This window comes from Leucoraja erinacea, chromosome 5 (genome assembly GCF_028641065.1).
Source record: "Leucoraja erinacea ecotype New England chromosome 5, Leri_hhj_1, whole genome shotgun sequence".
NCBI classification, from domain to species: domain Eukaryota; kingdom Metazoa; phylum Chordata; class Chondrichthyes; order Rajiformes; family Rajidae; genus Leucoraja; species Leucoraja erinaceus.
In genome coordinates, this window is record NC_073381.1 from 54,959,585 (window position 1) to 55,031,673 (window position 72,089).

The window sequence follows — 72,089 nt, forward strand, 5'->3', positions numbered from 1 at the left end:
TTCCCATTTTAAAGTCAATCCATGAGCTATTGATGTTTTGCAAAGGCTCAAGGATACATTTTTAATTCCTAGACTTTAAGAATTAAAACAAGTTAAGCAATTTATACCAGAAATTAATAACCCTGGGAAAAGACATTTTGCACTGAATTACAGTGTATACCACATTCAGATCCCTCAAAGGATGAATTAATGTTATTTGTTGGGATTTGCTAGCAATTTTGTATAAATCCACATGCCCCCAGCATTAATTTGTTATCATTTTATGACTATAGCTAGTTGGTATTGATAATTCAGTACAGGCACAATTGGCACATGTAACCTTGCCGATGTTCACCCATTAGGAAAGGTTGGTACAAAGAAAACCAGATCCTTTGGGAGCATACCCCTCCCCAGCTGTATAATTTTAGTGCCTCAAGATCCCTCATTGATCAGAATATCCTGACGGGATGGAGAGACTTCTGAACACTGACCAGCACAACAAAACAAGATGTCCACATCCTAGGCTTTTGTCAGGATTTACAACATTGGTATTACTTTGTGTTGAATGGAAACTATATTGGACACTGACCTCCTGTAACAAAATAACTTTTCCATGGACTTGCATTCTTAGATTGACATTAATCATTTGTCTTTTAATGTGTAGGAAGGAACTGCAGGTGCTTGTTTTAACCGAAGGTAGACACAAAATGCTGGATTAACTCAACGGGACTGGCAGCATTCCTGGAGACAAGGAACGGGTGTTGTTTCGGGTCGAGATTTGTAATCAATGAATCCCTCTCTCATTCTATATATGGAATCATAGTGATATTGGATGGCTGTGCAGATTGTGGTTTGCATGAAGTTGTAATGGTGGTCATATTTGATAATTAATAAATTAAATGTTAGATAATGCACTGAAGGTTTGGGGTGTGTAAAGTGCTCAGGTAGGAATAGTAACATTGGTTGGAGGGCATGTTGTCGGCCCTATTAGGCTGCTCATCCAGCATTGGTCCCCACTTGGTACTCAGCTCTCACCTGTGCCTCCAAGCTGCTGTTTCACATGATATTGGCCACACTCCAGCAATGGCTTTGACAGGCCGGCTAAAGTAATTGAAAGTAGTTGATGGGTCTCAATCCTTGGTGAGATATGGAGTTAGTGGATAACCTCACATTTATCTATATTATACTGCATCTGCCACGCATCTGCTCACTCACTCAACCTTTCCAGGAAACACATCAAACAGCTTGGGCGATTCCACACAAGATCACTGAGATCACCTGTGGGCATCAAATGTCAGGTCAGGGTGACGGAGGTTCTGAATGGACCCAGCCTGGTCAGCATTGAGACCAGGATACTGAGGGCTCAGTTACACCAAAGAACCTACGTAATCCATAAGGACAGCTCCTGCATGCCATGCCAGCTCCTTTACAGAGTTCATGTACAGAGGCACCAGGATGTCCAGGAAAGAGAAAGCAATACGAGGATTGTTTCAAAGGGAGCCTCAAACAGAGTGGCTTTCCTGCAAGAGATCTGGACTCTTGGTCCCAGGATAGAAAAGGCTGGTGTGCTTTGACCAAAAGGGCCTGTATCAACTTTGAAGGTTGCCAACGAGACCAGTTTACGATAGCCAGAGAAGGCAGAAAGGCCTCTAGTGTGTGCCTCCAGGGCTGGTCTTCAAACTTAACTCAGGTTGCACCACTGACATCATTGAACTCGATGGTCACCCAACAGCTACAAAGACTGAAAGTCTTTAATTATCTTATTTGCTGTAGTTTCCATCCTTGTTCCAAGTCAACAAAACAAATAATTGGAAGCCTTGCCACTCAATGGCCTTTTCTTCCATGAGATCCTGAGCCCAACCCTCGATGAGTTTTCAGTGTACAACAGTTATAACCTGTACATGAGAAAGATAATTAAACCATTCCAAGAGTATAGAAGTTGAGAGGTCATGTTGCAGTTGCATAAGATGTTGGCGAGGCCGCATTTAGAGTGTTATGTTCAGATTTGGGCATAATGTTATAGGAAAGGTTTTGTCAAGCTGGAAAGGATGCTGAGAAGACTTATGAGGATATTGCCAGGATTCGAGGGTCTGAGCTATAGACAGAGGTTGAGCAGGCAAAGACTCTATTTTTTGGAGCACAGGAGAATGAAGGGTGATCTTTATAGAGGTGTACAAAATCATGAGAGGTATGAATCAGGTAGATTCACAGTCGTTGCCCGGGGTAGGGGAATTGAGACCAAGAGGACATGGGTGTTAGGTGGGGGGGGGGAAGATTTGATAGGGTAGCTTTTTCGCACAAAGTGTGGTGGTGTATGGAACAAGCTGCCAGAGGATGTAGTTGAGTCAGATATTATCGCAATATTTAAGAAATATTGCGAAATACAAGGCGGCGCGACTCTCGTCAGCAGCGGCCTCTGCAGCCCATCCGCGTTTTTATTATTTTTTGTCTATGTTTCTATGTAGTTTTTGTTATTTTATGTTGGGGTGTGTGTGTGGGGGGGGGGGGGGTGGGGTGGGAGGGAGAGGGTAACTTTTAAATCTCTCCCTGCACGGGAAACCCGACCTTTTCTTTGTCGGGTCTCCGTTGTCGTTGGGGCTGCAACGAGGAGCGGCCTCCAACAGGAGAAGACAGGGGACTCTGGTGCCGACGACTCACCTCACCGTCGCGGAGCTGGCCGAGTCCGGAGCGGGTGGAGCGGTGGTGGAGCGCTGCTGCTGCTGCGGCCCGACCTCCGGAGATTCGGAGGCTGCAACTGCGGGTCTGGCGGACGGCGGCACCGGGAGCCCGCGGGTCACTGGAGGGAGACCGCTTTTCAGGGCTCCCGCAACGGCGACTTCTCCCGCCCGAGTTGCGGGGTCGAAGAGCTCCTGGAGCGGGGCCTGACATCACCGCCCCGCGCGGCTTGGAATGGCCGCGGGACTCTGCGAGCGCACGCCGGGGGCTCTAACACCAAGACCCGGTGTGCGACCTCGCATCACCCGGCGTGGCTTTAATGGCCGCGGGACAATCGCCATCGCCAGCCGGGGGCTTTGACTTTGACTCTGACATCGGGGGGGGGGGGGGGGGGGAGTGCAGTGGAGAGATAAGTTTTTTTGGCCTTCCATCACAGCGATGTGATGGATGTTTATGTAAATTATGTTGTGTCTTGGGTCTATTTGTTTGTAATGTATGGCTGCAGAAACGGCATTTCGTTTGGACCTCAAGGGGCCCAAATGACAATTAAATTGAATCTTGAATCTTGAATCTTGAATCTTGAATCTTGAAATATTTTGACAGGTATATGGATAAGATAGCTTTAGAGGGATCTGGGCCAAATACAGGTAGGTGGAACTAGTATAGATGGGACAATTTGGCTGGTGTGGACAAGTTGTGCCAAAGGGCCTGTTTCCATGCTTAGAGACTCTGACTCTAAGCATAATTGAGAGTCAGAACTCATGAGATTAAAAATAAATCTAAATAAATAATTCTGGTGTGAGCTCGGTTGTGGCAGGCCAGTGGCTTGTGTCAATTTGAAAGTCCTCATCATTATCTTATATATCTATATAATCTGCCCACTGACTCTAAAGGTGTGAATTTTTAAATGTTTTACATAAACCTTAGTGTATCCTTCGAGCATCGTTACTGCCTGATACGTAGATTACATTTTTTAAAATAATCCTTTCAGAAATGCTGCCGTTAATATTGAGTTTGCAAAAGTTGCATTTTATAGGACTGTCACCCACTGTTGTTCTGCACAAGCACCTTTGATGCTGCAGAAAAGAATGAACTGCACAATCAAGACGATCATTTCTGAAGCTGCTTTCCCACCCCTCCTCCCCCTCAGGAAGTGCAAGCAAAGCAGGCAACCAGCCACAGCCCTCGGGGGAATCTGTTTGTGCAGAAGACGAGGCTGACTGGTTAGGTAAAAGCAGGAGATGTGGGCAGTGGCGGACTGGGTCTAAAAATATTGGTTGCCAAGAGACAAAGAGGGCCCACTTCATCAGGCGCCCACTTGCCATCGGGCAAGCTGACACCCTGGCCAGTCCGCCACTGGATGTGGGGGTTAGATGTGGAAATTTGAGGGGCATTAGGAGCTATACTTGTTGAAGTGGTGAGTTAGCTGTGGAGGATAAGTGGGAATAAATAGATCTATTGGGGATGATGGAAGGTTGTATATCAGTGTGGGTGGTTTGGAGCTGCTTGTGAGAGGTGGGTGGGGTAATGGTTGTGCAAAGTTTCAGGCGTGACAGTTGTCTACAGATTTGCTAGGGCAGTTCCTTGGGAGGCAAAGGAAACTGGTGCTGATCAGAGAGGAGATGGGAGAATTGGGCTGGGTGGACCACCCAGTCAATAGATTGACTGCATGAATGGTGAAGTGGAGTGAGATCGGCAGACAGCAGTAGATTCACTGGAGGACTGGAAAGAGAATGGTTTAGGTGACATTTTGGGTGGAGACCTTTCTTCAGACAATGTTTGAAGAAGGGTCTCAACCCAAAATGTCACCCATTCCTTCTCTCCAGAGATGCTGCCTATCCTGCTGAGTGACTCCAGTATTTTGTGTCTGTCTTCGGTGTAAACCAGCATCTGCAGTTCCTTCTTACACGAGAGAATGGTTTAGGTGGAGAGAAGCTTGCTTGGATGGATTGGGGGGGACATTGGGTGGGCAAGTGCAGGTGAGAAGATGGGGAGAGGAGAGATTGACTGGGTGGAAGGTGTTTGTATTTGAGGGGTGTGAGCGAAGACGAGGAGCACGTTGTGCGTGGTTACGAGTCTCCATCAGATTCAGAAGTGCCAGGGGGGTGCACGGGGAAGACTGGTTGTGTCAGTAGTAGGGTTGCCCCGTTCTAGAGTACAAGGGCGGAGCTGAGACACCGAGGGCGGGAGAAGGTGAGAGCAGCGCCCGGCGCTTTCCTCTCTGCACTGCATCGAGCGCTGCCCGGGGAGAGTCACGCGGTGCAGGGATGGCTCTGACCCTGGAGAACTTCATCGACGCCCTGGACCCCTCCACCCTCCCGAGAGTCCTGCAGGTCCTGTCGGGAATTTACGCAGAAGGTGAAGGTTAGATTTTAGACGCTGTGAGTTGCCGGCTCACTGACACCCCTGAACTAAAATCAAACCCCGCTCATGGGTGTTTCTAATTAATCTTATTTTGCTACCTGTAGGTTATAATTCACCGCGTCGGGCAGATTAGCGCGAGTGAATGTTTTCAACGCACAGCCATTGAAAACATCAGTGAATTAAAAAAAGGTTAAACGTGAACCAAACCCCGTTTCAAACTAAACCCAATTTCACCTGCTTTCGCTTAATATGTTATTTCCATTAGTTTCCACCAGTATGTTTCTCTTGAAATAAATATGCATTCGATGTGAATGAAACATTAGAAAAACACAAAGCTTCCGTTGCACAACAAGTCTTGCCTCGTTGCCATTCGTTTTGGGGTCACCCTTTCTGCAACGTCTCACTGCAGTTTATTGTGGGGTTTTATTTAGTTTAAATGTAATTTAATGTATCCGTATTTCCCGGTGCATGGCCGTTTTAAGGGCTTTAACAGAGGAATCTATTTAAGATAGACCTGTGAAAAGTTAAACAAAAATAGTGCAATTCGAGGAGAGAGGAGTCCCACACGCACTGAGTTCCCTGGAAAATCGGCGGATCGTGCGCCTGGTCATGCTGCTCCATTGCGCTTCGATGCCATGTCTCCAATATTTACCCTGCCGTTAAATAGTGTAACTTGACGTAACTTAAAAAACGACCCGTCTGGATGTGGTAGGGGTTGCTTTTTGCTTACCGGAGTTTGTCGCGTTAAATAAATAATGGGATCTTTAAGTATCATACTTTTTTTTCTTCCTATCTGTCAATTTTTCTTCCTATCTGTCAATATTTGGAAAAAAACAATACATACCAATAATATGGCATACTTTAACCTTTATTGGTGCGCCTGTGCAATATATGCTGCTATTCTTTAGCTTATTGTTTGGTAAATTCTACTCACGTTTGTACTTTGTACTTTTTTTTCATTGGTTACTGGATGTTTGGAATATTCTTGACCAGATGGATCTTCTGGATTCTGAAACAGTATTGATAAGTGAATAATACTTATCATCCCTTCTACAGCTCAACCTCTCTGAGGTGTCAACTGTAGGCCAGTTGTCAGCTTTCCCTGCTCAGTAATAGAATGGCCAAATTTAACACCTGTCGACTTTCTAACATGTCCTCTGGCATTATTTCAAAAAAAGAGTGGGAATAGTTTTGTATTCTGGCCGGGATTTATTTCTCAATCAACATAAGTGAAAAACAGGCATTATCTGGCCATTATGGAGGACAGCTTTTATCTGCCGCGTTTTGTCCTGCTCCTCCTTTCTTCCAGATTTCTCCCCCAACCCCTTCCACATTCAGTACAAAGATGGGCCCTACCCAAAACCTCCTATCTATATTGTACAAATTGCCGACTGAATTTCCTACATTGCAAAATTCTTGATTGATTTTGAAATTTTGGGGGGCATGGAAGTGTTGAAACAGATTTATGTTCCTATTAATAACAATATTTGGAAACAAATACATACAAATAATATGGGGCATGGGAAATAAAAACCAGTGAAAACAAAATAAATTCTCAAGATATCTTATTGTCTCAAAATAATGTTTTCTATTTGATTTAACTTTGAGTTTATCTTGAATTCAAAATATCACGAGAAAATTCAATGCCTTTTCCCAACACACACACACACAGTATTTAATATTTTTTATGATTGAATACATTTATATATCTATAGTTCACATGGAATTAAAATATTCAATTGCCCACTTTTTCTGTCTCAAGATAATATAAGTATTTGTGTATTCCGTGTGTAATGTCACATAAGCAGAACATTATTTTCACTGTTTCTCGGTACACGTAACAATAAACTAAACTGAACTGACAAGCTGAGTTTTTAGAAGTTTGGAAATGTAGCTACCACAATCAACAAATGTAAAACTATTCACTTACACAATTGGAAATGAAACTGCCTGTAACTTTACAGTTTGGCCAATTGATAGGACCCATAATCATCAATAGACAATAGGTGCAGGGGTAGGCCATTTCGGCCCTTCGAGCCAGCACCGCCATTCAATGTGATCATGGCCGATCATCCCCAATCAGTATCCCGTTCCTGCCTTCTCCCCATATCCCCTGACTCCGCTATTTTTAAGAGCCCTATCTAGCTCTCTCTTGAAAGTATCCAGAGAACCTGCCTCCACTGCCCTCTGAGGCAGAGAATTCCACAGACTCACCATTCTCTGTGAGAAAAAGTGTTTCCTCGTCTCCGTTCTAAATGGCTTACTCCTTATTCTTAAACTGTGGCCCCTGGTTCTGGACTGCCCCAACATCGGGAACATGTTTCCTGCCTCTAGCGTGTCCAAACCCTTAACAATCTTATATGTTTCAATGAGATCCCCTCTCAGCCTTCCAAACTCCAGAGTGTACAAGCCCAGCTGCTCCATTCTCTCAGCATATGACAATCCTGCCAGACTGGGAATTAATCTTGTAAACTACGCTGCACTCCCTCAATAGCAAGAATGTCCTTCCTCAAATTAGTGGTCCAAAACTGCACACAATACTCCAGGTGTGGTCTCACTAGGGCTCTGTACAACTGCAGAAGGACCTCTTTGCTCCTTCCGCTCTGTCCAATTCCGCTCTGAAATAATATTAAAACATATTAGATACTGTTAAAATTATTTTTCTCACAGCTCAGTCTCGAATTGCTTCTTTGGAAACTTGGCTCTGACATCTTTACAATTTTCAAATATGAGCAATATTTGTGTAATTTGAAGTAACAATCACATGTGTAACAATTCAGTATTAAGTAGTGAAGCACCATATATTATCCTACAGAAGTACATACAAATTGCATTGTTAAAAAATACTGGTCTTTGTACGGGGATTAATCTTTAACTAGAATTGTTACTGCTCTTCTATGTTCCTTCCATTGGTCTTATTGAATTGAGAAGTAAAGGAGGGGGTATTTCTTTTCAGAAGGAGGGAGGTTTATTCTCGAGAAGTTGAATAGCATATTGAATGTGACCCTTCAAAAATCCAGTTTGATTATATTAAAGACTTTTCTTTGATTGAAAAGATCAAAAATGTAACGGCAGAGTGTCGCAGCTGGTAGGGCCATATAAGAGGTAGGTCATTTAGGACTGAGATGAGGAAACATTTTTTCCCCCAGAGTTGTGAATCTGTGGAATTCTCTGCCAAGAAGGCAGTGGAGGCCATTTCACTGCACGTTTTCAAGAGAGAGTTAGATTTAGCTCTTAGGACTAAAGGAATCAATGGATAAGGGGAAAAAGCAGGAATGGGGTACTGATTTTAGATGATCAACCATGATCATATTGAATGGCAAATGGCCTACTCCTGCACCTAGTTTTCTATGTTTCTATGCCTCTCAGTGCCAGGGACCTGGATTCCATCCTGACCTCAGTTGCTGTCTGGGCGTTTGCACGTTCTCCCTATGGGCATGTGGGTTTCCACTGAGTGCTTTGGTTTTCCCCCACATCACAAAGACGTATGGGTTTGTAGGTTAATTGACTTCAGGCAATTGACTTCAGGCAATTGCCACTAGTGTGTAGGGAGTGGATGAGAAAGTGGGATAACAGAACTAGTATGGACGGGTGATCAATGCTCAGCATGGATGGAATGCCAAAGGCCCCTTTTCCACGCTCTAACTCTAAAAGTAAAAACTAAAAGTTAGCTGTAGAAATGTAACCCAAGTATCTCCCTTCGTGAAGCAGTACAGTCCTGTTTTTTTTTCCAGTTTCCTTTTTTTCACCCATCATTTCACTTCTAACTTCAGGTTAGCAAGTTCCATTGTTGATGCCGTAGTCTCTGTCCAAGTATAAGTTCTCAGCGTATGTATCAGAAAGCTATGGTACCTAGAGAAATTATATTGATTGTCCTCTTAATTTTGTTAATTCCAGCCTTCTTATGATTACTCAGGACAGTTTTTCTTTCCGAAATACAAAGTGCTGAGATTAATTGTAATCCCTTTTGAAATCGGCTGACTCATGACAGATTGAAAGTTTACTTTTCCCTGCAACCGCAGGAGATGCAACCTCCTTCCTCAACTCTGTCCAATGACCCTGACAGTCCTTTCAGGTGAAGCAGATGTTCACTTGCACCTCCTACAACCTCAGCTACTATATCCGCTGTTCCAGGTGTGGACTCCTATATATCGGCGAGACCAAGCGCAGGCTCGGCGATCATTTTGCTGAACACCTTCGTTCAGCCCACCTAGACCTACGTGTTCCTCCGGATGCTAAACACTTTAACTTCTTCTCCCATTCCCATACTGATCTTTCTGTCCTGGATCTCCTCCACTGGCTGATTGAGGCAAAATGCAAATTGGAGGAACAGCACCTCATATTTCGCTTGGGCAGCTTACACCCCAGCAGTATGAATATTGATTTCTCTAAAGTCTTGCTTTCCCTCTCTCTCCGTCCCTCCCAATCCTAGTTCTCCAACTAGTTTTGCTGTCCTCCTGATTACATGTTACTGATTGTACGCCTCCTAGTCACCTTCCCCTCAGCTAACAATGATCCATTCAACATTACTGTATCATCGTCTGCTTTGACCTGTGTTTTCCTTTACCCTACCCTTCCTTACCCTTCCATTTCTATGTCTCCCTCTCCCCTGACTCTCAGTCTGAAGAAGGGTCTTGACCCAAAACATCACCCATTCCTTCTCTCCAGAGTTACTACCTGTCCCGCTGAGTTACTGCAGCATTTTGTGTCTATTTTCGGTTTAAACCAGCATCTGCAGTTTCTTCCTACCAACGATTTTCTTGACGTGTTGCCCAACTACATTTTGAATAAATTAACTGAGGAACTGTGTTTATCCCCTTGTAAAATATAACATTTGCAAGAACATTTGTGGGATTGCTCGACCATTCTGTCAAGTGTGGTCTTTATCAATTGATGATCCAATGCAGAGCTACAGGCAGACAGAATGACAATCTTATTTGGAATGGAGGGCTCAGTAACGATACAGAGCTTTTTTGTTCCACCCAAATTCCCCACATTTCCTGTTGGGGTGTGTTTATTTGACCAGAAACCTTTTATTTTTCAAGCTACTCTGTTTAAACTAAAATATTTAATCTTAACAGAGACAGTTCTGCCATTAGTCTGGAATTGTCACTTTATGCAGATACATACATCTTTTAATGTTATGTACCATTCTAAATGCATGTTTTGCCTCTGGAGTCCTCAAACAAACTCCTAGTAATCCTCGCTGCATCCCAACACTATTTCCCTTCATGGAAATGCACGTGATCTTGATAACCTGAGCTGAGTGCCGTTTATATCAATGGCTGAAAGGGTCAAGAGCTTCATTTCTGAAGATCTTTCCAGGTCCGAGAACACTGATTCAATTATTAAGAAAGCACATCAGCGTCTCTACTTCCTGAGAAGATTACGGAGAGTCAGTTTGTCAAGGAGGACTCTCTCTAACTTCTACAGGTGCACTGTAGAGAGCATGCTGACCGGTTGCATTGTGGCTTGGTTCGGCAACTTGAGCGCCCTGGAGCGGAAAAGACTACAAAAAGTAGTAAACACTGCCCAGTCCATCATCGGCTCTGACCTCCCTTCCATCGAGGGGATCTATCGCAGTCACTGCCTCAAAAAGGCTGGCAGTATCATCAAGGACCCACACCATCACGGCCACACACTCATCTCCCCGCTACCTTCAGGTAGAAGGTACAGGAGCCTGAAGACTGCAATGACCAGGTTTAGGAATAGCTACTTCCCCACAGCCATCAGGCTATTAAACTTGGCTCGGACAAAACTCTGAACATTAATAGCCCGTTATCTGTTTATTTGCACTTTATCGGTTTATTTATTCATGTGTGTATATATTTATATAATGGTATATGGACACACTGATCTGTTCTGTAGTCAATGCCTACTTTGTTCTGTTGTGCTGAAGCAAAGCAAGAATTTCATTGTCCTATCAGGGACACATGACAATAAACTCTTGAATCTTGAATCTTGAGTGCTGGCTTTGTGAAATGAATCCTTCCTGTAACCCATCAGTTGCTCTTTTTTGCCAGTGAGTTTCAAATAAAATCCTCAGATTAGGTTTCTCGTTTGAGAAAACTATAAAGTTTTCTTGTTTTATTCTGCCAACAGCAAGGGAATTGCAGTGTGTTAATGCGGACAATTACTGATTTTAAATGGAACATAATGACTGCAAAATAGGCATAATTTCAGAAATTGATGTGATTTAAATTATCCTATTGTTAGTTTACTTAGGCATAGATATAGTATCTTTTTCACAAATCTGACTCGTTGACGTTATCAACTTTCATTTTGTCATCCCAGATCCTATGTCACTGTGTATTTTGCCACAACTTAGAAATTGGAGCTAAATTACCAATAAAAATGGAAAATAAGCAATGTTTTCTGTCCATCTAAGATTAAATGATAATCATTAGGGTCCAGTTCATGTGTAATCATAAGCGAGCTTTGGATGAGATAAAATGTGAGCATCAAGTGAGGTTAGGTGTGTACTCTGTTGTATAAGTGCCAGAATCACGATTGGGTAGTTGAACCTGGGTTCGATCTTGACTACAAAGTGCAGCCTGTGCGGAGTTTGTACATTTACCCTGTGGCCGTGTGGGTTTTCTCCGGGTGCTCCAGTTTCCTCCCACATTTCAAAGACATGCAAGTTTCTACGCTGCATCTCAAAACACTTTTGCCTAATTGTACTTAAAATAGCATGGCCATATCTTGTGTTTTCATTAATATAGGCCTGAGAATTATCTGTGCTTGCAGAAGATGCTGTTTCTTCTAACCCTAGACTTCAGAAATCTTGGCACCCCGCTTCTCAGGCAGTTCTTAAGTAGCACGTAAGAGAATAGCCAAATACTGCATGGCCAAGAAACAGAGTTTGTCAATTCTGTGAGGTTTAAAAGGTGACCTACCATGCTATTGTAACCAGTACAGATCAGTGGAGACAGATCGGGAGAACGTTTAAAATTACTGGACGTTTACTTTGAAAAGGTGAATTTTCGATAAAAAATTATTATTTGTAGTTCTTAATTAACCCAGATGAATGTGATGGGACTGAATCAAAAATAGAAAATGCTGGAAACAAATCAGCAGGTCATGAAGCACCTTGGGAAAGAAACAAAAGTAATGTTTCCAGTCTTTGACCTTGACTCTGCACGTTATGTCAGAGAGTGAGGAGTCTGCACTGTGGGAGCATGCAGGGACCAAACTCAGCGAAAAGGACACACACCACACTAAAGAATCCGCCAATGACCAATTCAGCATCATCTGCCCCACCAAGAGTGGATCCTGCATGAAAACTTTCAGCCTCCTCCAAAACCAGAGAACTGGGGTCGAAGCAAGCCATCCTCAACTCTGAGGAATGCCTATGAAATGAATAAATAACTGTCAGGGTGGTCTCTGTGTGCTGTTCTTCAATTTAGACCTCCAGTTACAGCATCACTAGTGGTTCCTAACCCAAATCTTTTTATGCAGAAGCAGGGCTTGCGCATTCAATCAGCTACAGAAATGGGCAGAGAAATGGCAGATGGAGTTTAGTTTGATCAAGTGTGGGGTTGTGTGGCACTTTGGAGGTTGAATGTTAAAATTAATGGCAAGACCCTTAACAGCTTTCATGTACAGAGGGATCTTGTGATCCAAGTCAATAACTCCCTGAAAGTGGTAATACAAGTAGATAGAGTGGTAAAGGCGGCATATTCTAGGCTTGCCTTTGGTCGAGGCATTGAGTATGAGTCAGAAAGTCACAATGCAGCTCTATAGGACTTGGGTTAGGCTTTATTTGGTGTGTTGCGTGCAGTTCTGGTTGCCCAATTACAGGAAGGATGTGGAGGCTTGGGAAAGGGTGAGAGGAGGTTTAACAGAATGATTGCTGAGGTTTAGAGGATCGGGTGGGGGAGAGGGAGAAAACGCGTAGGTATCATTGATGCATATTATTATTGCAGTCGTGAAATCAAACACTGATTTCCTCAGGACTTTCCTTAAATTAATGAGACTATTTACTAGTTTAAAATGATCCACTTGATTTTGGATTTCTGGAATATACTTTGTCTGAAGAAGGGTCCGAACTCGAAACTTCACCTATCCATAAGTTCCAGAGATACTACCTGAATCACTGAGTTACTCCAGCATTTTAGTCGAAGGGCCGAATGGCCTACTCCTGCACCTAATTTCTATGTTTATCTCTTTTTTGTGTAAACCAGCATCTGCAGTCCCTTGTTTTGATACCTTTTATGTGTTCTAATAGTCAAAAGCAGCTTAAAGGATTGCATTTACATCACAGAGGCATGAATTACACGCAGTTTTGAGCGGCAGGCCCGTCTATTTGTAATCCTAATGCTGGACTCCCAAAACATGCATTCTGTCCCAAGCTTCCTTATGACAAGAGACTATCAGTTGGATAGAGGAATACATTTGAGAATGTTCTTTGAAAAAATGAGTACTGCCCAATAATCTTTGGAAATCATGGACCCAGAAAAATGGGAACAGGTGCAATAGATGGTTGTCCATCAACTACAGGCCGGCTTTCAACACTATCATCCCTTTCACCTCGTTATCAAACTCAAGAAATTGAATCTCTGCTTCTCCCAGGCAACTGGATCCTCAACCTCCATCCTCAGATCTTAATCAACGCAGATTGGCAAAATGTCTCCTCCTCAATGACTATCAGCACAGGGGCACCTCAGGCTGCAGGGTGAATCTCATGCTCCACTCTCTCTATTCCCCTAACTGTGGAGCCAGACACGGCACCAGTGACATCTTTAAATTTGCCATAATCATTGGACGAATAACAGGTAACAATGAGTCAGAGTACAGGAGGGTGATCGATGTTATGTTGAGTGGTGCCAGAACAACAATCTTGCTCTCAACATTGGCAAGATCAAGGAGCTGTTTGTTGACTTCAGGAAGAGAAAGCCAAGGAACCATGTGCCTGTCGTCAATGGTGGAACAGCGGTGAAGAAAGTCAATAGCTTCATGTTTCTGGGTGTACACAACTCTGATTACCTGTCTTGGGCCCAGCATAATGATCCAATCACAAAGAAAGTTCACCAATGCCTCAACTTCCTCTGACATTTGAGGAGATTGGGTATGTAGTTAAATACACAATTGAACTTATACAAGTGTATTGTAAAGAGCATACTGACTGGTTGCATCAAAACCTAGTTCAAGATCAAGAGAAGGCTGCAGAATGTTGTCGCATCCATCACAGGTACTGACCTCCCCACCATCAAAGGGGTCTACAGGAAACACTGCCTCGAGAAGGCAGCAAATGTCATCAGAGATCCACACTACCTGACCACACACTTTTTTGCTACCACCATCAGGAAGAAGGTACAAGTGCTTGAGAATCATTACCATCAGATTCAAGACTAGCTTCTCTCCATCAACCAGCTGGTCTTGAACATAACCCTAACCACAACCCTACCTCAGCACAGAACCACTTGCCACTTTGCACTAGTGTGGTTATTCAATATACTTCAGTCTTTTTTGCACTGGAACAGGATATAGAATAACTGATTATTTCTCTTGTATTTGTTGTAGTTGTTGTTGCGTCTAAAGCTGCAGCAAGTATGAAGTTCATTGTTCTGGTTCATGTCCGGTGCACGTAACAAATACACACTCCAACACTCTTGAAGTCATAAAGCTTTTGAAGAAAAGATGATGTGGCTTTGAACGATAGGAAAGCAAATAATAACTACATTAACAACAGTTAAAAGGCATTTGGCAGATAGGACTAGTCTAGTTGGGGGAATATTGTTTGCCATGGGCAAGTTGGGCCAAATAGTCTTTTTTGTGCTGGATGACTATGACTAACTTTATCATCAACAAGTACATCAATAAGATTCTAGCTTTAAACCCATTTGTTATTTGGCTTAAAATGTACTTCAGGGTTATTAGATTTACCAGTCAAATCCAATTCACTCCAAGCACTTCTTAACCATTGTTGTATCTAAATTGTTTTAAGCGCAATGCACTTATCAAGTCAAGAGTGTTTTATTGTCATATTTACTGATATGGAACAATTACATTCTTACTTGCAGCAGCAGCAGGTTTGTAACAGTACTCAATAATTATAATAAACAAACACAATGTTCAATAAATACAAAAAAACTATGTAGTGCAAAAGCAATATAAAGTCCAGAGTGGAACCCAGGCAGTTCATAGTTTTGTGTTTAGTTGGAGTTTGTAGTGTTCAGTAGAATGATGGTTATTGGAAAGAAACTATTCCTGAACCGGGAATTTACAGTCTTCAGACACCTGTACCTTCTTCCCGATGGCTGGAGTGAAATGAGAGTGTGGCCAGGGTGGTGTGGGTCCTTGATGATACAGGCAGTCTCTGTGAGACAGCGTCTCTTATAGATTATTTAGTTTCTGGGCAGAAAATATTTGAACATATTTGGCAGTCTGCTAACGAATTGGCACGTCACCTGGAATTTGGTTTCACCATCGTAACGGCAAATTAATTTGAAAATTATTTAGCGGATTAGAGAATTAAGAGGCCCGCTGTTGATGGAGTTTGAGTTAATAATATTAAAGTAAAGTGACAAAATATTTACATTGTGATAACACTTCTTCATACAGAGAATGAAATTAGTTTTCTGTTAGCAGCTATTCACTGCATCTTGGTGCATATGACAATAATAAACCCATACCAGTTCCAAGAGACATTGATTGGAATTAACTTCAGTAACTTTCTTAATCTTGACACAATGACAGTAACAAAATAACTTCTAATAACCTTATTAACCCCGTGTACATGTCCACATCATTCTTGTGCAGGGAAGAAACGTAGATGCTGGTTTTGGGGGTTGCTGCAGAGTGAGTAGAGGGCTGTACGTTCAGAGGGAGAGAGGTTAGAGTAGGTAAGAGGAGTGGGAAAGTTGAGACGGTTCATGTCACGCCGGCAGTTGGAAATATAAAGGTCTAAAGAGTGTAGAGGGGCATACGGGGGAGTCCAAGAGGAGGGGTTTTCGGGGTTGCTGCAGAGCTTTCGGGGTTACTGTCCGTCTGAAGAAGGGTCTCGACCTGAAACGTCACCTATTCCTTCTCTCCTGAGATGCTACCTATCCCACTGAGTTACTCCAGCATTTTGTGTCTAGCTGCCATATCATCCTTATTAGCTTCTGGTCAAACGCTCTCTGATTTAAGTACTGTAGATACTACTTAACCAGCAGGAATTATCTTTAACAGAAAGGCTGTGGATTTTTGTGTTTCCTCGATAGTTCTGCATGATCCAAAGATATCCAACTTGTTGGAACAGGAGTAATGGAATCTGACTGTGTGAATGTTCTACCTTTTCCTTAACACTGAACACTGGTTCTGAGTAGTCAGCAATAGGGTCCATCTCCTATTCAGGGCTCGAAATTAACGGTTGCCTGGGTGCCATTGACCACCCAAAGTGCCGCCGGGCAACCTAAACACCGAGTTATTTTGCCCGGCTTGGCACGCAGATACTGGTTTATACCGATAGATACAAAAAACTGAAGTAACTCAGCAGGTCAGGCAGCATCTCTGGAGAATAGGAACGTGACATTTCGTGTCGGCGGCGGCTGCATTGCGGGGCAAAGATACTAGGTGCGTGGTGACGAAGGGTCGGAGCGAATGACGGGCCCCGAACAGCAGCAGCAGCGGCTGTGATAGCGGCTCCACGCCTCCTCCTCCCGCACCCCGCCCGCCCTTATAGCGGCCGCTGCTACCACTACACCAACGGCACTTTCAAAACAACTCCTCTCGCATGCCGAGGCCGGGAGGAGGGAGAGGGAGGATGGAGGGGGAGGCCTCCATCTGCCGTCTGAAGCAGCTGCACCAAAGATCCTATAGCTCGGCCACGCACTTTGCTGTTGGCTGGTGGAGGAGGGGAGGTGGTGGCAAGGAGATCCCAACCACCTCCCCCTTTGGCAGCGGCACTTGGCGTTGGACAGGGAACGGCCAAGGCAGCGGGGCGATGTTGTCTGAGGAGCGCTGACCTTCCTTCCTCCTCATCTCCTCTGCCCCTTCCGCCTCTCTCTATCTCTGTCTGTCTGTCTCTCTCTCTCTCTCTCTCTCTCCCTCTCTCTCTCTCTCTCTTGTACGCCCCCCCTCCACCCCCCCCTTATCCTGAGACCCCCCCCCCCTCCATCCAGCACTGATCCCCATTCCCGCCTCTATTCAGTCCTCACTGACATCCCCTGTGCACCCCCCCCCCCCCCCCCCCCCTCTTCTACCCCCCTACCCACCTCGCATTAATTCTGCCACCCCCCCATCCATCCTACACTGGTCCCCAAATTCTTCCTGCACCGATCGCCCTTCCCATCCATCCTGCACTTCTCCTCAATTCATCCTGTACTGATCCCCACATTCATCTTTTACTGATCCCCATTCATCTTTTACTGATCTTCCATTCATCCTGTACTTTCCCCCTCATTCATCCTGTAATGATCACCCATTCATCCTGCATAGACCCTCCGATCCATACTGTCCTGACCCCCCCCCCCCCCACCATTCATCCTGTACTGATCACCCCCCCCCCCCCCCCATTCAAGAGGAATGGGGGGAACAGTCTGAAGAATGGTCGCGACCCGAATTGTTGCCTATTCCCTTCGCTCCATAGATGCTGCCTCACCCGCTGAATTTCTCCAGCATTTTTGTCTACCCCCATTCATCCTGTACTAATCCCCCCATTCAACACCACTGACATCCCCCGTGCTCTCCCCTCACAATTTTACATACTTCAACCAAACCCCCCCGCCATCTATCCACCCCGCGCTGATTCACACACACCCTGACCCTATTGTGCTGGAAATGTCTTTAGAGCGAACATTGACTATGTTTGATAACGGAATGCAATCAAATGTGTTTTAATTCCCAATGTTATTATTTGTTTTAGTCCATAAAGATGGATTAATTAAATTGTGAACACATGAAACATTAAAACCGCAATGTTTGTTTGTCACTGCTACCATTGACACGTTATTACAGAATTCATTTTAACGGCAAATCAATGCTGTTAATATGGAGTATCTGTACTGTCGTTATTTAATGAGCAACATTCACAACTATACGTTGGATTTATCCAGGTTTTACTTCTAGTCGGTCATATACATCACAAATTTGATCAGGAGATATTTCAGTTTAAATTTTAACGTTAATTCTGAAGTGGGAATGATGGAAACAGCGTTTATCAATAATTATTTTTTTTTAAACCGGGTGCATACAAACTGGGTATCTTCATTGCTGTTCACAACACATACATCTAATCTGAATGTCCAGTAATGTGGCGTTTTGACACCTTTAAACATATTACCAAAAGAACATTTGCTGCAGTTATGTCCTTTGGCCATCTCTAGTTAGTTAGTTAGTTAGTGTAATTTTTAACCTGTCAGATGGGTATAGTCGGTTTTAACAGCTATTATCATAAAATGCCTTTAGAAATTTCCTTGCAACCTGTATATTTTGTTATGGATAAATTATGCGGGGAGCGAGTGTGTTTCTGTACCAATAGCAATAACGACCCATGCTATGGCCATGTCATGGTATTTTTCGGTCTTTCACAGAAAACATGCTTGCATCAATCTGTAGTGTGCATGGTTAAGCATATATGTTACCATGGTCCAGGATTTATTGACACAGGTTAATCATATGCTGAATAATCCAACCACATTTTTGTTTGGAAGTGGAAAGAACTCATAGAAATTGCATTAATTGCAATGTGTAAAAAGAGTTGAGATATTGTATTCTAATTTTGCTGCATGTCATTGTGGTATATATCATGTCTTGATTGGTGAATATGTTTAGTTTGTGAGTAATTGGAAGCAGAAATAATATGTGAATGTAGACAAAAGTGCTGGAGAAACTCAGCGGATGCGGCAGCATCTATGGAGCGAAGGAAATAGGCAACGTTTCGGGCCCAAACCCTTCTTCAGACTGCTGGGTTTCGGCCTGAAACGTTGCCTATTTCCTTCGCTCCATAGATGCTGCTGTATCCACTGAGTTTCTCCAGCACTTTTGTCTACCTTTGATTTTCCAGCATCTGCAGTTCCTTCGTGAACATAATATGTGAATGCTTCATTGAGCATAATTCTGACTGGTAACTACGCACTTCGTCCGAGCACATTATCGCACGCGTCATGCAAACCGTCTTAAATGACCACCTAAGCTCTCATTTGGCAACCTAAAAAGATGTCAAGGTTGCCCGGCTAGCAGTGGAAAAAAAGTGAAATGAGAGCCCTGTAAAATTAGCAAATTTGCAGATGACAAAGCTGGGTGGCAGTGTGAACTGAGGAGGATGCTATGAGGATGCAGGGTTGGACAGGTTAGATGTGTGGGCAGATGGATAGCAGATGCAGTTTAATGTGGATAAATGCAAAGTTATCGAGGGGGGGGGGGGAGAAGGGGGGGCGGAGAGGGGGGGTTGTTACCGAACTGAACTCACTGTGGAATGAATCCATTAAAGGAGCCACTATGCTGCTGGAATCTAAGTTGTTCCTGCCTTGCCTCCGGAAGCCTCCTCGTCCCCATCAGATGCCGAGTTCCCAGGACCGTGGTTAAACGCGGGGGCCGCTCACAGGTAAGTCTGTGAAAGCGGCCCCATCAGAGACTGTGAGCAGCAGCAGGGTTCACTATAGGAAGGACCATTGCGCCTAGTGTAGCGGTTCTGGCAACAGCCGGCGTTCTGCTCTGTCTGGGGGGAGAGGGCGAGTGGGGGTGAAGTGGGTGTGAAGGGGGGGGGAGGGGGGGAGAGAGGAAGGAAGGATGGGGGAGAGAGGGTGAAGTGGGGGGGGGCGGGTGGGAGTGAGCGGGCAGGCGGGCGGGCTGGAGTCCAGCAGCGGGAGGCATGGCTCGAGCGTACTTGGAGGCATACTGGAGGGCCTGGATTAGTCGGTATGTGGGTATTGTGACGTCAGCAGCTGGTAAGAGCTGTTTAGATCTTAAAAATTGAGTGTTGTTTGAGTTTTGTGATCAATTTTACTCAAAATCTGGGGAAATAATTGACCAAGGAGTGGATGTGCGAATGTAAAAGTAAAATCGCTAGTGAAATGGTAAAAATGTCGGCGTTTTTGCGTCTGGTTTGCGCGGAGTAACGAATCAAATGCAAAACGCCTTACACCCACACACACATAGAGTTTAAAAAGTATATAGATATGGTGATAGAGATAGATAGATAGATAGATAGATAGATAGATAGATAGATAGATAGATAGATAGATAGATAGATAGATTATGCAATGTCTAGTGATTGCAAAGAATTTATTAAAGTGTGAGTTTCTGCATCTTGTACAGCACAAAAGTCATCATATGTTCTTAAAATAAACAGAATTCATTATTCCTTTAAAAGCCCAAGGGTTTAATTTGTCACTGTCTGAAGAATATCAATTTAAAATGAAACAACTTGATGAGCTGTCAGTTGAAATGGGTAGCTTCTTTGCAGCCTTATCCTCACCTAACATTTTGTCCTGTGGATTGCACATGTGATCACAATAAATTCATTCCTTTAGGCTGCATTTGACTTTAACTATCAAAGTACAGAAACAAAGAGCTGTAGGTGCTTCTTTATATCAATAAAAGACACAAAGTGTAACTCAGTGGGTCATGCAGGATTTCTGGAAAACGTGGACAGGTGATGTTTTGGGTTGGGGCCCTTCTTCAGAAAAAGTATATTCTAGAAACCCAAAATCAAATAGATAATTTGAAACTCTATTTTCTTCACTTAAATTAATGAGAATATTTGTTACTCTCATTTAGGAAGTTAGTGTTTGGCTTCAAGGCTGCAATAATAATTTGTCTCAATCATACCTATGTGTTTTTTTTCACCCTCCCACAAACTTCAAGCATAATTCTGGTAAAACTCCTCTCACCCTTTCATAAGCCTCCACATCCTTCCTGTAATGGGGTGACCAGAACTGCACGCAACACTCCAAATGCGATCTAACCCAAGTCCTATAGAGCTGCATCAAAACTTCCTGACATATTCAATGCCCCGACTAACGAAGGCGAGCCTACAATATGTCGCCTTTCCCATTCTGTCTACTTGTGTTGCCACTTTCAGGTTGTTATGGACATGGATTAAATGTATAAACCTTGCTACTGTGCAAAAGATATGTAGGTTAGAGGCCACCACTGATGCTATAACCAGAGGGTCCAAATTGAAGAAAAACAGACCATCCTGACAGATCATTTTTAATTTCATGGGCATTGCTCAGAGTTGAGATGGCTTGCTTCTACCTCAGTTCTCTGAGTTCTGAGGTGGCTCAAAGTTTGCAGGATCCACTCCTGGTAGGGCAGATGATGCTGAATAGGCCAGTGGGCAAAAATATATTTTATGACCTGTGTGTGGGTTTGCAAAGTGTGCATGTGGTACTGTACCACATGTGTACTGTACCGAGACTGTAAATGGGACTCTGCTCATTGTGTCTATGTTGCAGCGATTGGTTCTCCACCCACCCTGGTCTGTCTTGTCGGTGGACCAAGCCTACAAATGTATTTAATAACTTATTTAACAGTTGCATGTTTAATTTTTATTAAGATTTTTCCTTGCATCCTGCAAGAAAGCTGCTGAAATGTTACATACTCACACTGCACATAAAACATAATCAAATAGTGGTAATTGGCCATCTTGCCAGAAATGAAAACTACGGCGTACCATTGTTCAGGTTGGATTAGGGTTGTGTGGGTTGGTTCAAGAAACAGATAGTTATAAGAAAGCAGCTGTTCCCGAACCTGGTGGTGTGGAACTTCACGCTTTACTACCTCCTGACCGATAGTAGCAGTAAAAGCCACCTTCTGCATGAAACTGCACTGCTGTTCAGTCTGAAGAATGGTCTCGACCCGAAACGTTGCCTATTCCTTCTCTCCATAGATGCTCCCTCACCCGTTGTGTTTCTCCAGCATTTTTGTCTGCTTTTCCATCGGGTGGCGTCGTGAGCCGGCAGCCTCGCCAGCAGCTGTTCGTCCTTTCGACATTTTTTTTGTTTTTAGTATGTTTAAAAATGTGATTAAGTGTGTGTGGTGGTGGTGGGGTGGTGGGGGGGGGGGGGGGGGGGTGGGGGGTGGTGGTGGGGGGGGGGGGGTGGTGGGGGAAGGGGGAAACTGCTTACAGTCACTTTCCTCGGTGGAATGTGACTTTTCTCCTGGTCACATTTTCACCCTCCCTCCCGCGCGGGCTAACTGCTTGGATTAGTGCGGCCTAGAGTCGGGCCCAGAGCTTCAGCAGCGGGCGCAGGCGGAGTTTCCATCGCAGAGCTAGGTGATCCCTTGCCAGAGATTGCCAGAAGAAGTGCTTTGATCGCTGGCCCTTGGACTATAAAATCCGGAAGCTGCGGTCTGCGGAGCTTCTAGCCACAGGCGTGATGTCGACTTTCCATCGCGGAATCTGGGATCCCTCGCCGGGGATCACCGGAAAAGAGCTCCGGCCTGCAGCCTATAACATCGTGAAGCCGCTTTCTCCGGTAGGAAACGGCCGATTCGGGACCTCCAAGCCGCGGGTGTCCGTCCGACGCGACGTCGCAGTTTCGAGCATCCCGACGAGAGGGCCTGTACATTGTGCCATCCGTAGCGGTGACTGCGGAGGGTTCATGGCCCCGACCATGGATGAACAAAGGAGGACTGACTGAACGTTATTTCCTTCCACCACAGTGAAGAATGTTGATTCCACTGTGGTGGATGTTCATGTTATATTCTATTGTGTATTGTGCTCTTTTTGATTGTGTGGCTGCATGATAAATCACATTCCACTGAACCTTAATTGGTGCATGTGGCAATAAATGTGAACTTGAACTTGAAACGGTATTTTTCCAGCTTCACTCTTGCACAAAGCCAATATGAAAGGAAGAGGTCCAGACCTAATTCTCTTGAATTTGTTTACTTCATTATACTCTATGTGTAACAGTGTCCATGCCGAACAGGACCTCAAGTTGAACTTGATGGCAGATTTTGCCCAATTAATTTAATGTCTATTAAGGTATTCTGCAGGAGACTGAGATCTGGACCCATAGATATGCTATTATAGATGCCACCAGACTACTTAGAAACATCACTCAGGCATCCAGCAAGAATCAGTGAAATAAAACAGTGAGGCATGCAAAATAATACAATGGTCATACTTGCTTTTCTTCAGTAACAAGCTCCGGTTTCTTTGTACCCTTTTTATAGAATGATTCTTCATGATGTCTGTCCTAGTTATGAGGAGCCTTTAACTTAATGTCTTGCTCAATGAATGTACAGCAACATTTCCAGTAGTTACTTCTCCAATTCTATCAATTTCTCCATACATTCTGAAAGATTGCTATCCCTATTTCTTCACTTTGGCTCTTCCATGTATTTCCTTTAAATCCATCCTCCTGAAGACCAACTATGGCCACAAGTAGGCTACCATTAGAATAGAGATCCTTATTCCTAGAGACCTCCTTATTCTCTTTAAGAAAAGATTATATAATTCATGTGGGGATACAGCACTTGTAGTGGCTATTTGACTTCTTTGTGTGTCATTAATTATGGCATTTGTCTTTAAATTTTAGACTGCCTGTTGGGTGGGATTTATGACGTAGTCAAGGGCATGTTTGGTGCTGGGTTTCTTACACAAAAGCTTAGATTTTTAGTTTAGCTTGGGGCTACATGGGGAAGGAACACCCTTCGATCATGTGGAGTTTAACCGAGACACATTTCTAACATGAAATGCGATATGCTGGAGTTTGAACAAGATTAAAGTGTACGAGTTGGAGAAGAAGATCGGATGTATATCTTATTGGTTTTCTTCAACTATAAAGAAACTATTAATCAAACAACTCTGTTATGAAGATTTATCTGTGAAGAAGGTCTGAAGGTCTCATGGAGAGCTCACATGCATATTACGGCATTCTTCTAAAGCCATGTAGTCTCTTTAGTGGCTAGAGGGAGTAATCTCTTGAACGATATAAAAATCTGCCACTACATAAAGTCGAAGGAAACCTTTGACAGGAGTTGAGAGCCAGTCCCAGAGAGTGGGACAGAAGACTTGGCTAGGACCTCGAAAGAGGTTTTGGCCAGACGACCGGTTCCAGAAGAGGAACTGAAAAGAATAGATCTCGGCCAGAGATGGCCTATGGTTTATCGACAACGACATAACTTATCTGAAGATTGAAGACATTATCACAAAATTGTGAGTAGAATATTACTATTATACATTGAATTTTGAAGCTGGAAAGCTTTAATTTTGAACGGCTTCTGTAAGGTTACCAAAAAACTAGTTCTGCTAGTTTGAAAGATAGCCGATAAAGTGTTTTTCCACTTGTGCCTGGAGAAATCCAGATGTCCGACTTTGGATTGTATTGAAGTCAAGATAAGATACATTCCTTTTGAACTAACATCATTATTAACTTGGTAGATGTTGAGGGATGTTGCCTGGAAATCCAATTTGTTATTGTTCCTGAGAAAAGATGTTTACACAAAATTAAAGCAGATTGAAGAAGTCCTTGTTTGTTCAATTTAAAGACTTGGCAATCTACCAAGACCTGTTTAAACCCATGGAGCGAGAAGATGACGGAATTGAGACGTCGGAGGAACCATAAGGTGGCAGAGCCAGGCAAAAGTATCGAGAGGATGCAGATAATACCCAGGCTGCTTACCTGAAAGAAACTGAGAAGGAAAGAAACAAGTTGTGGAAGAAGATAAGGAGGCTATTTGATGGCTTGAAGAAACTAATGGAATCAGATGACAATGTGAACAAGGTGGAAGGTAAGTTAGGGCAGATATGCGACTTTATAAAGAGCTTGGAGAAAAGCAGAGCCAACTGTTGGAATCAGAGCCGTCTCAGGAAGAACATGAAAGACACATCCAGTGGTGGGAGCCAAGAGTGGAGATATTCAATGGTTTCATGGAATATTGGACAGAGGAGTGGTTATCTGAAATTATACCACAACCTACGCACTCAACAGCTGGAAGTCATTTAAAATCATTTAAAAATAAATTGGATAGTTATATGGACGGGAAAGGAATGGAAGGTTATGGTCTGAGCGCAGGTATATGGGACTAGGGGAGAATATGTGTTCGGCACGGACTAGAAGGGTCGAGATGGCCTGTTTCCGTGCTGTAAATTGTTATATGGTTATATGGTGTTAAGTGCGATCCAACAAGATGCTGGATTGGATGATGAGATTATACCACGAGATAATATCTCAAATATATTTACACGAAGATCAGGACATAATTCTGGTTCTATAGCCAGTTCGGCATCAAGGGCTTCTGCTCAATTGGGAGTTGAAGCTGATCTAGCAGCTCTCTCAATAGAAGCAGATGCCTTGAAGAAGAAACATGAGATTGAGCAAGAGGAAGAAGAGATTGTGCGACAAGAAGAACAGATGAAAGAAGAGAGGATGCGACAGAAAGAAGAGATGAGGCGACAAAAAAAAAACAGCCGGAACTAGATGCAAATATGGTGGTGGTTAAATCAAAGAAGGAGATATTTGAAAATGAGGGTTCAAGATGCAGCTCTAGAGCATCGAACATGATGAACTCTGGACCAAGAGGAAAAACTGCTTCAATTGAGTCAGCAGTTGGATCAATTCCACAATCGCGGTCCACTGGATTTCACGGCTTTGAACATCCATTGGAACAGAGGAAGATGGGTAAAACCTCATCTCAGCAAATGGGTGCTAGACCGAAACAAACTACTTATGGGGCCACTAGAGAGGCTCGGGCCAAACCAACAGCTGAGTACGCTTTTCCAAGGCCTGATGCACAGTCTTGAGCAAGCCAGTTTGAGTCACAGAGGCCTGCCTATCGTTCATTGGCGCCAAGCCAAGGTTTTCAGGATGGAATATTGGCATTGATGAATAGTCAAGCTGAATTTATAGCTCGACAAAATACCTCTCTCATTCTACCACCAGCAGAAATTTCTACATATGATGGAGATCCTTTGCGGTATGAAGCTTTCGTAACGGCATTAGAAGAAGTATTAGAAACAAAATTATGGATGAAAAGGAGCGCTTACGATTTTTGGTGAAGTACACAAGCAGAAGTGTTAAGGTACTTGCAGAAAGTTGCCAAAATGAGCCTGACAGCCAAGGCTATAAAGAGACAAGAAGGTTACTTAAAGAACGTTTTGGTAATGAACAGAGGATTGCTAACGCATACATGGGGAAGGACCATGCTTGGAAATATATCAAGCCAGAAGATGCAGAGGCATTGAGTGATTATGCAATATTTCTAAAAAGGTTGTTGCAGCTCGATGAAAACTCTCGGCCACATGGAGGAAATGAATCTAGCCAGTAATAGTAGAGTCATCATTAGTAAGCTACCCAGAAGACTGAGAGAAAAGTGGAGAGATGAAGCAGGCGGAATATTGGATGAGAAGAAGCGAGTAGCCAGGCTACCAGACCTGGTGCATTTCTTGGACAAGCAAGTACGGAACATGTTAGAGCCACTTCATCTTTCCACTGCTTTACTGTCCATAATCCCAAGAGATACTGCTCACCCATTCTTATCTAGAAGGGGAGATAGGAGAAAGACAATCATAATGATGTACGGATAATCTTTACTGACAGATTTTTGCTTATACTCATTCTTATGAGAAGGACAATCGTAATGATAAATATATCATTATGATTTTCTTTCTGCTCACTCCGCTTCTAGATAAGAATGGGTGAGCAGTATTTCCTGGGATTATGGAGAGTAAAGCAGTGGAAATAAATGGCTCTGTGTGGCTCACAAGGATGCTAATGTGGTTACATAAAGATTCAGTCATTAACTAGTTGCTGGTGAATTACTCAAGGAGCTGAGTACTGTAGTGGCAGATTTTTATATCGTTCAACAGGTTACTCCCTCTAGCCACTAAAGAGATTACATGGCTTTAGGAAAATGTCGTAATACACATGTGAGCTCTCCGTGAGATCTTGAGAGCTTCTTCACAGATAAATCTTCATAACACAGTCTTTTGATTAATAGTTTCTTTATTGTTGAAGAAAAACAATAAGATATACATCCGACCTTCTTCTTCGACATACACTTTAATCTTGTCCAGCATATCGCTTTAAACGTTAGAAAACCCCTCGTGTCTCGGTTAATCTCCACATGATGGAAGGGTGTTCCTTCCCCATGTAGCCCCGAGCTAAACTATAACACAGCTTCTGTGCAAGAAACCCAGCACCAAACACGCCCTTGACGACATCATAAATCCCACCCACATAATAACAGGCAGTGTAAAATTTAAAGACAAATGTCATATGTGTCCTTTTTGCAAATATCCAAAACAGATTCCCTTCTATTTCAAGAAATCCACCTTATGTTCATATTCTTTCTTCTTGAATCTTCAACACCATCTTATGATGTGACCAACTTCATCACATAACAAACAAAATCCTATTTGCTTGATAGTAGATACATCTCCTTTCATTCCATCTGTCGTTTGCACAGATAGTATAGTGGTAGCAAAACTGCTTCTCCTCTTAGTTCCTGTCCTTTCTTCAGTTTTGGTAAAGGTAGAACCTTTGTTAGTTGCAATTGGTTTATGATCTTCAATAACCTCACGTATCCACATTAAACTGCATCTGCCATGCATTTTCCCACTCACCCAACCTATCCAGGTCACCCTGCATGGCATCCTCCTTGCAGTTCACACTGCCACCCAGCTTTGTGTCATCTGCAAATTTGCTAATGTTACTTTTAATCCCTTCATCTAAATCATTAATGTATATTGTAAATAGCTGCGGTCCCAGCACTGAGCCTTGCAGTACCCCACTAGTCACTGCCTGCCATTCTGAAAGACCCGTTAATCCCTACTCTTTGTTTCCTGTCTGCCAACCAATTTTCTATCCATGTCAGTACCCTACCCCCAATACCATGTGCTCTAATTTTGCCCATTAATCCCCGATGTGGGACCTTATCAAATGCTTTCTGAAAGTTCAGGTACACCAAATCCTCTGGCTCTCCCTTGTCCATTTTTCTAGTTACATCCTCAAAAAAATTCGAGAAGATTAATCAAGCATGATTTACCCTTTGCAAATCCATGCTAACTTGGACCGATCCTGTTACTGCTATCCAAATATGCCGCTATTTCATCTTTTATAATTAACTCCAGCATCTTCCCCATCTTCCCGATGTTCAGGAAGTCCAGAACAAGGGGTCTCAGTTTAAGGATAAGGGGGAAATCTTTTAGGACCGAGATGAGAATATTTTTCACACAGAGAGTGGTGAATCTCTGGAATTCTCTGGCCACAGAAGGCAGTTGAGGCCAGTTCATTGGCTATATTTAAGAGGGAGTTAGATGTGGCCCTTGTGGCTAAAGGGATCAGGGGGTATGGAGAGAAGGCTGGACAGGATACCGAGTTGGATGATCAGCCATGATCATATTGAATGGCGGTGCAAGCTCGAAGGGCCGAATGGCCTACTCCTGCACCTATTTTCTATGTTTCTATCGCTGACGTCAGGTTAACTGGTCTAAAATTCCCTGTTTTCTCTCTCCCGCCTTTCTTAAAAAGTGGGATAACATTAGCTACCCTCCAATCCACAGGAACTGAATCTATAGAACATTGGAAAATGATCACCGTCCACGATTTCTAGAGCCACTTCCTTAAGTACCCTGGGATGCAAACCATCAGGCCCTGGGGATTTAGCAGCTTTCAGTCCCATCAGTCTATCCAGCACCATTTCCTGCCTAATGTGAATTTCCTTCAGATCCTCCATCACCCTAGATCCTCTGGCCACTAGTACATCAGGGAGATTGTTTGTGTCTCCCTTAGTGAAGACAGATCCAAAGTACCTGTTCAACTCATCTGACATTTCCTTGTTCCCCATAATAAATTCACCTGTTTCAGTCTTCAAGGGTCCAACTTTGGTCTTAACTATTTTTTTCCTCTTCACATACCTAAAGAAGCTTCTACTATCTTCCTTTATATTCTTGTCTGGCTTACCTTTATACCTCATCTTTTCGCCCCATATTGCCTTTTTAGATATCTTCTGTAGCTCTTTAAAAGTTTCCCAATCCTCTGGCTTCCCGTTCATCTTTGCTATGTTATACATCTCTTTTATTTGTATACTGTCCCTCACTTTCCTTGTCAGCCACGGTCGCCCCTTACTCCCCTTGGAATCTTGCTGAGATAAGGCCAACATCTAAACTTCTTGAGATTAAGAACTGAAAGTGAGGACCTGTGCAAATAGATCCATGTATTAATAGATGTTAATGCATCATACCGGAGTAATATATCATCAATAGGAAAAAGTTGTTATATCTCCATAATAGCCTCTTAAAGCAATGGATGAAATATTTTTCTGCAAGCTTTTCCAGAATCTCTCAAAATGACACCTGTGCATGTATCATATTTCCTGTGTATGGATCACTATTTTCAGCCGATAGAATAAATAGATTTCCAATGTGTCCTTTTCTGATTTTTTTCTGTCCTTTGCCTTTTATATTCTTGCTCCAATTTTGTCCCAATTTTCTTTCATTTTATTTCATGTGAAGCAAATGTTTTGAATAAGTTTGGACATTTACCAATCTTCCTTGTGACATTGATGGCTATTTGGCTCATCAAAACTATGCTAGTCCTCAAAATACATGATAATCCCAGCCTATATTTCTCTGAAGCATATTTTCTCCAAATGCCTATTTACTCCACCCCAAATATCCTACCGCCCACCTACATGAGGGGTGATTTACAGTTGCTAACAAATTTACCAACCATGATGTATGTTACTGTAATCTATCCAGCAACACCATCTGAAATGGGACAGGCTTAAAGATCTCTACAACTGATTCAAAAGATCTCTACAAATAATTCAATGCAATCAATTATCTATTTTGGAGATAGACACAAAATGCTGGGGTAACTCAGCAGTCGGGAAGCATCTCTGGAGAAAATGGATGTAACGTTTTGGGTTGGTACCCATCTTCAGGCTGATTGTATTAGGGAGAGGGGGGAATAAACCGGAAGCAAAAAAAAAGGAAAAATCAGGGCCGGCAACAGATGAACTCAGGCAAGGAGGTTCCCAGATAGGCTGATTGTTGGATAGAGACAGGTGTGAGGCCAAGAAAAATACATCGTTGTGATCTGCGGGGCTGGTTAACAGACTTTTAGTGGAGGAAACAGAGGAAGGAGGGAGGTGTTTGAAGAAGTTACCTAAAATTGGATAAATTAATGGTCAATACATTGGGTTGTAAACTACCCTAGTGATATATGAGGTGCTATTCCTCCAATTTGCGTGTGTCCTCAATCTGGCAATGGAAGAGGCCCAGGACAAAAAGGTCAGCATGATAAGGGGAGTTAATGTGGTTAGCAACCAGGAAATCCCGTCGGCCTTGGCGGACCAAGCATAAGCGTTTAGCGAAACAGTCGCCGAGTCGACACTTATATATGATCTCGCCTATATACAGGAGCCCACAATGAGAACACTGACGCAGGAGATGAGGTTAGAGGAGATGCACTTGAACTTCTGTCCCTGAATGGAGTCTAGTTCCTCTTTATTACACTTCAGAGATTGTGCACCTTTAGTTACAACAATTTGATAGTAGTATATTTCATCAGTGAAATTGAAGCCGATTTTGTAACTAGTCCATGAATTCCATAAACATCCTGACTGAGCAAAATAAATATCAATTGTAATCTCTTTTCAACCAAAAAATTAAATTACTCGCATGGAATTAAATTAGTAATATAGATAAACAACTAGACCAGTGCGGACCCGTTGGGCCCATCTGCCAAGGCAATATTCCACCACTGACCCATAGCCACCAACTGCGCAGGCGCAGCTGACGGGTTTCCCTTGTGACACCAGAGATCCCCGTTGTGGCGAGATTCACGGCAACCCTCCACCAACTGCGCCTCGCCATCCCTCTTCCAACCCCTATCCTCCTCCATTCCCCCTCATCCCGCAGCACTCCTTCCCCCTCCTCTTCACCCTCCCTCTTATTTCCCCTTTCCTCCTCCCCCACTGCCACCCTCACCTCTACCTCCCTCTCCTTTTCCCTACCCTCAGTCACTCCCTCCCTCCCTTCATAACCCCTCTCTCCTCCCTACTCCCCTCCTCTCCCTCTATCTCCTGCTCCCCCACTCCTCACCTCCCTCCTATCCAACCCCCACTCCCTCCTCAACTCTCCCACTATATATAATGTTTCCAGAAACTTAACACTCCTGAAATGTCACCTGTATTGCAATGTTACCCGCACAATATAAGAAACACTGTTCCAGAGTGGTTGTTCCCTAATGACCTCTCAGCTCACCAACATTATTTAAGGACTCTCTTGGTGCAAAAACAGGTGTCATACACAGTTAAAGTTTGAGGATTTGCACAGTATAGATGTTTCCTGTGGGGCATTTGTTACCATCACTTTGAAATTGGACACGTGCTGAATTCCTTTGTTCCCTTGTTGGGTTTAACTTGGGAAAAGTAGCAACCCATTTGAAGCACCACATTGCAGAAGGGGAAGCCATGGATTTTTCTAATTGATTCCCTTTAATATTTGCACCCACCAGTTTTATCCACCAAAAGAAAATGAAATACAAAAACATACATTTACAAAGTAATTAAATATCCCGAGGTGTTTCTCAGAAACATAATGAAACTGCGGACAGAAATGAAAATGGTCTGTGATGTCGTCATATCTTCTCTTGAATATTTTTCCATTGTTTGAATTTAGAGTTGATAAATTAACCCAAAATTCTGCGAAATAAAACTCCAATAAATACAGTGGAATTGTGGATACTAATATTGGGATTTGCAAAAGTGACACAAGGAACAGGAGATGCTAGACCTATGGCAGAAGGGTCACAAACCAAAACATTACCTCCCCAATTGCTGCCTAACCCACTGAGTTCCTCCATACTTTGCCTGTGGTTAAATTGAGATGTACTTGACGGAGGAATTATATATCAAAACGGTTAATAGAATAAACACGAAAATGAAAAACAGAATATAAATTAATTCCTTTATTTTTGGATGGCAGTAGTCGACATCATTATATCAGAGCACGAGATCAAACAGCATTATTAACTGAGATAAGCGATGCAATTGAAAATCTTAAAAATGATAGATGGGCTGTACTTATGAAATGAAAAAAGCTAATGAATAAATTAGATAAGAAATCCTTTGGAAAAAGGCACTTATCAATAAAAATATAAGAATAAGACTATGTTATTCAGCTTATCCTACTTGTTCCTACATCAAATCCCTTTGTCAAGAATCAATTTGACCACATATTATAATTATGTTACGCTGCAACTGTGCGCCGTTGATTCAAATTAATCATAAATATTTAAAGCTGTGCTTTTATATACCTTCCAGGAAATGGGTATTGCTGCTAAAGCCAGTACTTTTTTTCTATCCTAAGTTACAAACACGTGGCAGACCAATTGAATAACTACTTTGGTTCCGTCTTCACTAAGGAAGACATAAATAATCTGACGGAAATAGCAGGGGACCGGGGGTCAAATGAGATGGAGGAACTGAGTGAAATCCAGGTTAGTCAGGAAGTGGTGTTAGGTAAATTGAATGGATTTAAAGGCCGATAAATCCCCAGGGCCAGATAGGCTGCATCCCAGAGTGCTTAAGGAAGTAGCCCCAGAAATAGTGGATGCATCCATGGAAATTTTTCAAAACTCTTTAGATTCTGGAGTAGTTCCTGAGGATTGGAGGGTAGCTAATGTAACCCCACTTTTTAAAAAGGGAGGGAGAGAGAAAACGGGGAATTACAGACCAGTTAGTCTAACATCGGTAGTGGGGAAAATGCTAGAGTCAGTTATTAAAGATGGGATAGCAGCACATTTGGAAAGTGGTGAAATCATTGCACAAAGTCAGCATGAATTTATGAAGGGTAAATCATGTCTGACGAATCTTATAGAATTTTTCGAGGATGTAACTAGTAGAGTGGATAAAGGAGAACCAGTGAATGTGTTATATCTGGACTTTCAGAAGGCTTTCGACATATAAGAGATTATACATAAGAGTATATGCAAACTTAAAGCACACGGTATTGGGGGTTCAGTATTGATGTGGATAGAGAACTGGCTGGCAGACAGGAAGGAAAGAGTAGGAGTAAACGGGTCCTTTTCACAATGGCAGGCAGTGACTAGCAAGGCTCAGTGCTGGGACCCCAGCTATTTACAATATATATTAATGATTTGGACGAGGGAATTGAATGCAACATCTCCAAATTTGCGGATGACATGAAGCTTGGGGGCAGTGTTTGCTGTGAGGAGGATGCTAGGAGGCTGCAAGGTGACTTGGATAGATTGGGTGAGTGGGCAAATGCATGGCAGATGTAGTATAACGTGGATAAATGTGAGGTTATCCACTTTGGTGGCAAGAACAGGAAAGTAGACTATTATCTGAATTATAATCGGCGGCCGATTAGGAAAAGGGGAGATGCAACGAGACCTGGGTGTCATGGTACACCCAGTCATTGAAAGTAGGCATGTAGTTGCAGCAGGCAGTGAAGAAAGCGGATGGTATGTTAGCATTCATAGCGAAAGGATTGGAGTATAGGAGCTGGGAGGTTCTGCTGCAGTTGACCAGGGCCTTGGTGAGACCACACCTGGAGTATCGTGCACAGTTTTGGTCTTATAATCTGAGGAAAGGCATTCTTGCCATAGAGGGAGTACAGATAAGGTTCACCAGACTGATTCCTCGGATGGCAGGACTTTCATATGAAGAAAGACTGGAAAGACTCGGCTTGTACTCGTTAGAATTTAGAAGATTAAGGGGGGATCTTATAGAAACTTACAAAATTCTTGTACAGGCTAGATGCAGGAAGATTGTTCCCGATGTTCCCGATGAGGTTACTAGGGAAATTGACATGGGTAAAGCAGTGGATGTTGTCTTTATGGACTTTAGTAAGGAGAAAACAAGGTTCCTCACACAAGGTTGTGTGAAGAAGGTTCAACTGTTGGGTATAAATGCAGGAATAGCAAGATGGATTCAACAGTGGCTGAATGGGAGAAGCCAGAGGGTAATGGTGGATGGCTGTTTATCGGGTTGGAGGCAGGTGACTAGTGGGGTGCCTCAGGTATCTGTGTTGGGTCCTTTGTTGTTTGTCATGTACATCAATGATCTGGACGATGGTGTGGAAAATTGGATTAGTAAGTATGCAGATGATACCAAGATAGGGGGTGTTGTGGATAATGAAGAGGATTTCCAAAGTCTACAGAGTGATTTAGGCCATTTGGAAAAATGTGCTGAAAGATGGCAGATGGAGTTTAATGCTGATAAATGTGAGGTGCTACACCTTGGCAGGACAAAGCAAAATAGGACGTACATGGTAAATGGTAGGGAATTGAAGAATACAGTTGAACAGAGGGATCTGGGTATAACCGTGCATAATTCCTTGAAGGTGGAATCTCATATAGATAGGGTGGTAAAGAAAGCTTTTTTATGCTAGCCTTTATAAATCAGAGCATTGAGTATAGAAGCTGGGATGTAATGTTAAAATTGTACAAGGCATTGGTGAGACCAAATCTGGAGTATGGTGTACAATTTTGGTCGCCCAATGATAGGAAGGATGTCAACAAAATAGAGAGAGTACAGAGGAGATTTACTAGAATGTTGCCTGGGTTTCAACAACTAAGTTACAGAGATAGGTTGAATAAGTTAGGTCTTTATTCTCTGGAGCGCAGAAGGTTAAGGGGGGACCTGATAGAGGTCTTTAAAATGATGAGAGGGATAGACAGAGTTGATGTGGACAAGCTTTTCCCTTTGAGAATAGGGCAGATTCAAACAAGAGGACATGACTTCAGAATTAAGGGACAGAAGTTTAGGGGTAATATGAGGGGGAACTTCTTTACGCAGAGAGTGGTGGCAGTGTGGAATGAGCTCCCAGTGGAAGTGGTGGAGGCAGGTTCATTGGTATCATTTAAAAATAAATTGGATAGGCATATGGATGAGAAGGGAATGGAGGGTAATGGTATGAGTGCAGGCAGGTGGGACTAAGGGGAAAAAAAAATTGTACAGCACGGACTTGTAGGGCCTAGATGGCCTGTTTCCGTGCTGTAATTGTTATATGGTTATATGATGGATTTTTTAAAGTCCAAAGTGAAAACGGGGTCACACTTTAAGGATAAGGGGGAAGTCTTTTAGGACCAAGGTGAGAAAATCATTTTTCACACAGAGAGTGGTGAATCTGTGGAATTCTCTGCCACAGATGGTAGCGGAGGTCAGTTAATTGGCTATATTTAAGAGGGAGTTAGATGTGGCCCTTGTGGCCAAATGGATCAGGGGGTATGGAGAGAAGGCAGGTACAGGATACTGAGTTGGATAATCAGCCATGATCATATTGAATAGCGGTGCAAGCTCGAAGGGCCAAATGGCCTACTCCTGCACCTATTTTCTATGTTTCTATCAACAGGCCATTCAAATTGTCTTTATGCTGTTTTTGTGACAAACTGCACAATTTAGTTACAAACTCCAACCTTGTTTGGATCCACATCCATGTTTTGTCACATGAAAGAAGCAAAAATGAATCAATTGCGATATGTAGAAAACTCAGTAAGAAATGAAAAAATCAATCAAAATCCAGGTAGCCACCAAATTCATGTTAGTGATTTCATTAACTATTTTTCTTGGTGACAGCTCCTCTGAAAAATTTGGAGACTCCATTACAATTCTTTCAAGACTAACATTCTGTACGTGAAAAGGGAATACCTGTGGCTAATTTTAATATTCATGAAAGATCTAAGGTTGTGCAACATGGAGATTTCTAATTATTTTAAACAGTCTGCAAACTTTTGTTGATGTTGGCACATAGACGTTCCCGCAGACGTGTGTATGCATACAAAAAGAGGATTGACCTTTTAGTGCCTTCCATCACAGTGAGGAATGTGGAGGAGTTGCTGTGGTGGATGGTCATGTTAAAAATGTATTTGGGTGTCTTGTTGCTCTTTATTGATATGACTGTATGGGGAGGAGGGGTCTTGTGGGCCGAAATTAGTGGTTTCAGGCAGGCCAAACAACTCATTTTCATTTCCTATTGTATTGCAGTTTCAAGCACAGGGCAGGCCGAATAGCTCATTGCATTTTCATTTCACTTCCATTGCCATTGCAGTACAACCACAGGGCAGGCCAAGCCAAACAGATTGCATTTTCACTTCACTTCCATTGCCATTGCACATTCAAGCACAGGGCAGGCTCATGCCAAACAGCTGATTGCATTTTCACTTTATTTCCATTGCCATTGCACTTTCAAGCACAGGGCAGGCTCAAGCCAAACAGCTGATTGCATTTTCACTTCATTTCCATTGCCATTGCACTTTCAAGCACAGGACAGGCTCAATCCAAACAGCTGATTGCATTTTCACTTCATTTCCATTGCCACTGCACTTTCAAGCACAGGGCAGGCCCAAGCCAAACAGCTCATTGCATTTTCACTTCATTTCCATTGCCATTGCAGTTTCAAACACAGGGCAGGCCTAACAACTCATTTCATTTTCATTAAGGGCCATTAAATCATTCAAGTATATTGCATACTCACAGTGTTCTGTAGTTTCCCAGCTCAGACAGAGTCGTGACATCTCCCTCACCATCTTGCAGACAGACTGAGCCATGCCCACACTTCCTGGTTTTATAATCCCTCCCCCTCCCACCGGAAGGGCCATGGCTTTCATGGCGGTGATTGACAGGGGAGTGAATGTCAAGATTGTTTAAACACTAATAAGTCATTTATTTTTCATTGATGGGAAAAATCCTCGGGACTTACGCAGTGGAGGAGGATTCTGAGTAAGATGGCCAAGAAATCACAGCCATATGTGGTGGCGTTTTTTCTCAAATCAAAGCACAGTGCAAAGATGACACTTTTAGTTATATATATAAATACTAGACTAAGTGGGACCCGTTGGGTCCCAGTCACATGGGAGGCCTGGTCCCCCAACGCAACCCATTCCCCAATGCAATATTCCACCATGGTATGGGGGAGAGTGGGTGTGGGGGAGAGGGGTGTGTGGGGGAGGGGAGTTGTGAGGGATGGGGGGTGTGTGTGTGGTAGGAGGGGGGGTGAGGAGGGGGAGGGGGAGTGTGTGGTTGGGGGAGTGGTGGGTGGGGTGTGGGAGGGGAGGGGGAGGGGGATGTGATGGGGGGGTGAGGGGGAGTGTGAGGGGGTGGGTGGGGTGGTGTGTGGGAGGGGGGATGGGGGAAGGGGTGTGTGTGGGCTCAGCGGCTCCCATCCCTGTCGCACTCATCTACTCACAGCTCGTCATGGTGGCCGCCACCCCCACCCAGGAACACAGCCCACACTCTGCTCACTCCACTCCTTCAGCTTTATTCTCGCCACTGGTGATTGACAGCGGATGCCGGAAGGGGCGTTGCCGACCCAGCAAATGACAAACGAATAACTTTTGAAACGTTTCACCGATCAGAATAAAACTTGATGCACTTGCAGCACAGGAGAATGGCGAGTAAGGTGGCGAAAAATCGTAGCGCTATCCGGTACCATTTTTGCGCAAATTTAAAAACAACGCAAAACGGAAGAGGACAAATGAGAGTTTTATAAGTATATAGATAGATACTAGACCAAGTGGGCCCCGTTCCACCAACGCAATATTCCACCACTCACCCATGGTCCCGCAACTGCGCAAGTGTGGCTCGTTTCCCCTCATCCCTCAGCACTCCCTCCCCCTCCTCTTCACCCTCCCTCTTCCTTCCCCTTTCATTCTACGCTCACCCACTCCCTCCTAGAACTCTCCCTCCCTCTCTTTTCCCCCTACCCTCAGTCACTCCCACCCTTCCTCCATAACCCCTCTCCCCTTCCTACCTCCTCCTCTCCAACTATCTCCCTGCTCCCCCATTCCTCACCTCATGCGACCCATTGGGCCCATTCCCTCAACGCAATATTCCACCACTCACCTGTTCCCCCAACGCAACCCGTTCCCCCAATGCAATATTTCACCACTCACCCATAGCCCCCAACTGCGCATGCATGGCTCATTTCCCCTCATCCCCAGCACTCCTCCCCCCCTCCTCTTCACCCTCCCTCTTCTTTCCCCTCTCCTCCTACCCTCACCCACTCCCTCCCTCACCTCTCCCTCCCTCTCCTTTCCCATATCTTCACACTCCCTCCCTTCCTCCATAACCCCTCTCCCCTCCCTACCCCTCTCCTCTCCATCTATCTCCTGGCTCCCCCACTCCTCACCTATCCCACTCCCCCACTAAACTCAATGTTTAAATAACATTTCTCCTCTCCTCCCCCACTCCCTCCCTCACCTCTTTCCCCCTTTCCTTTCCCTACCCTGTCGGCGCTCCCCGGAGCCAATCAATTGGCCCCACGTGGGGGGCAGTGTCGGCGCTCCCAGGAGACATTCAATTGATCCCGCGTTGGCGCTCCCCGGAGCCAATCAATTGACCCCACATTGAGGGTCGTGTCGGCCCTCACCGGCTGCCTCTGCATCAATGATAATTTGTTCCATGTGTCTTGGAGCACCTGGGAAGAACTGGTTTCATACCAGGTTTCCAGCATAATAATGTGCAACCCAACCAAGTAGGTGTCCTTTTTAAAGTGCAGGAAATATTCCTGAATGTTTGGACCAAGAATATTAGAAAGGCAGTGGAGGCCAATTCACTGAATGTATTCAAGTGAGAGTTCAATTTAGCTCTTAGGGCTAAAGGAATCAAGGGATATGTGGAAAAAGCAGAAATGGGGTACTGATTTTGGATGATCAGCCATGATCATATTGAAGGGTAAAATGGCCTACTCCTGCACCTATTTTCTATGTTTCTATTATAATGAATTTGTGGGATAATGCTAACCAGATACTGTAGTGCGTGGGTCTCAAAATGAAGCACAAAGTCCAGTGTTTTGAGAAGCACTTTTTATTATGTTCCCCCCGGTTGTAGGGAAGACCAAACGAGAGGAAGATGGCACCCAAACTCCTGCCTTTAAAGCCTCCGGCTAAGGGCCGCTTCCGGACTGAACCACTCCTGTGCCGAGGGGTTCGACACTATAATGGCACGAGATACAGTCAAATCTTGCCACTTTGGTGTTGTGTAAAGAAATGTGAATAGAAGAAAAAAGATTGTGTTGATTTATTTACTTTCTTCCACACAAATTATGTGTGCAAACTTTATTCTATTTGTCAAATTTTGAATTCAATTTGTGAATTCTGTAAACATTAATTTCTGTAACCCAAGTGTCTGAAACATGAGAGATTGCCTGTTCCAGTGTACTCATTTTATCCTCCATTAACTTGAGCTCATACAAAACTCTGCTTTCTTTCACCTGATTTACAAAAGGTTCTGTTCATCCATCATCTCTGATCTTTTTTACCTTAATAGTGCTTTAGACTTATTATTGCAACAACTTTTAATTTCTATTTATTAGTATCTACCTGTGATTTAATGGCAGCATTTTGATCTTTAGAAACATTAATATGTACACAAATTCCATATCTTGATTTCATATTCGTTAAAATATCTATTTATTCCTTAAGCTATTCACATTAAATATGTATGCAAAAATTATCATTCCAGATATAGTTTGAAACTATTTGAAAAATTTTTCCTCAGGTTCTGTATATGAAATGCATGGACAAGAGTGTTGCCTGTCTACAGGAGAAATCATTAAGGTCACTGGATTCCAAATCGTGAAAGTTAAAGTGGGGAGATGTGAATTAATTGAAGGGAACAATTCCTCACCTGCAATGGAGTTACCATTGGATTATCCAGGTATGTTTATATATCAATCATACATTATTTAAGTTAATCTAAAAAATTGCAGTTGTTTCCCAACCAACTTTAAGTCATGTTCGCCCTTACCCATCTGCACACTGACCTACATTGGTTTCCGGTTAAGAAAAGTATACAATTGTCGCCTTTGTTCTCTGGGTAACTCTAAACCCTTCCTATATCTATAACCTCTTCCTGCCTACAACCCCTTAAGATATCATCACTCATCCAGACATCCTCTTGCAATTGCTGATTTTAATCACACCATTATTGGCAGCTGTGCCTTCAGCTGCTGAGACTTTAACATGGTGCAATTCCCTCTCTAAAACCCTCCATTTCCATTTTGTTTCACAAATTATTTCATCATCTGCCCCAATAATGTGATTAAAATGCAGTATAATGTGGATAAATGTGAGGTTATCCATTTTGGTGGCAAAAACGGGAAAGCAGACTATTATCTAAATGGAGGCCGATTGGGAAAGGGGGAGATGCAGCGAGACCTGGGTGTCATGGTACACCAGTCATTGAAGGTAGGCATGCAGGTGCAGCAGGCAGTAAAGAAAGCGAATGGTATGTTAGCTTTCATTGCAAAAGGATTTGAGTATAGGAGCAGGGAGGTTCTACTGCAGTTGTACATGGTCTTGGTGAGACTACACCTGGAGTATTGCGTACAGTTTTGGTCTCCAAATCTGAGGAAGGACATTATTGCCATAGAGGGAGTGCAGAGACGGTTCACCAGACTGATTCCTGGGATGTCAGGACTGTCTTATGAAGAAAGACTGGATAGACTTGGTTTATACTCTCTAGAATTTAGGAGATTGAGAGGGGGCCTTATAGAAACTTACAAAATTCTTAAGGGGTTGGACAGGCTAGATGCAGGAAGATTGTTCCCGATGTTAGGGAAGTCCAGGACAAGGGGTCACAGCTTAAGGAGAAGGGGGAAATCCTTTAAAACCGAAATGAGAAGAACTTTTTTCACACAGAGAGTGGTGAATCTCTGGAACTCTCTGCCACAGAGGGTAGTTGAGGCCAGTTCATTGGCTATATTTAAGAGGGAGTTAGATGTGGCCCTTGTGGCTAAGGGGATCAGGGGATATGGAGAGAAGGCAGGTACGGGATACTGAGTTGGATGATCAGCCATGATCATATTGAATGGCGGTGCAGGCTCGAAGGGCCGAATGGCCTACTCCTGCACCTAATTTCTATGTTTCTATGTTTATAATAAGTGCTTTTGTCCATTTATGGTAACATTACTGGAAAGAGCCTTTGGATGTTTCAGTTTGCTTAAGCTGCTAGAAACGTAGAAATTGTTGTTGAAGGCAGTAGACTCGATGGGCTGAATGGCCTATCACATGAACTTATGAAGTTGCGAGGCTGGGGTTGGGAATAGTGGATGGTCTGGAATGTGGGTAGATTTGCATCTGAAGCTGGGGTCTGGAGTTTGGCTTCTGTGTGTGGCTGGAGCTAAGGTTGGGGTTGGGATCAGGCCTCAGGAATATGGGTGGATATATGTACAAGCTCAAACTTGCACGACTTGTTATTTTATCCATGTAGGGTTGTGTCTCTCCTATGTTCTTGCAGGTTTGGTGGCTTTGCCAGTGGCCTTGGTAAAATCTCTGTTTATCCATGGGAAGGCTCCATAAAGTTTCAGCATCTATCGTGGTTCTTGAAATATCAGGACCATTAGTTTGATTTTTTTTCCAGATTTTTTTCTGAATTCTGTCCCTGCCCTTCATGAAAATGAGAACTTGGTGTATACATTCACATAAATGAAAGTAAAATTAATCATTTCAACATTTCTGTACTTCTGAAATATGTACACAAAAGAATGATAATACATTAATTATTTTGTTATATTCAAGAGTGTGATTTATAATGTGGTGCACAGTATTATAAAGTCTATTGCATGTCACATGAAAAAATAATTTTTAGGGGCTCATTTTACAGTGAGAATAATCTGCAAATACCTGGGGATAATAATTTGTCCTCATCTGCTTGTGCTAAATAAGCAATAAAAGAGCTGTTTAATGTTGATAATCAATGAAAGCATTATACCCATTGATGCTCATGGAGCACTATAGATATGCAGGGAAAGTAGACAAACAGCATTCCCTAGTGGAGGACCAGGAAATAAACAATTGCAACTTCTGATTTCTGCACTTCACATATGTGTGTGTGTGTTCAAGAAATTAAAAGACTCATCACCATTAATCTCACTACAACATCAGTGATTTAAAAGTTATTTTCGACGTTAACAAATGATAAAATAGGTACACCTTTGGTCTATAGTGCACCAATCATTAACTTTTCCTCCAGCTTCCCTTGCCAGTTTTATTGATCTGTACTGCGTTTAAGTGGAAATTTCAGTACCAGTAAATATTTGGAGAAGCCATCGATTTTGTAATTGTCGGAATATTTAATATATGTTATCTGCAGCTAAATTATAAATCCTAACAAAAAATTAAAGCATGACTTGTATACAGTTTTTTTGACAGGAAGAATATCACCTAACTTCTGATTTTATTTTCATCAGGTTTCTTCAAGCTTCTTGTTGATCCATGCCCATATACTAGTATTCGTGACATCATGAAAACAGTGAAAATTGGAGATAACCGCCTCGGTCATCCTCATTTCAGGAGCAATGCAGATATACAGGTGAATGACATCTTCATAAAAGAAGGAGAACATATAGTGTTGAACACTCTGGCAGAGGTGGATGGTGTGGATCATGTGAACTGTACAGTTATCAAAGGGAACAGAAGCAAACCATTAAGAATTCCACTATCGTACGAGGGAACATTTTATGAATGTGAAGATGACCAGTTTTATACACTAAAAGAGATTGTAACATGGAAGATCTCCAAGCACAGAAAACGAGTTGTGAAGCTTATGAAAACATTGGCTACCTTGGAGGAAAATCCTTACAATGAGTATCTCCAAAGTGATGTGTGTCTACTGCCTGTCTATGAAATACAAGCAGTGATGAAATGTAAGCAAAACAAAAATGCATTTGTCCATTTAATATCGTGGTTTTAGAGATGTTTTGCCTTTGTGCATTCCTTTTACTGATTTTTGGCCCAGTAAAATGTTTGAGAGGAAATTCATTGCTCAGTGACAAAAATATCTGGGTATATTAATGACAAAATTATAGAAGTTCACCATGACTGAAATAAACAGACAACTGTAAAGCCGGAAGAAACACAAAATGCTGGAGTAACACAGCGGGTCAGGCAGCATCTCTGGAGAAAACGAATAGTTAACTTTGCAAGTCAGGACCCTTTTTCAGACACTGACCCGAAACATCGCCTTTTCATTTTCTCCAGGTATACTACCTGATCCGCTGAGTTAGTCCAGTCAATCTGTGGCATAAACCGGCAACTGCTGTTCCTTTCCATTCCATTTTGTAAAGTAGGAATGCCAGTATCAAAACCATTCCGTACAAGAGTTGAGTATTTAATTATCATATGTACCGACAACAGAACAATGAGATTCCTACTTGTCGCAGCAATTGAGGCCTGTAAACACTATACACATAGATCATTTATAACAAATAAAAAATCAAGAAATTAATAACCAGAATACTCATGCAGAAAAAAAGTTCTCTTCCACTCTTGTGGAATCATAGTTATACAACACAAATAGTCCCTTCGTTCCACCAGATCCATGCCAACCACTATTTTCCATTTTGAATGTGCGTCATTCACAATCACAATAATTTTACCCACAAATGAATTTGTACAATTCACATTTTCATCCAAGGCCAGCTGTTAAGAAGAGCTATTAAGCAGTAATTTTAATTGTAGCGTTGACTATCCCAATGCAGCTTCGCCATCAGCTCAGGATGTATTGTTGAGTCCCGAGTGAAAAACCTGCTCTTTATAATCCCACAGTAAATAACTCGGGGCCATTCTTTAGTATGGATATAGGTCCTCCCTGGTTACAAACAGTAAATTCACAGAAACCCTGTATATGCAAACAAGCATTTGAGAGACCGGCCGGAAGGACGGGGATGGATTTGCTGACTATTGCGGAGTTGTAGACATTTTCTGCTGGGTGGGAACGTGTCATTCCTGTGTGCCTTCTCTCCCCGCCCACCTCTTCGAACAGCAACAATTGTGGTCTGGGTCAAACCAAGCAGAGCTGAGAGTTCTGAATAGACTCGTCACTCTGTCACAGAGTCAGTGAGGCCGGTTGGCGGCCGCAGCCGCACCTACTCGCCCTCCCGTCACAGCGGATCCTGTGGATCCTGTGATCCTCTCCCACATTGTCATTGGTGATTTCCAACTTAAGGATAGTTCTAGTGATGAAAAGTTCTCAGGAACTGATCCCTGTTATAAGCGAGAGACTGCCTGTAACTGCTTAAGTTGATTCTGGTCTCTAGTCAGTCTGGGTGTCTCTGAAATAGCATAACATCATACAGATGTCAGAAAGCCACAGTCTGCATGTCAAAAGTGTTTTCAACCTCACTCAAGTTGTCCGATGGTTGATTTTCGGGAAGGTGTCATCAGCAGTATGTCAACATGAAAAAGGATCTGTCAGGCCCCTCTCTAATGGTAGTTGGGTTATCCTCTAATTTCTGACCAATTTAGACATTATGGGCTGAAGAGCCTGTTCATGTGCTGTACTGTTCTATGTTCTGTGTATGCATTAGTGAAGAAAATTACTAATTTGCTTTTCCGTATTTTGTTTCTACAGTCCAAAAGGATATAGTACGGATACCATCCTACCTAGATGTTGAGGTTAAAGATATAACAGAAACATATGACCTCAGTTCGTTTGTACAACCATTGTCTTTAATTGATATTTTTAACAGACCGATTGAAGACTTCCCCCTGTTGGCTGAAATAATCGAGTGGCCTGACCACCAGCATATTTACAACTCACTTAATGTAGGAAAACAAATAGTTATTCACAATAGAGACTTTGCCAACACAATAATTGCCTCTGAGAACAGAAGTGATTTAAATAAAAAGCATTTTTTAATCCCCAAAAGCTATAAGGGTCGATTTAAGAGAAGACCAAGAGAGTTCCCAACTGTATATGACTTGGTGCTTGCCATTAAAAACAATGATCCTTTGCATGTCATTGCAACCAAAAGCTTTGCTTCTGAATATGCAGAGTTTGCCAATGTTTACTTTGGAGACCAATTTCTTGTTCATCATTGCCAGAGTATTGAAGTCAATCGTGAAGGAGAGAAATGTCTAATTGAAGCAGTGGTTTGTGAAAGAATTGTGGAAAAAGATTATGAACAAGTCATTCTTCCAACATATATGGCAGGGAGCTTTGTCGAAGTCATTCATGATAAAAAGCAGTATGATATTTCAGACATTTGTAATGAATTTAGCCTACCCTTTAATGTTAAAGTTTCCATAAGAGATTTGTCAATCAATGACAATTTAGCAGCCTTGCCTTCATTACGAATTGAAGAGCAAATCACAGATCCTTGCCTGCTGATCAGTCTGTTGGACAATCCATCAGAATGCTTCAAGATTCCAGTTAAAAGAGTAATCATGTCCGTTCAGATAATGGAAGGACCAGATCAGTATGTTTCATGTCCAGCACCCAAAAATATTGTGGAAGAGATCAGTGAAGACTTGTATTACATGCTTCGGAGATATGAGAACTCCACTTTGCTTCCTCCACCGCGTCCTCCAAAAAAACCTCAATCACCTATATCATCGACAGCAACCATAAGGCTGCTTCCACCTCAGTCGAGGAAACAGGACCCTCCTAAATCTCCAAAGGTAAGGTGATTTTTCTAGCGAAAGAGATGTGCTACAGTCCATTGTGTAGCTGAGCAGGAAGATCGCAAGTGCATCATCTTGTCAGCTCACCCAGAATGTCAATGAAAGTAGCACAGCTTGCAAGAGACTAACGTGTCTAAGGAATGAAAGGCCTGGAAACCATTTCTAGAAGTGTGCTTGTGAAGATGTGGTAAGAGAGGTCTTACATATAGCTGGTGGTATAGTTTTGTTAAATAGGTTATTTAAGGACAGAGATTTTGAAGGACATTATCAAGAACAGATGTGAAGGTTACAGGGCTGCCAACATTGGGTGAGAGTTGGGAGTGAGAAATTTGCGAGAGACCAAGCCCGAGGGAGCATCGCGACCGGGGGGGGGGGGGGGGAGTACGGAAAATTTGCATTTTTCAGCTTGAAATTGTGCAATTTGGTGCATACTTGTAGCGAGTCTTATAACTTACACTTGGATGCAATATATATGCTTTAAATTGGATTGGAGCGTTTTTGAAAGGGGGGAAGCTTTGCGATCACTGATCACTGGCCTTGGGGGTACCCGGTGAGGGAGTGGAGCAACCGAGTGGGGAGAAGGTGTGGAAGAAGGGTAGGAACTTTTTGAAATTTGATGTATTAAAATCATGTTTTAGTGCATTGTAGAAGTATGATTTCAATGTTTTTTGTATGTATTTTTTTAAGAGGTAACTTTTTACGGGGTAACTTTATCCACACAAAGGGTGATGGGTGTATGGAACAAGCTGCCAGAGGAGGTAGTTGAGGCAGGGACCATCCCAACATTTAAGAAAAAATTAGACTGATACATGGATAGGACAAGTTTGGAGGTATGGACCAAAAGCAGGTAGCGTAGCTGGGACATGTTGGCGGGTGTGGGCAAGTTGCGCCAAAGGGCCTGTTTTCACACTGTATCACTCTATGACTACATTATACCTCCACCATGCATGAATGCTTCAAAATCAAGTGATCGAGTTTTATTGCCATATACTCAAACATAGAAACATAGAAAATAGGTGCAGGAATAGGCCATTCGGCCCTTCGAGTCAGCACTGCCATTCAACATGATCATGGCTATTCATCTAAAATCAGTACCTCTTTCCTGTTTTTTTCCCCTATCCCTTGATGTCGTTAGCCCCAAGAACTAAATGTAACTCTCTCTTGAAAACATCCAGTGAATTGGCCTGCACTGCCTTCTGTGGCAGAGAATTCCACAGATTCACAACTCTTTACGTGAAGAAAGTTCGTCCTCATCTCAGTTCTAACTGTTCCCCCCTTTATTCTTAAACTTTGACCCATGGTTCTGAACGCCCCCAACATCGGGAACATTTTTCCTGCAGTTACAGTAAGTGAAAATCTAGCAGGCAAGCAGGATGCTTTCTCCAACCACCCCCATTTGAAGTCCACTACCTTCCACCGTTTCTACCCAGTGCTTGGTACTTACTTCCAGCAGCCACTGGTTGTCCTCCAGGATGCACCGAGCCGCTGCCTGATCCATGCCGGTCACCTGGGCAAATTCGACACAGAGACTCTCTCTCTCTCCCCCCTCTCTTCCGCTCTCTCTCCTCAACCCCCCTCTCTCTCCCCCTCTATCTCTCCCCTCCCTTTCCCCTCTCTCTCTCCTCTCTCCCTCTCTGTCTCTCCTCTCACCCCCTCTCTCTCCCGTGTCTCCCCCTCTAACTCTCTCCCCTTCCTTCCCTCTCTCTCCTCTCTCTCCCCCCTCTATCTCTCACCCCTCTCTCCCCTCTCTTTCCCCCCTCTCTCCCTCCCCCCTCTCTCTTCCCCCCTCTCTCTCTCTCTCTCCTCTCACCTCTCTCTCTTCCCCTCTCTCCTCTCTTCCCCATTTCTCCCTCCTACCTCACTCTTCCCCTTGCCCTCTCTCCCCTCTCTTTCTCCTCTGTTGCTATCTCTTTTTCTTTGCCCCCTATCTCTCTCTTTCCCCCGTTTCTCTCTTTCCCCTCTTCTCCCTCTCTCTTTTACCACCCCTGTCTCTTCCCCTTCTCTCTCCCATTCTCTCCTACCCTCTCCTCCCTCTCCCCCCCTCTCTCTCATCCCTCTCTTTCTTCCCTCTCACCCCCTCTATCACTTCCCCCCCCTCTCTCCACCTCTCTCTCTCCCCCCCCTCTCTCTCTCCCTCTCGCGCCCCCCTGTCTCCTTCCCCTCTCTCTCTCTCCACCTCCCTTTGAGAGTCTGTCCCTTCGGCACAGAGACTCGCGGCAGCGCAACACTTCCGACGCCCCCGACGCCCGGGACATGCACTGTCCGGAGTGCTCCATGGCCAGAGCTGCAGCGAGCGACACACTGGCCCCAGCAAACACTCGTCCGTCCTGGCTCCCCACATCTGTTCCGGCTGCTGGTTCTGCTCCCATCACTCCCACATCCCCGGCTCTCCAACACCCTCGAACTGAGCGTAAAAAATTTCTGATGAGCGTGAGGGCTTGAGAGTTTGCTTGAGGGCGTGAGTCTCACGCTCAAAGCGTGAGAGTTGGCAGCCCTGAGTTTATTCTATTTTGTGTTGGGAAAACCCGGGACCTTTCCAGAGAGAGCATTGAAAAAGCGGACCTAACAAAAGTACTTCAGGGCTTAAGCTTCATATCAGTATTAAATGCTGGAAGGTGATTTTTTTTTTGTACTGCTTCCCATTGCCTTTTATTTTTGAATTAGAATTCACCAACAGGAATGCTAAGAAACAAAGGAAAGTGTCAAAAAATCATCCTTGATGCCACTTCAAGACCAGAGAATATTCCTCCTACCATAATTACGGAACTTGTGAAAGAAAGAACCGAACCCGGTGCACTCTCAACAGACACAATGCTACTCAATGGTTTGTATTTTCTAATTGTATTTTTTATCAATGTTAAATTACAACTACACTTTCTGGAATCTTCAAGTCAGAACTCACTAGATTAATGTTTTGAAATGCACACTATCGCATGAACTCAAATCTAGAATTTAGGTCCAGCTTTTGGTTTCTGTCCTTCTGAGTACATCGTCTTTTGTGGTGGTGCCACATTACATGGATTGTGCTACATTTATTAAGTTAAACCACAATCTCAGCTATGGCCAGTCCAGGATAACTGAATTTGGAAATCAATCAGTAGATGCCTAATTTTGATGCAACAGAAACTAAGTGAAATTCCACAAATGTTTCTTAAAGGTATTGAATCTTCATGCACTGTAATTGCTGTTTATTCCTGTGGCGTAAAATGAAAGCCTTATTTGTAACATTAAAACAAATAGTTTTGGACTGCTCTGGGTATAATATTTAAGGTCTTTCCATTATATGTGATATTCCATTAAATTCGTGAAATTGTGTTTTATCTTACAATTTTAGAAAAATCATAAACAATCAGTTGTGTTTTAGGCATCTGTGTGCACTGAATCTCGCAATGGATTTTCTTTAGTAATTAAACTGTTAGAAATTTGAACATGGTCAGGGCGAAGAATAACATATTGTAATTATACTATCATTGTACTCTCATTTTATATATCAGCATGATAATATGTCTTGTGAGACAGTAATAATCATTACAGCAAAATCGCCCATTGTCAGTTGTTACTTTTCATTATTCCCTTGAACAATGCTGTTTAGTTTACCAATAGTTGCACTGCCACATAGTATTATTTAGTGCTTGTTTTCCAGCAACAAATGTCACATACAGTAAGGACATTCACAATGCATCCCAAAGGTAGGTGGGAGTCCTGTTCTATCCAGTTTCTTTCTGAAAGTGGTGTGATCAAAATGTACAACGTTTTCTGCATTTCAGTTTCATTTGAATTTCACCTGAATTTATATACCACAGAGCTGTCATCCATGAGTTAATCCCACATTTATTCTACAAAACTGACTCAGTGACTCTAGTGAACTTTTGAAGATCTGACGTGTGAAGGTAGAAATCTGATTTAAATCTAAAGCAGCCAAAGTGCATTCACAGAAGAACCATGTCAGTGAAGACAAATACACCTTAATCAGCTGGTTCAATATTTAACTGGTCAACCATTGCTCGGTCTCTTAAACTTGTTGGTAATGTGCACTATGTCAATTGAGTATACTGTAACTATCTTTATTGCATACCTATTTAAAGATTTCTCTTAAGGGCCTGTCACACTTGGCGATTTTTCGGCGACTGTCGGCATCATTGACTGACGTATCAGGTCACCGAAAAAATCGCGGCGTGACAACGTATTGACGCGCGGTGTCTCCTCAAGTGTCGCAGCATTTTTTTTTGTCGCTGCTGGATTTTGAAATGTTCAAAATCTTTCAGCGACCCCGATAATTCTTAATTCTTTGGGTAGTGAAAAAATCAGCAGGGGCAGCAATTTCAAAGATTTTTAGCAACTTTTTACAAACTTTTGTAGAAAGGCTGCGCTGTGAGAAAGCAATGGCATATTTTATGTTTAGTTGTTTATAATGTGATGAATAGTTGTGAATATTTGATATAAGATTGTGGCACAGCTATGTATTATTTGTTAAGCAATGGAATATAAATTTGATGTTGTGCTCAATGCAGAATACAACAGTTTCTATACGTTGTACTCTGTTTCTAGAATTTGGTTCTCTTATTTCAGTGGAACTGATTTTCAGTAGCAGAACACAACATGTAGCAACTACTACAGTCCACATTTAATATCAGAGTCAGAGTCAGAGTCAATTTAATTGTCATTTGGACCCCTGGAGGTCCAAACGAAATGCCGTTTCTGCAGCCATACATTACATACAAATAGACCCCAGACACAACAATAATTGCATTTAACATAAACATCCATCACATAGCTGTGATGGAAGGCCAAATAAACTTATCTCTCCACTGCACTCTCCCCCCCCCGATGTCAAAGTCAAAGTCATAGCCCCCGGCTGGCGATGGCGATTGTCCCGCGGCCATTAAAGCCACGCCGGGTGGTGCGAGGTCGCACACCGGGTCTTGGTGTTGGAGCCCCCGGTGTGCGCTCGCAAAGTCCGCGGCCATTCCAGCCGCGCGGGGCAGTGGTGTCAGGCCCCGCTCCAGGAGCTCTTCGACCCCGCAACTCGGGCGGGAGAAGTCGCCGTTGCAGGAGCCCTGAGAAGCGGTCTCCCTCCAGGGAGCCGTGGGCTCCCGGTGCCGTCGTCCACAGACCCGTCGTTGGAGCCTCCGACTCTCCGGTAGCAGCAGCAGCATCAGCAGCAGCAACGACAGCAGCAGCAGCAGCGCTCCTCCACCGCTCCACCCGCTCCGGACTCGGCCAGCTCCGCGACGGCAACGGTGAGTCGACACCTGAGTCCCCGGCTTCTTCCTGTTGGAGGCCGCTCCTCGGTGCGGCCTCAACAACGACACCTGAGACCCGACGAGAAAAGGTCGGGTCTCCAGTGCAGGGAGAGATTCAAAAAGTTTCCCCCCCCCCCCCCCCACCCCCCCCACCCCCGCCCCCCCACACACACACCCCAACATAAAATAACAAAAAAAACTACATAAAAACACAGACAAAAATAATAAAAACGCGGACAGGCTGCAGAGGCCGCTGCTGGCCAGAGCCGCGCCGCCTACTGGTATAGGAATATACGAGTCCGAGGATGAATTTGTATCACTAAATGCGATCATCTGTTATACAAACTTATACATTTGTACAACTTGCAGTTGTTTCACTTCTAGAGAACTCTGGTCCACTTTGTGATTAGCCTAAGTGTAACCTGCTGCCTTTCATTTCTGTAAGCTCTTTAAAGAGCTCTAGCTTGCTGGGTCAATCATTTGCTGCACACTATCTCCCTGTTCAAATCCATTTGATTTACCCTCTCCTTTGGCAAACGTCCTATTCATTCCACAGGAAGTTGAAATAATGTTGCAGGAACAAGCTGAAAGAACGCAGAGTAAGAAATGGAAGAAAGAAAATACAAAAGTAAAGGGATAGGAAAAAATGAATGAAATACTATCGGTGAACCCTAGGTTGGAAAGTTTGAGAACTACTGTTCAATAGCCAAATTATGCCTACATTAAAAGAGTAAAAATTGTGTGGAAGCAACTTTATAATTAGTAGGCTGCAAAGTGTTGATGTAATTTGAAACTTACAGTATCTGTCACATGCTTCATTATCCATTTATGTCATCTTGGAAAACGATGCAAAAATCTTTTTTCAGCCACAAGCCTTGCTATGGATGTTGAAAACTTGGATTTCTCTGACAAACATGACTATGAATATATTAATGAAAATGAAATTGAAGATTTAAGAAAACAGCTAAATGAAAATTAACATCTAAGCAAGGAAAATTGCAAGAAAAATAGAGGTATTGTATTTCCTATTTCCTGTTCCTCCAGCACGTTGTGTTTTGTTTTTGTAAACCAATATCTGCAGTTCCTCCTGTTGTTATTTTACTGCTCCACTGCAAAATCTCCTCCAAATTATGCCTACTTTGATGCTTACCCCTCTACAATAATCAGTCTAAGGGGGGCCTGACCCGAATCATCACCTGCCCATCTGTTCCAGACATGCTGCCTGACCCACTTGAGTTACTCAGCGCGTTGTTTTTTTGTAAACCAGTATTTGCAGTTCTTTGTGTCTCCTGGTTTTTATTGTGCAAATGGTACTGTAAGTTGATGTGAAAGGCAGATGAACATGGATGTTCAGAAGTTGCAGTTTGGGTTGCATTGCAATGGCTTGTAAATAATTTTGATAGCTGCACCACGACAAGGCATTGATTGGCATGCATTTGAGCAGAAGATATATATTAAACTCATGTTTAAGTGTTTGTCATTTGAAGTGTAAGTCATACGCTCATAAGGGATAGCAGTGGAATTAGGCCATTCGGTCTGTCAAGTCTACTCTGCCATTCAATCATGTACCAATCAAGAATCAATCTATCTCTACCTTAAATATCCACTGACTTGGCCTCCACAGCCTTCCTCAGACTCACTACCGACTGACTAAATAAATTTCTCCTCATCTCCTTCGTGAAAGAATGTCTTTAATTCTGAGTGTATGACCTCTAGTACTGGACTCTCCCGCTAGTGGAAACATCCTCTCCACTCTATCCAAACTTTTCACTATTCTATATGTTTCAATTACTGTAATTTAATTAATATTATTATTCTGACAGGTTTTAATTTTCTTTTCAGATGGTTTACCCTGCTTAGGCATGACATAGATATTCCATAATGTCCCCAAAAAACTGTAGATGTTGGAAATCTGAAGTTAAAACAGAAAATGCTGGATCCATTCAGCAGATCAGGCAGTATCTGTAGAGAAGAAAATAGCCAATGTTGTAGGACAAGGATCTCTCATCAGAACTAAGAAAAATTAGAAATCAATCATGTTTTAAATTGCAGAGCGGGTTGAGAAGTGCAGTGGACAGAAGGATTATACAAGTTAGTGTGGAGACCAAGTGAGACTTGTTGGACATCCAGATACCTCTATTGCCATACTACAATGTTATTGGAGTGCTCTTCAGGCTGTCTGCAGCATAAACACCTAAACTTACAAATGCAAGTGCAGAAGTTTTAGATACCATCTTACAGAAAATTACGATCCAATTGATCAACGCCAATGCCGCATTTGCCGCTGTAGGTGTTGTAGGTGTCAAAACTGTTGGTCACTCACTTGTTATTACTTTGCACATTGGGGAGATTGATCTATGCAGGTTGTTATTTGTTAGACAATCCTGGGGTTGTGTGGGCAGTAATTGATGTGGTCAGTGGTTATAACCATTCCACCTTTCATGGTCTTGAGGATAGAAGTTGTTTAATGCTTTATCGGTGACAAACAAAATAATGGTCTCAAGATGAATGATTGTTCAAAACTTGTTAGCAGTCATAAAGATTTCTAACTAACTCGAGAATGGAAATGTTTGAGGTGATGCCCGAGTACAAAGCATCTTGTGTGTAAAAGGAGGCAGAGAGGGAAAGGGGGGAGGTGCAGCTCCTTACTAATTTAGTAATAGCTCCTTAAATTACAGGGTTTTAAAATTCTATTTCATGCCTAAACATCCATCTGGCAAAAAATAGATTGAGAATTGTGAAGGAATGACAGAAGATCACAGCTGGGGACGTTTCTCGGGTCCTGGAGGGAAGAAAGCAAGATATTTGGGCCTGCTGGTTGGGGGAAATTAGAGTTTATGTGATCACAGGATGCAGTGGTAGCAGCAAGGGCTTTGGGATGAGAGTATGCGAGCAAAGTGGTTGTGACTAGCAGAACAATGGCCAGAGACTTTGTGGAGCCTACCAGCTCAGATAGGCTTGTGAAAGACACTCATATTCTTCAACATGAATATGACCACCTCCTTCATGCTGTCAGATGGTGTTTTACAAGTTTTGGCAAACTTGTATGTCAACTCCGACATATACTGTAATCTCCCACCAACACAGCTACAAAATGAAACTTATGTACCAGATCTGTTTTCTCGTCCACAGCATTCCCGGCCTGTACCATGCCTTTCAATTAGATCTACTTCCAGGTGAAGATGTAAAGGGAAATAAAGCCTGTTTGTTGTTGAGATCAAATTGCATAGCTTTGCTTCAACTCCAGCAATACTTCTCCACCACACCACCCCAGGCACCAAGCGCATATAATAATAATAATAATAATAATAATAATAATAATAATAATAAACTTTATTTCGGACTCAAGGTCCAGACAAGGGGCAACATTACATTAAAATGCATTGCATATTAAAAAATATAAAGTACATATAAAATCTTAGTACATCACTTATAAAAGCATCATAAATATATATTTAAAAAAAACACAATACATTAATTAAAATCCAGAATAAAAGAATGATCAATGTCCTACAACGAGACAACGATACCAGTGCCTCCACAGCTGGGATTCGTAGCCATAATAATTACATTTTTAGAGACATTTATCATGCAAATGAATTTATACATATGACTTCTTAGGATAGCTTCTAAAGTACTGACTCCTGCAGCCACAAACATGTTACTAGCACTACACCATCTAGGTTTCCTTAGCAGTGTTCTCATGGCATCATTATATGACACCTTTAGTCTCTGCAAACTTGTCTTTCCATAGTTCGACCACAGGTGTGCAGTATAGAGTGGTGTGCAATATGCTCTAAATAGCGACATCTTCACCACATCTGCAAACGCACCAAACTTACGCAAGAGAATATTCTTCTGTACATGCAGCATGCATCGTTGCCTATAAATATCCTCATCATCTGTCATTTGTTCTGTAATAAAATGTCCTAGATATTTTACCTTATTACAGACATTAAGATTATTGTCAGACAAATTAAAATCAGGAAATTTTAGACATTTATCCTCTTTGGTTCTACAGATCATAACAGCACTCTTACAAGCATTAAATTTAATGTCATGTTCCATAGCATACACAGAACATATAGTAAGGAGCTGCTGGAGACCAGCGCTAATGGACTAAAGACCACAAGATTTTCTGCATACATAATATGGTTCACTAAAATATTACCAATCATGCACCCAGTATTACAGGCTTTCAATTGTTTGGGCAGATCATCAATATAAAGATTAAAAAGGACTGGGGACAGAATTCCCCCTTGTCTGACACCATTGCTAACCCCAAATGGGGCTGAGACCCTATTGCCCCATTTTATGTGCATAGTCTGGTGGGCATACCAGTAGGCACCCCTCTTTGACTCATTTTAACAAACAGCTTTCTGGGATTAACACGGTCAAAGGCTTTGGAAGCATCAATAAAGCACATAAGGATTGAAGAGTTTTTGCCTCTATATTTGCTTACAATCTCCTTTAGGGCATATATGACGTCAGTGCCATGTATAGCTTTAAAACCAACCTGGTTGGCTGTGGAGTTAACAAACTCATTTATTCTATCCAGCAGAACTCTTTCTAAAACATTTGACAATATGCTGGCTAAAGCTATGGGCCTGTAATTATTTAGTCTACCTACTTTACCAGCTTTGTCCTTAATGACCGGCACTAACAGAACAGACAACATTGAGTCTGGTAACAAGCCATGAATCATAAAGCCAGTAAAACAAATAGCAAGGAGAGGAGCTATCCTCATACTCATATATGACCCACCTGAGTCTAGTTTGGTGTTAGTGTGTTTAATTGAAAGACCTAACTCATATTTTAGGTCCACTCATGAAGTGTGGGCAGCGGTGAGGAAGGCAGGTGCAGGTGGTTTCCCATACAATTAGCTATTTGTTTCTATATTCTGAGTTTGGTCTGAATCCATTCAATAAGGAAAATGAACTAAGATTCACAGTGCTGTGCAACAGGCAATTCTGTTAAACCCCTATCAAATTACACAAAATAATTATATAATTACAAACACTACAAACAATATTGCATATGGTGTTACGTGAAATTATCAAAGCTATGATATAAAGCATTGCAAATTATTGTACTGTAATAGGTCCTCTATGCTGTGCCTTACATTATTTGCCTTAATTGCAGCTTTTTGTCATCCTCTCCCTACAGATGGTCAAATTTATTTGCATTGTGCCTTGTAAGATACTCTTTTAACTCTCAACATTACTTATTCGCTAATTCTAGATGGCTTCAGATTGACTTCATTAAGACCACTCAGATTATTCTGCCTGACTCCATGCACAATGTATCTTACAGCTTTATACCTTAACTGCAGCTGCCCTTCTCAATCTGAGCATTCTTTATTTATAATCCAAAGGTCACACCCATGATAATTTGATTAACTCAACCTTCCCTTTTGATTTTACAATCTCCATTCAATATGTCCCGTGTTGCAAACTTTGGTGTCCAGTCGGCACAACAAAATGCTGTGAAGGAGAAAAGTTTTTTATTCATTTGTCAGCAATCTATAACTTGTTAACAAATGCTTCCAGAAGTCACCGTGTTATAGTATATTTGCAGTGGCATTTTACAATGATGGCACTGTCACACTGTCATGGGTCAAGATGAAAAGTTTGTCTTTTAAATGAAGATCTATTTGAGGATTGGCAATATTGCAGGGTTCAAATATTTCATGATTGCCTTTCCATCTCATAGTCTGAGTGAAAGTTACAGCTCTGACACTGGGGCACTCAACACCTTCCGATAAATTTTCAGTTACCATTTTTGGTCAAATTTTGGTTTCACCGTGAGTTATACATTCTTGATGCAGTCAGTGCAGGTGCAAGGAATTTGGAATCCCCAGCAGTTGTTTACAGAGCAGAAAATCTTAAATATACATTTCCTTAACATTTACAAAAAATTTGCAGAGAAAAATTGTTGAAAATTCCCCAACCGCAGCCTCACCAGTGCCCAACTGATTATTCTATATTCCACACCGTGTCCACATTGCCTTTTCCTACCTGCTCTAGTCGTTTCTGGAGACTCACATTTGGGGTCAAGAATGTGCTAATATGATTTTCTGCCTTATGGTAACTTTATGTTCTGACTAACACTGTTTGTGTCTCAATTCTAGAAATCCAATAAGAAGAATTAATTAGCACCTGAGAGAACACGGAGGTATCAGGTTAGGTATAAGACATGGAATCTTTGCAATAATTTTTCCTCAAGACTTGATTTTAAAATATGAATGATGTTTCTGTTAAACTTAGGACATTGTAGTTACCTGGACAAATATTTTAATGTATCATGTTAAAGAAGATAATGGTTTCTATTCAGGCCGAAAATCTGAAGGAGTCAAATCATTCTTCATTGGACAAACAGAAATGGATACGTTTTGGTTCTGTTACTTTTTTGACTTTTGATTTTTATGATACTGAAATATTGCAAACAACTGTAATTCATCTAAATATTAGGAACATTTTACCAAATAAGAATAGATGTGTTGAATGTTACATTTGAGCATTAACTTATTGATTTCTATTGAGCAAAATTGAAGTATTTATTTTTATTTGCATAAATGTATACATGATCCACAAGAACCTGCTGTGTGTTATTGTAGCATTTCTACTGAGTAAATCTTTATTTCACCAGTGCTTTCAAATACATGAACTGTATTCATATTTTTTGTAAATGCAACATAAAGTAAATCATTTTTGTTAACAAAAGATTTCTGTGTATTTCTATAATAACGATCACGCTATGATTTGAGATTTTCTCCTTGGTTGAGCAGATCGTATAGCAATGTTACAAAATGTTGAGATTTTAAAAATCAAGTCTGCAATTTATCCCATCCGATAAAGCATAAAAATAAGTTTAATTTGACACCTAATTCACTTTCGTATCCTCAGTATTAAAAAGGTTACGGCCATTTTCATACTTGTAAATTAGCATCTTGTTCCTTATTGCTTTTCCATTGACTTAACACAAAAGCTGTGATCGAGGATGGTCAAAAGCCCATAACTTTCTTAAAAATTAAGAGAACTGAATGAAATTTTCAGTTATTATAGAGTGAAGCATTCTGAAACAAATATAAAACCTTACTTGGATGACCTTAAAGCATATAATTAGTTAATTACCTAATTGTAGCTAATTACAAAATTGACCATTGTGACGGAAATAGTAATAAACACCCAGACTGCCTTGAAAATTCCAAAATGGGATATTCTCAAGATCAGAACTTTAATATTATTGTATAATATGCTGTAAGTCCGTAACAGATAGGTAAAGAAATTATAATTTCAAGCAATAGACCACGTTGTCTAATGCATTTCGTTGTCTAATGCATTTCGTTGTCTCTGTACTGTACACTGACAATGACAATAAATTGAATCATTTCATTTCATTTTTTTTCATTTCATTTCATTTCAATCATTTCATTTTTTGTCTTTATGGAGAAGATCAGTTGCTAGCTGGTTCATTGGCATATCATAATCAGTAGCATCATCATACTCCTCAGACTCTGTACACCCCGGAAATGTCCGGGGTGACGGGACACCGGCCCGGAGCAGTGGCGGCACCAGGCTTACAGCCAGCACGGAGAAGAAGCACTAACTCCAGCTCAACTCTGTTCCAACTCCTGAGGAACCCGTTCCCCGATGGGTCAGGGACCGTCAGCTGCATCTCACCTTATCCAGTGACTGTCGGTTAACCCCCTCATCAATGGGGATACACACAAAATGCTGCAGTAATCAGCGGGTCAGGCAACATCACTGGAGAAGGGTCACGACCAAAAACGTCACCTATTCCTTTTCTCCAAAGATGTTGCCTGTCCCGCTGAGTTATTCCAGCACGTTGTGTCTACTTTTGGTGTAAACCAGCATCTGCAGTTCCTTCCTACATAGCTACGCCTGTCTGCAGATAAAGGCGAGGCGGCGGGGAGAGAGATGGGTTACACCCCTCTCCCGCTACCTGGCACCACAGTTTGCTTATTTTTTCTCAAATGACCTTTGATAAATCCCATGATTCCTTGCATTTTTCTGAATACTGAACTCGCTTATTGACATGATTGTATTTATAATGCAATGTTCTATAACACAAGGGCTTTTAGGAATGCAGCATTCATGTTATAGCAGTGTGCACTTGACAGATTATTGAAAAGTATGAGACTCACAGCCACATTTTTTCATTATTCATGCATGGTTCTTAACATATTAGTAGCACTTTTGTCTCTGTGACTGATCGTACAAGCTTCATCTTTATAATTGAATGCAGTATCTAGTCTATAATTCAATGATTACCAGCAGTATGTAGTATAGTGCACACTATCAGATATGCATTTGTAAAGTTTGCATTTTAAATTAATGCCCGGCTTTCCTGTTTAGTGGAACATAATAGATTCCATGGTATAATGCGAAGAACACAGAATTCCCCTAGCATTCCAGCCAATATTTATTATTTGGCCAGAGCCAGTTAAACAAAATAACTAATCATTCATATCTGTTGATGAGACTGTGCTGTGGGCAGGTTGGCAGCTACATTTGTTTACGTGACACTAACATTTGGCTAAAATGATTCTTGGGAACATTTTGAGTTGTTTTTAATTGAACACGGTGACGTGTAAATTTCCAGAAACGTTTAACGCAGATATTAACTCTTAGATTTTGTATGGTTCCTTTTGAGTGGTGTTCATGGTATGATCTGCAATATGCTGTCTCAAAGGCACCCTCTATTGGTTTGACCAGGAAATGCAATATTTTATTTGATTTGTTCATTGATGCTTTTAAATTATTACAGTTAAAGAGTCATACAGCGTGGAAACAGGCCCTTCGGTCTAACTTGCCCACAGCGGCTAACAGGTCCCAGCTACACTAGTCCTACCTGCCCATGTTTGGCCCATATAGCTCCAAACCTGTCCTGTCCATGTACCTGTCTAATTGTTTCTTAAATGTTGGGATAAGCCCAGCCTCAACGACCTCATCTGGCAGCTTGTTCCATACACCCACAACCCTTTGTGTGAAAAAGTTACCTCACAGATTCCTATTAAATCTTTTCCTCTTCACCTTAAACCTATGGGCCTCGATTCACCTACTCTGGGCAAGAGACTATGCATCTACCAAATCTATTCCTCTCATGATTTTATAAGCCTCTATAAGATTACCCTCATCTTCCTGCGCTCCAAGGAATAGAGTCCCAGCCTCTCAACCTCTCCCTATAGCTCAGACCCTTCAGTCCTGGAAACATCCTCGTAAATTTTTTCTATACCCTTTCCAGCTTGACAACCTTTCCTATAACATGGTGCCAAGAACTGAGTGCAATACTATAAATGCACCCTCACCAATGTCTTATACAACACAACATGACCTCTCAACATCTATACTCAATACTCTGACTGATGAGGGGCCATGTCCCTTAAACATTTTTGACCAACTTATCTACCTGTGACTCCACATTCAAGGAACCATGCACCTGCACTCCTAGATCCCTCTGCTCTACAACACTCGCACCATTCACTGTGTAGGTTCTGCCCACGTAAGAATTCCCAAAATACAATATCCCACATTACTCTGTATTAAATTCCATCAACCATTCCTCAGCCCACCTGGCCAACCGATCAGTATCCAAGATTGCCATGTTCAATGCTGTTTCTGCAATCGTATTTAGCAAATGTCGTTGCCAGTTCAACATCATAAATATGCAGATAATGGGGAAAAATGCAAGGCTGGAAACCAGAATTTAAAAAAACATCATAAATATATGTTTGTTTTTTGTTTCCAGTTTGAAAGGCTAACACCCAGCTGCATTGAATGCTAGACACAAAAACCTAGAGTAACTCAGCGGGTCAGGCAGCATCTCTGGAGAAAAGGAATGGTACCCGGACATGACGTTGAAGGACGAGAAGCAGAAGCAAAGAAGTGGAAGCCAAATAACCGAACGGATATGAAGCCGAAACGGCAAATAACCAAAAGCGTACAAAGCCGAAATGCGAACTAGCTGAAAGCGTGGGATGCCTAAAAGCAAACTAAACGAGAGGGCGGGACACCTAAACACCAACTCACCGAAAGTCTGCATCGCCTACAAGCCAACTCACCGAATGGCCGCTCTGCCGAAAAGTCAAATAACGGACATCACATCACCGGATGGGCGGGACTTGTCAGTGATTGGTCCAGACCCCCTCGTCCATCACATTATTGGCCGATGGAGATGGGAGGGTGGGGGTCATTTTCCCACACAAGCCATAGGTGACTGGGCACTCTGAACCCGAGCACCAAGTTGTAAGCGGCCGAAGGGGAGCATCCCTCGGGTCAGCCCCCACTCTCCCACGGCCACGGCTGCCCTCCGCCTCGTCTCCCCTGTGTGGCTGCACTGTTATGGGCTGTGTGTCGGTAGTGCTGGGTGGAGCTGACGTGTGGGACAGGCTGGTCCCTCCGCCCACACAGAGTCACTAACCGCGATGCACTGCCATCGGACTCCAACCCCCACACCAGGGTGATTCATCCTCCCCGACCCCCGGTCCCGACACCCACACCGGGTGATTCACCCCCCACCCCGGCCGCTGGGACAGAAGGCTCGGGGTATTGGCAGCCATAGTAAATCGCTTTTAAAACATGGGGGGTCCGGACCAATCGCTGACAAGTCCCATCCCCCCCCGGCGACATCATATCTGTTATTTGATTTTTCGGCAGAGCGGCCATTTGGTAAGTTGGCTTGAAGGCAACGCAGCCTTTCGGTGAGTTGGCGTTTTGGCAGAGCGGCCTTTCGGTGAGTTTGCTTTTAGGCGTCCCACCCTTTCGGTTAGTTGGCGTTTCGGCTTCACATGTTTTCGGTTATTTGGCGTTTCGGCTTAGTTTCTGTTCGGTTATTTGGCTTCCACTTCTTTGCTTCGGCTTCTCATCCACCGACGCCATGTCCGCACACGAAAGGGAATAGATGACATTTCGGGTTGAGACCCTTCTGCTATCTGCCAAAGTTACCCATTAAAGCGCAATAAATTTAAACCTGCACAGTCCATTCACAAGATTCAACAATTCACATTTCTATTGTGCTTTAAAGATGCGTCACAGAATTATTTCGAAATCACATTTGATGACACTAATTGAAAATCAAAACTACAGATGCTGGAAATCTGATAAGAAACTGGAAATACTCAGCAGGCCAAGCAGCATCCGTGGAAAGTCAATTGGAGTCAATGTTTCAAGTCAAAGATCCATCATTAGAACTGGGAAAGTGAGAAAGCAGTTAGGCTTAAGCCAGGTGGATGAGGTATGGGTCGGACAAAGGACACATTGCCAATACAGTGAGACCAGGTACCCTGTCATTTTGATTCTTAAAGAGTATCACCTGGTTAACAGATTAATTAGATCAATTAAAGAGAGAAAGACAGGGGGCCATGCTGAAGTTATGAAATGCAGGTCAGAACCTGCAACAAAAAGGGGCCCCGCTAAATGAAACGTTTCTTTTGGTAAGTGATGTTAAACATATAGAAGGAAACATTTTTTCAAATTGTCAATTTGTCCCCCCGTAACCTGTGGTTCTTGTCATTTTTTTTCAAATGGTATTTTTTCCGTGAATTTTTTACTTGATATAATTTCACTGTTGGAAGTCTTTTTTTTAACACAACCAAGTATACATAGTCTGTAACTTTTCAGGTATCCGTCCTATGGCAGAATTTAAAAAGAAAATGAAATGTTTTCCATTAAACGTGGTTTAAATACTAATTAAGCATTACAATTATGTTTTTTTAAATAATCTGTCAACAATAACTAATTCAATAATTGATGTTTAAAATGTCTATTTTTGGACAGCCCCATTTTAGTCTAGCAGAAGGCGCAAGTTCACAACATCTGGGAGTAGAATTAAGCCATTCGTCCCATCGAGGCTACTCTGCAATTCAATCATGGCTGATCACTGCCCCCTGATCCCATTTTCTTGGCTTCTTTCCATAACACTTAACACCCGTTTTAATCAAGAATCTCTGTCTTAAAAATATCCACTGACGTGGCCTCCACAGCCCTCTGTGGCAATCAGTTCCACAGATTTACTACCCTCTGACTAAAGAAGTTCCTCCTCACCTTTATAAAAGATCGCCCTTTAATTCTGAGGCTATGAGACTCTCCCACTAGTGGAAACATCCATTCCACGTCTGAAGCAGGGTTTCGACACGAAATGTTGCCTATTTCCTTCGCTCCATAGATGCTGCCGCACCCGCTGAGTTTCTCCAGCACTTTTGTCTACTTTTCACATCCACTCTCTCTATGCCTTTCATTATTCTGTAAGTTTCAATGAGGTCCTCCCTCACCTTCTAAACTCCAGCGAGTAGAGGCCCAGTGCTATCAAACGCTCGTCATGTGCTAGCCCCTTCATTCCTGGAATCACCTCCTCTGGACCCTCTCCAGAGCCTGCACATCCTTCCTCACATATGGGGCCTAAATTTGCTCACAGTACTCCAAATGCAGCCTGATCAGTGCCTTGTGGAGCCTGAGCATTACACTCTGTTTCTTCTGCTGGAAGGCAGGAAGGTATTTTAAAAAAAAAAGTAGCATAAGTAGCAGAAAGTTCCCAAACTCATTATATCCTTCCTACTGTACAGATAAGCTTTAGAGGAGGGGAGTTTCATTAATATAATCCATTGAAAGAATTTGATTTAAAAAAACACTTCAATTTTCACAATATAGTACCATCTATGGCAGTTTGAAGTTTATCCTAAAGTTGAAAATTAGCCCAAAGGAACAATGTAACTTGGGTACACAAAAATGCTGGAGAAACTCAGCGGGTGCAGCAGCATCTATGGAGCGAAGGAAATAGGCAATGTTTCGGGCCAAAACCCTTCTTCGGACTGATGGGGGTAGGGAGGGGGGGGGCGGGGAGAAGAAAGGAAAATGGAGGAGGAGGAGCCCAAGGGCTGAGGGAGAGATAGGAAGGGGAGGAGACAGCAAGTGCTAACAAAATTGGGAGAATTCAATGTTCATGCCCCCAGGATGCAGACTCCCCAAAGTGGAATATGAGGTGCTGTTCCTCCAATTTCCGGTGTTGCTCATAGATAGATAGATAGATAGATCCTTTTAGATAGATAGATAGATAGATAGATAGATAGATAGATAGATAGATAGATAGATAGATAGATAGATAGATAGACAGACAGATAGATAGACAGACAGATAGATAGATAGATAGATAGATAGATAGATAGATAGATAGATAGATAGATAGATCCTTTTATTTGTCATTCAGACCTTACGGTCTGAACGAAATGTCGTTACCTGCAGCCATACATACAATAATAAACAACAGAACAGACAGTAAACACAAATTAACATCCACCACAGTGAGTCCACCAAGCACCTCCCACTGTGATGGAGGCAAAAATCTTTTCCCGCTCTGGCCATGGAGGAGATCCAGGACAGAGAGGTCAGATACGGAATGGGAGGGGGAGTTGAAGTGCTGAGCCACCTGGAGGTCAGGTTGGTTAATGCGGACCGAGCGGAGGTGTTCGGCGAAACGATCGCCAAGCCTCCGCTTGGTCTCACCGATGTAGATCAGCTGACATCTAGAGCAGCGAATGCAATAGATGAGGTTGGAGGAGATACAGGTGAACCTAGTTTCTATTGGTGTTGGTTTATTATTGCCACGTGCACCGAGCTATAGTGAAAAACTTTGTTTTGTGTGCTATCCGGGCAAATCATATCATACAACAAGGTAGTAGAGGAATGAGAGAGAAACAGAATGAAGAGTATAATATTACAGCTACAGAAAAGTGCTGGTTAACAAAACGTGGAAGGGCTGCGCAAGGTCGATTGGGAAATCAGAAATTGTTCTTTAGTAAATATGAAATCTGTTGAAGTGCCTGATATCAGCAGGAAAGAGTCTATTCTCAAATGTGGCCCCACATACTTTCAAGCTTTTGTATCTTACTTGTGACAGGATAGGGATGAAGGGAGAGCTGTGGGGGTTTGAGTGACCCTTGATTATTTTGGCTGGTCTCTTGAAGCAAAGTGATGTGTAGACTGAGTCAATGTCGGGATAACTGGCTGATATGTGATGGATTGGATTGTGTTCACAACTCTGCAAGTTCTTGTGGTCATGGGCAGTACAGTTGAAATACCAAATTGTGATGCATCTGAATAGGATGCTTTATATGGTGCTTCGGTACCATATTGGTAAGAGTAATTTGAGACATGCCAAATTATCTTGGCCTTCTAAGGAAGGAGGGAAGTCATGTGCTTTCTTGGCCACAGCATCAATGGAGTTGGAACAGGACAAATTGAATGTGATATTTATAACTATCATTTTGAAGTTCTCAACCATTCCACTTCAGCACCATTAATATAAACTAGGGTGTGAACTCCACCCCACCTCCTGAAGTTGATGACCAGCTGCTTAGATTTGCTGACGTTGAGGGAGAAGTTGTTGTTCTGACACCTTGCTATTCAGCTCTCCATTTCCTTCCTGTAATCCATTACCAGATACACTTGCAGGCAACATCATGTAAATGGTCAAATCTGGCTACTAGCATCTGCAAAGGCAGCACCCCGATTCTAGGACACCAAAAGCAGCCAAAACACATGTTGTTTTAAGATTTCATTGAGGTCCATCAAGATTAATTATTCATGAAGATTGGTGTATTTGCCAAAAACATTACGGACTAATGAAGTAAGGAACTCTAACTAATTTAACTAGTAAGAGTTCAACTGGACATGGTGGTTAGTTAACAGCTGATAATCAAACTGCATTGTACAAGTAAATCCGACTGCAGAGCCAGAGGTTTGCTGAGGAAATCGGGTGAACAGCAGGATGCCTGAGAGCAACAGGGAATGAATGAGCTGTCTTGTGCCCTAGATTGTTATTAGTGAAGAATAGTAAGATTAAACGAGAACTTGCCAGTTTGAAGTTTGATCGTTATTTTATGAGGAGTAACGTTGAGGGAATACGTGAAGAACCCCGCCAGGACGCATGCATGTCATTCTTCAAAGCAGCGGTGTGAAATCACAGATAAGTGTAATGACTAAACATAGTAAGATTAGAGAAGAGATACCAGTTGAGTATATGATCAAGGGTGGGAGCGGAGGGCACGTATTCCCTCAACGTTACTCCTCATAAAATAACGATCAAACTTCAAACTGGTAAGTTCTCGTTTAATCTTACTATTTTACTTCGGAGTCACGCGAGTGACTACGTGAAGATTTTAAAGCTCTGTGATTTCATGCCGTGGAAACGAGTCCATGCATCACATCTGCCTTGATTATGGGGAGAATAGAGTTAACATCATTAGACATCAATACGATATTGAAACCCAACGATAAAAATATTAACACCAATTATTGCCCCTATTTATGGGGTAAATTATATTACAGAACTTAAATTTGTTTCTGCAAATATTCCAGGTTCAATGACTGGATTGCTATAAAGTCGTTGGAAAGTTTCCTCCGTTGACCATCCTGCTGTCTTGAGGATTTGGTCCATAGGAACGTCCAACTTCATAGCTGCCGATGTAGCTGCAGCCCTGGTGGAGTGAGATTTAAAAATGCTAGTGTCTACTCAAGCCTTTATTAGGACCTGTTTTAGCCATGTAGAGATAGTCTGGACTGTCACTGTTTTGATTGGCTGTTTGTAGCTGATTAAAGTGACATTTCTACCCTCTGATGATCTTAGTATACTCCATATAAAATAGTAAGTGTGTTACAATACAGAGACGACCATCTGTCGGGTAGGCCCTGAATTCTGTTTTTAGGCCTGCTGACCCCTGTCTGTTCTGTTTAACTATTTCATTAATGTGAAAAGTTAAATTTCCAGATGAAATAATCATGTTGTCCAACCTTTGTTTCTGTAGTGACTGGACCCTTTGTGCCGTGGCCAAGGCCATCAGCATGACTGTTTTCATAGTCAGTTTCTGTAGGAACAGAGCTGTAGCTGGAGACCAGTTTCTTAACATGGTCAGTACAATGCTCACATCCCATATTTGGGAGTACCTGGTTCTTGGGGGATTAATATTAAAATGCCCCTCATGAGTTTGGTTACCAGGGTGTGTCCCAACAGAATGCCGCTCTGTTCCTTGCCACAGGTATGTTGACAGAGCACTTCTGGCGCAGTTGATGGCACTATGACTGAGCCTCTCATCGTAATGGAGGCTTGCCAGGAATTCCAGAACAGACGGGATGTTCATAGATCTGTGGGTGATGTTTATTGTTGTGACAGTACTTCCCATTTTTTGATGTACACCAAGTACTGATTTTTTTGGTGGACTGTCTGTGGCCCGCTGAAATAATTCCACTGTTCGCTCCGTCAGTCCCAGGTGTAGTAGAGGTGCTTTCAACTCTATAAATTAATAGGTTTATATAATTATGACATGGGTAACTCCCCTTGTTGCGGGAAGAACCAGTAAATTAGGTCTCTGATGGATGGTGATGCATGGTTTTAAAACCATGTCGATATCCCCGGGACCCATGGTTGAGTAGGCCAATCGGGTACTATCAAAATACCAGACGCAGAGTCTACTGTTTATTCCTAAATACCCGACTGATGAGGCAGAAGGAGGGAATGCATAAATAATCCCCCAATGCAGCGAAAATGCATCTGTAGCCACTGCCCCAGGTTCTGGTTCCCAAGAACCTAATTCGATAACTGGTGTGAGCATGGATGTGAATAGGTCGTTATCTGGTGTTCCATACCGTGCTGTAATTCCAGCAATACTTTCCCCAACATCCATACAGTGTTTTCATAGACTTAGCGTGACCTGTTGTCTGCCACTAAATTCAGTTTACCTGGTAATTTGGTAGCTGATATCCAAATATCTTTCTGGATACATTATTGCCAAATTGTGTTGGCCTGATAGTCACATGATGTCGATATGTTTCCACCCATATGGTTGACATATGCTACCATGGTGGTGTAGTCAATTTGTAGTCTAACATACTGGTGATATAACCCAGAACAATATGACTTAAAGCCATGGAATGCACTCAACTTTCCCAGGTATTTATGCCCAGCGTTTGTAATGATGCCTCCTGTGCATTCCATCTCCCCCACAGCTGGAGATGGAATTGGTAGCATCCCATCCAAGTGCCCATCAGTATGTAGTTCCATAGACGGGTAGCTGTTAATGTTTGGATAGGAACAATGCCTAATGTTATGTTTCCACCATTTTAGTACCATGGTGGCCTCTGTTGGTAGCTTCTTTGGTCTGTCAGAATGACCCCCATAATTTTTGAGTGCACGCATGTTTGCGCTCAGTAATTTGATAATGTAAAGGTCCGATTTATGTGGCTGGAACACAGCCACTATAATGCCAATTATTCTACTACCAGTCTGATGGATGGTTTAGTTTACTGCAAGCCTCCATTAAGGCTGTAACCTTTTCTTACGGCAAAGTCACTGACATGTGAGCTGAGTTAAGTGTGAAACCGCAGATGATCCATTGTGTTAAATACATCTGTGGTCACCTCTAATGGGTACTGTATAGTAAGCATTTTTTAATACGATGCTTGCCATGTAGTAACCTAGGATCAATACCTTTGCAGTAACAAAGGTTCCCATCTAGTAATGAATATAAAGTACGAAAGTATTCAATTAGTCAAATCTATGATGATGTGGCAACCACCATCTATTTTATGATAAAGATTTTTGGACACAAATTCCTGTGATTCGTGTTGGATGTCCTCCATTAGTCCTTTTTTATTTGGGCACTGTAGTTCATTATGCACTTATGATTATTTCTTTGCCTGTAAGCATGAACATTCAGTTTGGTACATGCTGAACTGGAGGATTATGTTTTGAATAATTCTATGGTATAACCCTATACTTCTTCCTCCATGGTTACTATAAGTAGGTTTCTGTGGTTGGGTCTGTGTTGAGGGTTAGCGCATTCCCCAGCAAGTAGTTTTTAGACGTTGCTTTAATGAGCCCCAGGGTTTCCCTCTATGTCAAGTTCTTTACCCGTTTAGATAAGTTGCCTCCAAATTTTAATATTGGTGGTATGGAGGTTCCAGGTTTGCATAGGCCTGCAAATTAGGGTCCAAAGCCGGTTGGATGGTACTTCTTCCTAATGCTGTTTATTCGTATTGGTAGTTTGCAAAATAAGGCCAGTGCATCCTGGTGATCTAGTGTCATATAACCATATAACCATATAACAATTTACAGCACGGAAACAGGCCATCTTGACCCTTCTAGTCCGTGCCGAACACATATTCTCCCCTAGTCCCATATACCTGCGCTCAGACCATAACCTTCCATTCCCTTCCCTTCCATATAACTATCCAATTTATTTTTAAATGATAAAAACGAACCTGCCTCCACCACCTTCACTGGAAGCTCATTCCACACAGCTACCACTCTCTGAGTAAAGAAGTTCCCCCTCATGTTACCCCTAAACTTCAGTCCCTTAATTCTCAAGTCATGTCCCTTGTTTGAATCTTCCCGACTCAGTGGGAAAAGCTTTTCCACGTCAACTCTGTCTATCCCTCTCATCATTTTAAAAACCTCTATCAAGTCCCCCCTTAACCTTCTGCGCTCCAAAGAATAAAGCCCTAACTTGTTTAACCTTTCTCTGTAACTTAGTTGCTGAAACCCAGACAACATTCTAGTAAATCTCCTCTGTACTCTCTCTACTCATGTCTTTTTTGTTTATTGTGCGGGCGAAACCCGTAATACCCGCTGTTAGGACTTTTGGAACTTTCTTTCGTTTCAAGTCCCTGCCCTGCCATGTTTTCAAATACACTGGTTGATACTGGGAACATTCAGTGTTTTGCAGTTCCCTGATGGTAAGTGTCTTCCAATAGGTTTTCTGCACCCCATGTGCACTAGGGGTATGTTCTGCACCCCTGTTCAGGTTCAGCCCAGAATTGACCCCCTATACTCCCCTCTGATGAGGGAGAAACACTGTGCAGCCCTACAAGAGGTACTGCTGTAGGACTTACTAGCTGCCCCCTGTGACTAGTCTCCATCTCCTGGAGCCTGCCACTTACCTGCTCCAACAGCCGCTCCAGCTGGCTCCGATGCTCTCGGGCACCCAACCGGCTCCAATGCACATGGTCACTGGCCATCGCGGCTGATCCTGAAGCCGCTACTCCTGAGGCCACTCCTGCTCCAGTTCCTGCAGCCACTCCACCCGGCTCCAATGCTCACGGGCACTGGCCGTCGTGGCTGCTCCTGAAGCCGCTCCTGCTCCTCCAGCTCCTGCAGTCAGCCCAGGATTGACCCCCGGTGTTCCCCTCGGATGAGGGAGAAACACTGTGCAGCCCTACAAGAGGTACTGCTCGTGCAGCCGCTCCAACTGGCTGCAATGCTCACGGGCACTGGCCGTCGCGGCTGCTTGAAGCTTGTCCTCCTGCAGCCGCTCCAACCGGCTCCAATGCGCACCGGCACTGGCTGTCGCGGCTCATTTGTTCCCCGCTCCCAGCCGCTCCAACCGGCTCCAATGCGCACGGGCACTGGCCGCTTGCGGCTGCTCCTGAAGCCGCTCCAACCGGCCCCAATGCGCACGGGCACTGGCCGCTCGCGGCTATTCAGAGTCGGACTCCTCGGAGTCAACGACCCTGTTAGTTTTTGCTTCGCTGTCCCGCCCGGCTTGGTCGGTGCGGGAGCGAAGTCGGGCACAGCTGTTCCCATTACGGGAGATTGGCGTGCCGTTGGCTGCTGCTGCCGGCTGCCCGCAACTCCGCGGCTCTCCCCCGCCAGCTTTCCCGCAGCCTTCGTGGATCTGGTCCATGTCTCCACCTGAAAGGTAAGTGGAAGGAATGCAGAGTCTTCTTACCTGCTGTTCCCGACTTTCAAATTCTGGAATGCAGAGTCTCCTTACCTGCTGTTCCCGGCTTTCAAATTTTGCCACTAAGGGAACGTCGTTCCCCCTGCTGTGACTCGTTGCAATGCGTGTAGCGATATGACACGAATGCGTCCTGGCGGGGTTCTTCACGTAGTCACTCACGTGACTCCGAAGTACAATAGATATGCAAGAAGAGATGTAACTGAAAGAATTTCCAATATGTGATTTTAGCCAATACTGTATTAACATTGGAAGTTACTCATAGCAAAAAATAGATTTTAGTTATATAAGCTGTTCGTTAGCTGACTGGTGAGAGTCCCAAGCACAGATGATTCCAGAAGTCTCTGTCGGTGAAATGCTCTTTGGCAGGGAGCAACAAGAATCTATCAAAATAATACTTTCTCAGAGCTATTTGGAAAAAAGTGAAATCTGAATCTATATTTTTTCAGCCGCCCAGAATCGTGCCTGACAGGCACTATATGTATTAGGTTTGCTTTTGATTGGGCGTGAAAAGATTACAATTCCTGGGAGTTTGGTTGTTCGAGGCCAGCTCTGTACCTCAAGCAGTCTGTCTCTGTGCAGGAACAATGAAGAGGTTTCCCTTGGAGATAAAGAATAGTCCGGGAGCAGTTGTTTCCAGCCAAATGCTGGGAAGAGGTATTATTGATAGGAAGAGAAAGATCCAAAAATATATTGCTTGGGCTCAGGAATCTCATGATCAAGAGCTGGTGTGTTTAACTGGAAGGTGAGAGGAAAAGTTAAGAAACATATTTCAAGATTTTAGGAGGATGATTTTTTTTTTAAATAAGGCCCTATAGTGTTGGGAGAAATGGTCACCTGCTCAAGGCCAGAAAAAGTTTCTGGATGATTGCATGTTTAGGATTATATTTACAGCAATGGTGGTATAAGGTTGAGTAAGAACAAAAATGTGTCCTCAGACTTTGATCATGAAGTTTTATTTCCACAAATGGTGGTGGGTGTATGCAATGAGCTGCTGGAGGCTAGTTGAGGCAGGCATTACTGCAACATACAAGAAACATTTAGACAGGTACATGGATAGGAAAGGTTTAGAGGGATATGGGTCAAATGTAGGCAGGTGGGAGGACGAGTGTAGATGGGACATGTTGGGCGGTGCAGGAAAGTTGGAATGAAGGGCTTGTTTCTACACAGTACGACTGACTCTATGACCCCATAATTTGCTGTGGACAGGCCAGGTCAAGCTTTAATTTTATGCCTGAGCAGATCACTACTGTACAGTTAAGTATGTTATCCATACCAAACCACTAAGTGTCTTGTGCTTGCTGAGAGTATGCAGTGTGAAGTTTGATTACTTAATATTGATCAACAAGAAGAGATCAAATCAGTCAGATTTCCCAAGAAAGCCTTGATGCGTGGGTGCAAATGGGGTAGAAGATCTGCCCAATGATTCCAGCAGGGAAAATGATTATGCAAAAAAATAGAGCAGTTATGAAATGTTTCCTTCATTTCTAGGTCCCAATCTGAAGAGGAAATTATCTCTAGAAATGTAATCTATTGCCCATGCGCATTGCATTCCTTTTGCCAAAGAAAGATAAATTAAGTTAATATTTTAGGTTGATGACCTTTCAATGCATAGCTTTATTGAGCGTACCGTTCTACTGTGCTGAGCTTTTGTATTTTGCTGAGCTGTGTTTGTATTTTTGTCAATTTTGCTTGTGTGGAATATGAAAACTCGTATTATATTTAGGCAGCATATTTCTAGTGCTTTTAATTATAAACTATTCTCAT

General features: G+C 42.8%; 1 protein-coding gene across 1 annotated transcript; it reads left to right on the forward strand.

Moving 5' to 3' along the window:
- The first annotated feature begins 4,734 nt into the window (after positions 1-4,734).
- On the forward strand, positions 4,735-57,348 carry themis (thymocyte selection associated). Its single transcript, XM_055635642.1, has 7 exons — positions 4,735-5,013; positions 39,427-39,585; positions 42,119-42,574; positions 44,281-45,329; positions 47,997-48,156; positions 51,442-51,588; positions 56,706-57,348. The coding sequence occupies exons 1-6, from the start codon at positions 4,923-4,925 to the stop codon at positions 51,552-51,554; spliced, it is 2,028 nt and encodes a 675-aa protein (XP_055491617.1). The 5' UTR covers positions 4,735-4,922; the 3' UTR covers positions 51,555-51,588; positions 56,706-57,348.
- Positions 57,349-72,089: the final 14,741 nt, after the last annotated feature.

Excerpts from the sequence above, each read along its gene's own strand:
- themis (XM_055635642.1), top strand. The coding sequence starts at position 4,923 with ATGGCTCTGACCCTGGAGAACTTCATCGACGCCCTGGACCCCTCCACC. Across the intron at positions 45,330-47,996 it reads ACCCTCCTAAATCTCCAAAG|AATTCACCAACAGGAATGCT; the intron begins GTAAGGTGATTT and ends TTTTTGAATTAG. Across the intron at positions 48,157-51,441 it reads AGACACAATGCTACTCAATG|CCACAAGCCTTGCTATGGAT; the intron begins GTTTGTATTTTC and ends ATCTTTTTTCAG.